Source organism: Rhipicephalus sanguineus, chromosome 7 (assembly GCF_013339695.2).
Source record: "Rhipicephalus sanguineus isolate Rsan-2018 chromosome 7, BIME_Rsan_1.4, whole genome shotgun sequence".
Taxonomy (NCBI): Eukaryota; Metazoa; Arthropoda; class Arachnida; order Ixodida; family Ixodidae; genus Rhipicephalus; species Rhipicephalus sanguineus.
In genome coordinates, this window is record NC_051182.1 from 73,900,792 (window position 1) to 73,972,880 (window position 72,089).

Here is a 72,089-nt window from a genome sequence, read left to right on the forward strand (position 1 = left end):
TCGTAATCAGAATTTCCCAACATGACGCCTGCATAACGTCTTCTTCCTCAGCAATTTGAAGCACTGACACAGATAAGTGGTAGAATATATGACTGCCATGCAGAATGCCTGGGTTCAATTCGCATCTAGTCAATATTTTTTTTTACTTCTATCAGGACATTTCACTAATCGATAATTCCATCAAATTTTCTGCAGCATGAATTATTTAACGCTCTTGCATAAAGATTCCTAAATTCTCTTCTCGGTATTACTTGGTTGATGTAGACTGGCGCATAACCCTACTCCTTCAGCCATGGTATATTATTATATTGTAAAATCCGAAGACTTCGCTCTAATATATACCGGGTTTAAGGACAATACGCCTGAAGATATAGAGCAGCGCGTCCCAACGCAGCCGTTTATTCCATTCCCAAAAAACCAAAGCTTCGCGTGCCCCGCGCCGTTTCTCGTCTCCCTCTTCTAGCGCGCGCTATGTTTTCTGTTATTAACACTCCCGGCCCACGAATTGCTACGGGTGCATTTCTAGGCAACACAAATGTTGTATAGGCCGCCTGATTACTTTGCCGTCGGCTAGCTTTAGGCGACATGCACGCACAATGCCGTCGTTTCCGGTAATGTTCTTCAGAACACGTGCGAGTTTCCAACACAACTTTGGCAAGGCATCATCACGCACTATGACTATATTGCCTTCAGCAATACTAGTGCTGTCCACCACTGGCCTATTATGGGCGCTTCTAAGGAGTAATAAATATTCCTTGTACCAGCGATTCCAGAAATTTTTTTGCATATTTTGTCTCTGTATCCAGGGTTTAAGTAGCTCAGTATGGGAGCTAGGTACCACGGCTACAGTTTGTAAGCCAGGAAGTGCCGTCAGTCGCTTGCCATGTAAGAAATGGGCAGGTGTCAAGACTTCTGGTTCCTCTGGGGCAGGATATGAATACGTCAGATGTCTACTGTTAATGATGGCTTCAATTTCTGCTAGGACCGTGCTGATTTGACCATAATCTAGAAGTGACCTCCCTAGAGCTCTCCTCAAGTTTTCTTTCACTGACCTCACCATACGCTCCCAAAATCCTCCCCACCAAGGAGCGTGTTCAGCAGAAAATTTCCACGTAATGCTATGAGCAGAAAGATAATTCCCAACCTCACTTCCCCGAATAGTGTCATATACAACACGAAGTTCGCGAGAAGCACGTTCAAAGCACAGAGCATTGTCAGAGTAGATCACTGACGGAAGTCCACGACGTGCAATGAAACGCCGAAAAGCTTCCAAGAAACTGTCGGCTGTTGAGCGCAAAACAAGCTCCAGATGAATAGCACGTACTACCGCGCAAGTGAACAGTACGATGTAGGATTTTTGTGCCGGCTCACTCTTCAGGTACACTGGTCCAATAAAATCTACACCAGCAATGTCAAATGGTTTGGACACATTCACTCGGTCAGCAGGTAGCGCCGCCATCGGAGCCGTCGCAGGGTTCACACTTAATCGCGCACCAAGTACACCGCCCGATCACTCTTTTCACGCACTGCTTCCCCTTCGTCACCCAGAAGCGCTCTCGAAGTTCTGCGATTGTTGTTGCGACTCCTGCGTGAAGAAGCCTCCGGTGCAAGCCCGTTGCAATGAGTTCAGTGGCGATGTGGTTACCGGGAAGCAGGATCGGGTGTTTGATGCCTTCGTGGTACACACGTTCCGAAGTCTCGTTTCAATTCGCTGCAAGCCATCCTCCTCAGCAAGAAAGGGGTGCAAATCCCGAATGGTCGACGCCTTGGGGAGATCTCGTCCTGCCTGGAGGGCAGCTAATTCAATGCCGAATATATTAGAGCGAAGTCTTCGGATTTTACATATATGCCACACGTGATGGGTTGAAAGGGTTTTATGACATATGCGACTGGTAAAACACGCTATTCTTGTCATGACCTGTGAATTGTGCTAGCCATCCAGTCTTGTCCTCCTATGCGAAATTTGGTATACAGACTATATCGAACTTGGATAAATCGAATTATCCTTTATATCAAAATAATTTCGAACATGACAACGCTTTAACGTCAATGCATAGGAAAACCTGCGGCTATATCGAACAAAAATAGCCGGAACACGTCATATATCGACCATCAGACAGTGTGAAACGCCCCTGGAAGTCAGCTTTCCCTCACAAGAAGTTGAGTTTCCCTCACGGAAGGGGACTTTCCTGCATGCATTCGGGAGAGCACGGGGAGTCATTAGTAGGGCGCCGCGCAGAGCGAGTAGAAACTACCGCTTGCTGTCACGAGCTTTCTCATATGATCCTTCGTTGGCGCACCCGTTGGCCCATCGTGCGTGGTCGTTGGGGTCGCCATTCGCTTCTCCGCTCCTTTTGTTAACGCAATGGCTGCGGTGAAAACGGAAGACCGCTTTTCTCCGCAAAGCTCGCGATGATCAACACTATCGAACGTGAACAGAAGTCTGACGTCGCCGCTGCGTACAGAATCCGTGGGTCGGCTGGCGCGTGCTCTCTCGCTGCCGTCTCCTTCGCTCGGCTCTGCAGTTTAGTCGCGCGCGCCCCCTCATAGCATCACCCCGTGCTTCGCACTTCCTCATACTCCCCTTCGGGGAAATGCGGGTTTTTTCAGACTACTTTTCGATCACTGCCAGGTCTGAAAAATAAGTCGGCAGCTGTACTTCTGCGCAGACACGGTTCACTTAGTGCTGCGAATGGTTCTATGAAAGAGGAATCAACAGTCGTATTTGGAAGGCGTTCCGTAAGTTTCTCTCTTTTCTTTTTCACCTAACTGCTAAAATTTCATTGAAAGTGTCAGTATGAAGAAAATTAGGGAACAAATAAAAATTTATGTCGATATTTTGTTCTTGCAACAGCGCGCACTAAATTCCAGCTTTCTTGTTTTCGTGTTCGCTTGTACCTTATCTCACTCCTGCTTTGCTTTATAATGCAAGATGGCAGCATCTTACAATGCATTGTGTGCTGCTTATCTTCATGAACTGATTTTTTAGTCTCCCCCAAATAGCCCGGCAGCAAAAGTGGATGCACTCGCGAGCAGTCTCCATGCCCACTCTGTCAGCTAGGGCAACGTCCTTGACATCTTGACCAGATGCGAGGTAGCTGTAATGAAATACCGAAGACCCAAATATATGTGTATTAAATATAATGCAAAATTTCAGTTCCGTTATATTTACTTGTAATATTCAAAAGCATCGTTTTATTTTTATATATTTTACAGAAATACTGCAGGCCACATGGCCAAAGCAGGAGTGGGAATACAAAAGCATCATAAACTTTCAACAACAAAAGTTGAAAACAAGCCGTAATAATAACAGAGTCCAAAATAAGAAATGAAGGTAATACAGGCGGCAAAAAGGCAATACTATACGAGTGTGAATACACTCACATAGGTGAGTTAAGGGTTGAAGTAATTGCTTCCATCTTTAAGGTTTTCTCATTAATAACATGATCAAAGTCCACGCACACTTCACTGCAGAAACTGCAATAGCATAAGTGTGGAGTTACGGTGTGCATATGCTAGTTAAGCAGCAATCAAGGAATGTGAATACAACTTTACTAACTGTGGCAATGACTGTCACACCTAAGCTTACCACACTGATAGAAAAGCAAGTCCTACCAATGAACAATAAACAGGCTGTAATACACCAATACACATTGCATTGTAAAATTAATGGAATGAAGAACTACGCCATTACTTTGGCTGTTATGTACAGTAAGCTTGAAACTAAAGCAGAATTCCACCTCCAGATCCAGCTTCCTTCTGAAACACTCATCTCGCGTTCAAAGTTAGACAGAAACTCGGCTTACCTCAAGGTTATCGCAAGCCTTTCACCAGGCTCAAATGGCTCCCTCACAACATGTTCCCTTCTCAGGTCTTGATGCACAAAAGAAAGCACGTGATCGAACAATGCTGGGGTCATTCTATAGAACTTAAAAAATAAATCGTGGTCCCGTTCTCTCATCCGACTCATCTGAAAAAAAAGACAGAAATAAATGGGTAATTTCAACTTATGTTTGCTCACTATTGCGAAGCGGTGCGACAAATGGGGAACGAAAATAAACGCAACAAACACAGAATGCATGTAAATAACACAGAAGGAAAAGCCACTACTCTTCAGTTCCAACCTCATGAGATCGAATGCTGTGCGAACAGTCATGCTGTGCGAGCAGAGTGACACTAACGAATACACTGAAATGGGACACGCACATTGGTAATACGTGTCAACGTGTTTAAACAACGTGGGTTTTTGAGCAGAAAATTTGCACGTCCGAATGTTAATCTATCATGCACTGATTCTCTGGTTCGCCTCAATCTCGAATACAACAATGTTGTGTGGGATCCCTACCAAGTGTACCTTATTAACAACCCCCCCCGAAGTTATTCAGTTTTGCGTATGTATATATACACGCACACATACGCACGAACATGCACAATGTATGGCTAAATTCCCCCCTCACAAAATTTCTCGCTACGTCACTGCCTACTATGCTCTAGATCACTTGCACACTTATTCTTCTGGTGTCAAAACTGGGCCACAAACGTGAGTAGCCCTCAACGTAGTCCTCGAACAACATCAGTTAGCGTGAGTTTGTACAACGACCACATGGTATTGAAATGCACGAGACAATGCACGAGACAATGCATTTGCACACCTTTTCCGAAACATTCGAAAACGAAATGCCACTTACCGCCGTGTAATAGAGCCCCTCTTGTTTGCGGTGCATGAACACAGGCCGCACACACCAGCGCCGGGGTTGTCGTTCCTCTTCGTGCAAAAGAGCAAGGAGCAAAAGTTCCTTTTTGATTAGCAAGAGTTTCCGACGTCTCTCCATCGTAAGACCGCAGGAAAAGCGCTCGGCTGGAGACAAACAGCAGAACTACTAAGCCGGCACTCAGCTCACTGCCCGTGATAATCACAGCTATGTTGCTGCCAACCTTCGGACGCGTGTGACCTTTTGGTAGCAGTACACTTCTATTTGAATGCCCCAATATTAGGGGCGAAGCTCCTTAAGGCGGCACCCGTTCGTCCCTCGTAGTCGTAGTCGTAGTGCGTAACTAGTCTTACGCTTTGACCTCCAAGGTGGTGCCGGTGGGAGATTTTTCCTGCGCGTTGTTGAACAATAAAAAATTCGCAGCGTTAGCTAAAAGCCGACTTCTTCTGTATCTCATTCCCATTAGCAGCCATTCTTTTACCTCCAAGGTAGTGCCTGGTGAGATTTCTCCTGTGCGTCATTAAACAATAAAAATTTTGTTCAAAACGCCGTTGATTGATGAAATAAACCAACGAAAGACGCCAGATGTTTTGTAAAAGCAAAACGAAGGAACGCCAGATGTTTCTAAAGCAAAACGAAAAGACGCCAGCTGCTTAACGAAAGACGCCAGATGTTTTATAAAGCAATGGTTTTCTAAACAATGAAAATTCACAGCGTACATGTAAAATTTTTTTATAACAATAAAAAAAACACTACAAATAATACGCCAGAACTACAAGTTAGAGCCTTTATTACTGTTTCATTGACGAAAACTTCACACCGCATAAGGAGATTTCAGAATGAATCCGTCTGGTCACACTGTGCGACGCCGACATGACGCCGAGCTGAACGCTCCTCATATGGTTTGCCGCCCTCTCTGGCGGCGTTGATGCGACGACGCCGAGGGACGCAACTTCAGAAAACACCGGCGAAAACGCTCTATATGGTTCGGCCTTTAGAGAATCTGATGACTGCCATTTTGCTTTATTGTTGTACTTTCTTGCTGTGCTTATTGTTTATTGTACTTTCTTGCTTTGTTATTGTTGTTTATTGTTGCATGCATTGGCCTGTTCTGTTTTAAGCATCGGGACGGTGCTTTTTCAGAGGGGGGCATTTTCACGGGCGTTGCTTATTATCACTTTTGCTGTATTCGTTTTTCGCCCACAAAGACTGTCAGCAACGCTCAGCGCAAATCGCGCCTCATTGCTCGAGATGCTTCGCGATTATTGTAAATCGTTGTGTTGAGATGTCGCGCAAGACGCGAACACTCGAGCTTATTCTGGAACTTGCGCGATAACCAGCGATAACGCTGGTATATTCGACGGCACATGTATAAATACCGACGCCCTTCACCGCTTGTCAGTTGATCGACGGTCGACGCTCTGTTCGCCGCGATCAGTTTATTGCTGTAGCTTGATTTCCTTTTTCCCGGCCACAAGATCGGCCTCATAAAGAGTTTATTCTCGGACGTGCTGACTGCTGCCTTCGTCGAGGTCACGTCCACGTGACAATATGATAAAAGAAATTGCGAAGCAAATGATTACGAACTTACGCAATATTATACCGCTCTTGAAAGTACATTTCTTTTGCATAACGTAGGGAAAATATGGCGCATTTTTAAAAAGAAAACTAAGCGATTTGGTTGACAAATGCAGTCTCCAAATTAACGTTCGTTCGAACTCAGCACAACGCTGCTTGAACAAAGCTCTGAAGTGATTAGAAAACAAAAAGAAACATCTCTTCCGCGCAGCTAAGTCCCGTAACACAACTGAAGCATGGTATAAGTACAAAGCAGCTGAAACTGCTTATCCGGAAGCTATGCGCCATGCCAAACGTTCATTCTTTCACTCTGACGTGCTGAACATGCTTAACAACAGCCCGAGAAAAATCTGGCAGGTTGTTAACCCACAGGACACGCGCGCCATTACCTTATCAAGTGAGTCAGGTGGTGCCCTAACCGACGCTGAATGTACCGATGTGCTTAACAGCGCCTTTGCGTCAGTTTTTATTCAAGAAATTAAATTGTCATTCTCTGTTCCCCACGCCACTTTTGAATGTACCATGCGACCAATCATTTTTTTTCATCCAGCATTACATTCCTAATAGACAATATAAAGCTGTCATCATCAGCTAGTGTGGATGAAATTAGATCTAAACTTCTAAAGAGCACTTAACATATTTGTGCAGCACTGTTTATGGTTTTCGCAGTCTCTTGCCACAGGCATACTCTCTCCTGACTGGAAACATGGAAATGTCGTTCCAGTCTTCAAATCAGGCAACAAACACTCCCCAACAAATTATCGCCCCATCTCATTGACCAGTGTATCCTGCAAAATACCTGAACATGTCATATAGACCCATATCGTGGATTTCCTTAATGCTAACCATTTTGTTCATCTATCGCAGCATGGCTTCGGGAAAGGTTTTCCCTGCGAAGCCCAACTGGCTATGTTTGTTCACCACCTGCATGTAAAACCTTCCCTCTAACATACAGACTGACGCCATCTTTTTAGACTTCCCAAAAGCTTTTGACAGAGTTCCCCATGAGCGTCTACTACTAAAACTTACCGCGTTGCATCTAAATGCCGATATCTTAGCATGGATCAAAACATTCTTAAGTAACCGTTCAGAATCACTCATCGCTAACAATCAAACATACAACGCTACCCCCGTAACGTCAGGTGTGCCTCAAGGATTCGTACTTGGCCCACTTCTGTTTTTTATTTACATTATCGACCTACGTTTGCATGTGTCCTCTAGCAACCGTATGTATGCAGACGATTGCGTAATTTATCGTAAAATAACAGCGTTTACGATAACACGTCGCTTCAAGATGACTAGCGAAGCGTGCAAGAATGGTGTAGCCTGTGGCAAATGGAACTAAACCCTAACAAATGCAAAACTGTCTCTTGCCACTGTCGTAAAAATCCACCTATTTTCTCTTACCGCATTGCTAACGCCAACCTTGAACTGGTTCTTTCTTACAAATATCTCGGAGTAACCCTCTGTAGTGACTTCACCTGGGCAACACACATTACGAACACCATTTAATCTGCCAATAAAACACTCGGGTTCCTAAAACGCCATCTGCGCCATGCGCCTCAAAATGTAAAACTACTCGCCTACCAGTCTCTCATCACGACGAAATTAGAATACGCATCCCCATTTGGAACCCGCGTCAAATACATCCCATCAATCAACTCGAGTCGCTTCAAAATCGAGCTGGAAGATTTCTTCATTGTAAGTACTCATATGACGTCGACATATCGGCACTGAAAACAGAATCCGCATTATCATTACTCGCATCTCGTCGCCGCACTACTAGCATTTGTATTTTTCATAAGTTCTTTTACAGCTCACTCGCCCAGTCACCATAGATCCCCCCTCCCCCCGACACGCGTCTCCAGTCAAACCGGTCACCCGCAACAAGTTGCGCGCCCACGTGCGCGCACCGTCACTTTATCGTCCTCATTCTTCTACCTTGCAGCAACAGACTGGAACGGCCTTTCCGACGACATTACAGCAATCACCTGTCCTTCAAATATTTGGCCACCTTAACAGATTACTTTGCACTGTGATAAATTATGCCTTTAATTTTTATCATGTATCTACCCACCCCTTATGTATTCGCAATGCACACGGGCGTTAGGTGGCGCGCGAGGTTATCCAAGATGGCGGACCGAGAGAGTATGAAACCGTCGATTGTGCTCCCGTGACTTAGCACGTTGGGCTTTTTTTGTAGCGTTAGCTACAGTTGCCTAGCCGAGCCAGTTTCGCGTGGCTCCTCAAGAGCCGTGCTGCGCATGCGCAAGGATCACTTATGTCACACAGGTGGCGCATCGGAGCCGGCACCTCCCGCGCAATCTGCCGCTGCTGGGCGCGACTCGCTGCCGCCAGTCTGGGCTTTCCAGAAGAGTGACGTCGTAGCCGAGGTAGACGTACTGGCGCCAACCCGCGTAGCTATTCGCCTTCACTGTGCAGTCGCCGTCTGACACTGCGCTGGAGCCGCTTGACAGTGCCTCTGACTGGCGTTTGCCAGTGTGGTTTAGCCTTGGTGAAGGAGAGCGCTAATGCTGCTCAACGGCGCAGAAGAGCGGAGAAGCTTAACTCATCCGATTCCGAAGTAGTTGCCTGGCAAAATATATATACATGTGCCACATAATATGTATACCATGTGTGTGTCATTGTAGCAGCAGGAAGCATGATAATCGAGCAAATCCTACACAATCAAGAAAGCTAAGAACAATCAGCTGAACCTTTGCATAGCCGAGCTACGCCACTGCAACATTTTTTTCATCCTTGTCGTGGTACGTAGATTAAATTCTTATTTTTCACAGTTTATTCAATTAGACTGCGAAATGCTGCTGCCTTTTATGAAGCTGCTATTGGTAGGAAACATTATGGGACACCTTGAAAGTTACGAAATAAAGGACCCGGTGTCTAGGTGAAGGTGAAGAAGTTTTGAACGTTGCAGCCATCTGGTTTACTGTGGCATCAAGAAATGCAGTGCTCACGCTGTTACGATTGAAGAACAGTTCACAGACATCCCACATTAGAGGGAAGCCTCAGGAACTGAAGTTATTTTTGACGGAAACAGTATTATAGATTACGCACTGTGAGATTTTTCTTGTATGCTGCAGCCGCAGTGGCCACACATGTGTCCACAGCGTGCTCACCTTCAAGCCCCGAGTAAATATAAATGCTTATCGCACACGACCATAAGTACACACGTGTTTATTATTTTACGGCGAATGACGCGCTTTACCGTAATTCTCTAAAGGATATTTGCTACGCAAAACGTATCTAGAACGAAGTCTATGGCTTGAGTGCAACGTCCTACGCTTAAGCTACAAAAATTACGCTGATGGTGTTTTTAAGTTAGACTGGCTTCGAAAAGGGTCAGTGAAAGCATATATTCTACAGAACTGATAAACGCATAACACATATGTTTATCGTCACCCAGCATCTGGAGTGGCATGTCAGGCGAATAGCCAGGCAAAAACCTCCTGCATATATGCATATAAGCGATCATCTGCCGATCTTTTGCACCATTCCTTCCTCCAATTGTGCTTGCAAACGCAATGAAAAAGTACGGTGTCGCCAGTCCGGCAGCAGTCCGACAGTCCGGCAGCAGTGCACTTTGGCATCGCTTACTAAATCTACGCCTGTTTCAGATACGCCTACGACCGACGCATCGTTGACGCAGCCTGATACTCTGGCCCAGGCGAAGCGGGGCATGTTTGCTTGTCCACGACGTAAGCAGCGCACGTCCACGACGTAAGCAGAGGGCGACGGTTCACCGCTGCTACAAAAGACGCTGCAAGAAAGTCGTTGCCTACAGTCCGGCAGCAGTGCACTTTGGCATCGCTTACTAAATCTACGCCTGTTTCAGGTGAGAATTTGCCTGCTGTATTCAACAGCATTTAATTTTTTTCGCGATTTGTGCACTGCTGCCGGACGTGCTGTTCCTGCGTCATCATTAGCAAGTGAACGCATTTGTGTTGGCTAACAATGTCGAAGGATGCTGCTAAAACAATCGAAGACTTACGACGAGAACTAACAAAGGAACTTCGAGATATAAAATATGCTTTGAACGAAGTGAAAGAACTCAGAGCAGATATTCAATCTGTAATAAATGAAAACCAAGAGCTTAAAGCTGAAAACGACAGACTACATCGCAGAATAAAGGAGGTTGAAGCTTATCAGCGCTCAAATAATCTGGAAATTAAGGGTGTCCCATCTGATGTTGAACCCCTTGATGCGGTTAAGAAAATCTCTGGTGTCATTCAAGAGCAAATAACTGCAGATGACGTCGATATCTGTCACAGAGTACCGACTGCTCGTCATGACCAAACTAACATAGTAGTCCGATTTGTGCGCAGGACAGAGAAGCTTGCCATTCTAAGCAAGTCAAAGAAAGTTAGAATTGACAGCAAGGACCTGGGCAGCCAGACGTCTTCTGCAGTATATGTCAATGAGCACTTGACGAAACACGGAAAACAGCTTCTTGGATCTGCTATTCAAAGAAAGAAGGAAATGCTTTGGAAACTTGTCTGGACATCGGGGGGCAAGATATTTGCTCGTAGAAACGAAACCTCGCCTGTACTAAAGATAAGAAACGCAGATGACCTCGCCAAGATGACCGTGGAAGGGGGCGGAACTGCTACAGAGTGAACACTTTTTTTTTGAACATGCATAAACTGATAGACGTTCGTTTAAGATGAGCACTGATATAGCAATGCCTAGTGATGGCTATCATGATAGCAGTTCTGTGAATATTCTGCTTGGGGCAGCGCGCAGGCGCATAAAGGTTTTTCATTTAAACACACGCAGCATACGCCACAAGACAGATAAGATCCTCAATATATTCAGCTCCCTTACATTTAGCTTTGACTTGCTGCTGTTCTCTGAAACCTGGCTAACAGTAGGCAAAGATCCACCATATTTTGAAAACTACACTTACAATGGCCTAGTGCGTCCCGTTGGCAGAAGTGGTGGAGTGGCTATTTACGCTAAACAATCCTTAAATCATGAAGTTGTCCCCCAATTTTCCGTGATCAATGAAGTTGTAGAGTGCCTCATGGTTCGCTTAGAAAAAGCATTCGCCGTGATCGTTTACCGACCACCCTCGGGGTGTAAAGCAAAATTCATTAAATTCATTGAAGACGTTTTTGAGTACTTGTGTCCTACTGGCTTTCCATTTGTGATAATGGGTGATGTGAACATCGATATGCTGTCTCAGGATGCAATTTCACGCCAGTTAATAGCGCTGGCAAATTCATTTGCCTGTAATAACGTAATTTCTAAGGCAACCCGACTAACTGCACAGTCTGCGATACTACTTGGTATATGTTTTACGAACACACCCCCACCGTCTTTCGTTGCTGGATCTCTGGCAGTAGATATAAGCGATCATCTGCCGATCTTTTGCACCATTCCTTCTTCCAATTGTGCTTGCAAAAGCAATGAAAAAGTACGGTGTCGCCAGATCAACGCTAAGACGCTTGGAATCTTCTGGCATCGTGGTATCGCCACAGACTGGAACCACGTGTTACAAGAAAGGGATGCTAACTCGGCATACAAGGTATTCATTGATAAACTTATAAATTGTTATGATGAAGCTTTCCCGGTGTCGGTGAAGAACGCAAAACGCCAGAAAATGAGAAAACCTTGGATAAATAATGCGCTATTTAAAAAGATTACAAAGAAGAACAACATGTACCACGCATTTATAAAGACACGAGATATCAAATTACTAAGCGAGTTCAAAAAATACAGAAACCATCTAAATGGTGAAATAAGGCGCGCTAAATTCAGGTATTATGAGAATTTATTTAGTAGAATAAGTGATAATCCGAGCAAAATTTGGAACGAGGTTAGAAATTTTTCTGGTCAAATAAAACAAAGCCACATTCCTAGGGTTCTGGGAAACTCTAGTGGTCTTGGTTACCGAGAGGTGGCAACGGCAATGAATGACTACTTCATAAAAAGTTGTGATTTCGATGAAGTGAGGTATGACGAGGATCCACAATTGATTGTAAATGACCGTCGCTTATCTAACTCCATAGTTCTGCACACTATCTCATGCCATGAAACCGAAGAATTAATAACAAAGATTAAAAACAATTGCGCAGCAGGTTATGATGATATTAAACCTATACCAATAAAATACGTCGCTGATATTATATCACCTGCGTTGTCACATATTATTAATTTAACTCTTGTTACCGGCGTCTTTACCGATGAATTAAAAATAGCTCGCGTGTGCCCGGTTTTGAAGGGTGGTAATGACCAAGAGATTGGAAACTACCGACCAATATCGGTACTACCGATTCTGTCAAAAGTTTTTGAAAGTGCTATTAATATTAGATTACAAAAATTTTTTGCGAAGTACAATGTAATAAGTGATGCCCAATTTGGCTTTCAAAAATGTAAATCCACCGAGCTTGCATTACTTAATATAAAAAACGAGATCCTAACCAATTTTGAGAGAAAGCTATATACGTTTGGACTTTTTGTTGATTTCCGCAAAGCGTTCGACACCGTGCACCATAGTGTTCTTTTAGAAAAACTTAATAACTACGATGTCCGTGGAGTTGCCAATAGGTTAATTCAAAATTATTTAACAGACCGCTATCAGTATGTCGCTATTAGTCAAGAGACATCTTCCCGTGCGAGGGTCAACAAAGGTGTCCCACAAGGATCGATACTTGGTCCTTTATTGTTTATAAATTATGTAAATGACTTGTGTGACATTCCGGATTCTCCTAAATTAATCATGTATGCTGACGACACTAATATTTTTTTGCTGGTTCCTCGATCTCTGAACTTGAAAGGACTGTAAACGCATATCTAAATAAGCTGTCTTGCTGGCTTCAAGTAAACAAGTTGCGGCTAAACACGAGTAAAAGTAAATATATGTTGTTTGCGCCCATCAATAAGCCACGGAATATAAAGCCAAAAGTCTCCTTTGAGGGTCAGACCTTAGTCAAGGTACAGAAATTCTTAGGTGTGTGGTTCCAGGAAGACCTTTCCTGGAATGAACATATAAATACATTGACAGCAGATCTAAGTAGAAGTGTTGGATGTTTGTACAAACTATGTCCATTATTACCACTTTGGCTAAAGAAAGCATTATATTATACACTGCTATATTACAGGCTAAGTTATTGTGTCTTGTGTTGGGGAACAACGACAGCACAAAACTATAAGACATTACTTACACTTCAAAAGAAGGTACTACGAATGTTCGAGGGATATTACGGTCAACCGCAAGGACTTAGCGCACGTCCGTTATTCTCTAAATATCTCATATTACAAGCAAACCAAATATATTATTATAAGTTATTATTGTATATCCAAAATAATAAACTATACGCCATGTACGATTCTTCTCGACGTACTGAGTACTGTCTCCGTACACATAGTATAAGAACTCCGCAAATTAGAACAACCTATGGTCAACAACATATTGATTATCAAATACCGAGTCTCCTCAACAAACTGAATGACGTAGTTGACCTAAATAAGAAAACTTCCAAAGATAAGTTTAAGGAAATTCTCCTTTATAATGGCATTGAATACGCATAATACAGACATTTGGATTGTTCATTACTTTATGTGTCCCAACTGCTTAGAGTACAGTTACACTCTTTGTCTCCTTTTGTTTTTTTCTTGTTTGTTTGTTCAAGCTGCTTAGGAATGTGTCTCTACAGACGCTTTCTTTACGTCACCTATTGCATATATTGCGATAACGATGTTTTTTTAGGTACTTCAGTACTATTTACTGTCCTGTTCCTTTTTTATGTTTGTGATGGTTATATGTTTGATCAGAATTTGCAAACTGTATTTGTATAAAATGATGTTCTCTAATTGTGTCTAAGTTGTGTATGACATGTTATTATAGTTTTTATTTTATGTTATTATTATTTTTTTGTCAGACTGTATTTCGGAGTAAAAGCCTCCGTCAGGCTATGTAGCCTTTTGCTTTTGCTTCGTTTTTTCTGTTGTACGTACAGAAAATTAATCAAATCTCTCTGAAATCTCTCAAATATACAGTAAAAGTGTGGCGGAGAGAGCAACCGAGGAAGAGCTAGTACTTGAGAATTTGAACTGGAAAAAGGCCGAAGGAAAAATTCCAAAGCGCACTGCCGCGGGCTTAGATGGGATTCCCGTTAGCCTCATTAACGAACTAGGACATAAGACTACAGACGCATTGTTGACAGCCGTAGAAAAATGCTTAAAGGACAGACAAATACCGGACAGTCGGCGAAAAAGTAGAATGAACTTAATTCATAAAGGCAAGAAAGAAAAGGATAAGATTCGCTCGTATGGACCACTAACCATTATATCGGTACTATACATGTTGGCGATGCAAGGAGTAAAAGTAAAAATAGAAATATGGGCAGAACATAACAATATTTTGGGGCAACTTGAGAACGAATTTCGAGTCGACAGGCGGTTATACGATAGCTTGTTGGTTCTCAGTCAGTGTATAGAAATATCTAAAATATAAAATAGGCCCTTGTATGTGGCTTTTTTTTAGAAATCACTGGGGCATACCACAACGTTTTTCAGGAAATTTTGTGGAATATATTGAAAGCAATGGGCATAGCTGACGACTGTATAGAGCTTTTCAGGGAAATATACCAAGAAAATACAGTTTGTATAGAAAGTTAAACTAAAACGTAAAAACCCAATAACATACATACATACATACATACATACATACATACATACATACATACATACATACATACATAATCTTAGCGAGGGTGATGACATCATCGCAATAACAGGGGATAGTTCGGCTAGAACGGCGGGCCAAATAATAAATTTATGCGACAGAAAAAGACCATGAATCATAGCGTTTAACTCTAAACTGATATTGATCGGAAGCAAATCTGCGCATACGAGGCTGCGACACGTTTGCGTAACGCAGGAAAAACTAACAAAGGAGCGAAGGTGACAGAACGAAATAAAACTTGATTCGATCAAGCGTCCATCATGCTCAATAATTTGAATTCGCTGTCGAGAAGGCTAATTGACGGATCGTGCGTCTTATGAGCACTGCCGTATAATCAAGAGTTCAATGCAAAGTTGCAAGGTACTTGGGCTGTTAGGGAGATCATAGGAAATAAAAGTAACCACGAACGAAATTACGGTTGTGATATACCAAATCACCTGATCCGCAGAGAAAAGCATCCCATATTTTACAAGTGACGTACGAAGCTGCTAGAAAAATCTGGGGTAGGGTAATTCGGGGCAAGCGAAACAAGGTGTAGGCGTGCTTGACGTGCTCCGATTTGTCCGACGTGGGATGCAATAATTCCTTTCAGCGAGAGGTCGAGTACAGAGAGAGAAACAAATTGAAAGAAAAATATAGAGAGAGAAAGACATGGAAGACAGAAAAAGATGGAAAGAGAGTAAAAGAAACAGCCAAAAGAAAGAGTTGAAAGAGAGGGAAGAAATAGATAGAAAAGTAAGGTAAGAACTGGGAAGCGAGATATAGAGAGATGTATAAAAAAGGGAACAAAGAGAAAGGAAGAGCGAGAAAGATAAATGGACAGAGACAGAAACATAGAAATAGAATGAAACAGAGACAGAAAGCAGGTAGAAGAAAGAGAGAGAAGGAGAAAAAGAGAAACAAAGAGAAGAAGAGAGAAAAAAATAAAGAGAAGCAGTGAAAGCCGCCCAGCTCCGCACTTCCTTCAGGCCTAGCACCACTAGTGAGAAGCTGACCTTCTTCGTTTGTTTGTTTCTTTCTTTCTTTCGCGTTGCGCAATCCTCCTTGCTAACGTAGGCGTTCCACTTTTTGTTGGTAGCGGCCACCGCCGTAATGCTATTTTCGGGCTGAATCGTCATCGCGTCTATCATGTTCGTTCCACTGTTGGTCAGCCTCTGAAACGGCCCGACGAAAGGACCATCACGTACTCGTAGAAACGCGGCTTAGGAATTCAATTTTCTGCCGCGCAGGCGTGGCGTTTTTCGTTTCTTTTTTTGCATCATAGGCATATTTAAAGGACATTTCAGAGGGCCACATGCTTGCTGAGTACTATGCTGTCTGTGGCTTAACGTAGACGACACTTCGAAAGAGTCACGAAGTGATAACAGTGATGAACAGTGATGGCAACTGCCAATGGAGCCAAACAGAGCCGTATATTCCCTTTGGGAGAGTTCGGCGCTCTTTTGATCTCGCCGCCAGTCTGGCAACTGCTGCACTACAGTCTGGCAACAGCGCGCTTCCGAGCCGCCAACGCCATTTCGTGCCAAGGTTTCTCGTGATGCTGTACCCGTGACGTCGCTGTCGGCATTTATGCTTCCTCTGTGACCGACCTGGTGTGTCTTTGCTGCTGTTCGTGCACGTGTCGGCTGCGTGGAACATCGTGGACCTGCACGGACGTCGCAATAGGGGCTTGCAGCGCAGTAGGCTGCTCTAAAGGATCTGTTATACTCCGACGTGCGTTCGCGTCAGCCCGCGGCGGGAGATGGCGACGCTAGGTTCGTCACGTTACGTTGACGCGAAAACAGAGCACTCTATACTCCCACTTGCGCGATGCACTACGTCGCCTTGACGCATGCGCAATTGAGCGCACGCGGCGTCCCTTCTTCACGTAGAGACACAGACGCAGTTCAGTTGGTTCAGTCTGGATAACGTCGCCGGCGTGGAATGCAGCATGTCGCATCTCGCGCCGGCTGCAGCCGGGGCGCGTTGACGGACGCTGCGCGCGTCAGTCGCATCGCGCGTTGGCTTATAGAGTGCTGCACGTTTGTTAGCGTAGCGTCACTGTGCCAAGCGTGCGCGCGCGTCGACGTTACGCTGGAGTATATCAGCCCCTTAACTCGCTGAAGAAAGGGTTCGCCAGAGACGGAGCGTTGCGGGCGCACGCCAACGCGAGCTTACAGTGCCGCGGCACAAAATGGCGGACAGCGCCGCCGCTAAATTTGGACGGTTTTTGGCTCCGCCCCTCCGCCGAACTCTTTGAAGGAATATAGGGAACCAGCGCTGGAGTTTCCGCGGTATGGGCAGCGCCGCCCTGGTGGCCAAAGCAGGCATACTCCAGCCGCTCCCGCGGACGAGAGTGGCGACTAGTTGAGGCGATGCGGGCACGTATCGCCGAAACAAAACTAAAGGATGCTGGCGGTACTGTTGCGCATTCAAGTGCCACAATACGTAGAAATGACGGAGGGCGTATCCTTCTATGATTTTCCTTCTAAAACATAAGAATAGGAACCGATGTGGCGTTGCATCCCAGCAGTCAGGCGGGCACAGTATGTTCTACTCTTGCTCTCCTGTTTAGTGGCGTCGGGCTGGTTTCTAAACGGAATTGCGCGTGTCTGCTAGATTTATTCGACAGTGAGGGTCACCAGTGGAAACCGGGGCCAACGAGCAGAATTTAATCGGTGTTTTGTCGTAAATAAAACGTACATATATGCAGCATGCGGCATATGTAATAATTTTTTCATCCGACCACCACCAAGCTCCTTCTGACGCCACCGCGTGCAGTGAATGTGATACTATAGGCAGGTATTCTACATTATTTGCAAACAGTTAAGCAGAAGGAAAGCTGCCTGTCTACGAGATGCGTACGGGGGCACGTTCGCCGAAGCTGCTGAACTGTTATGAGCAATACGCACGCGATGGATGCCTTCGTTGAACTCCACTTGTGCTGCAGACAGAGTTGTCCCGAACAACGCAGTGGACTACTCGAAGCTTAGCTTCCAGGAGTCAGCCGAGGCGGTAAAGCTTCTTTGTGCATTGGCTGCCGCGGCGAAGTGACATTGCAAGGTATGCCTCACCAGAACATGTTCAAATGTTTTGGATTTTTACTCGCCGTTTAATTCGCCTAACGTACTGTGTTAGTTTTTTCGCTTGTCTGTGTCTGCTAATAAACGTGTTTGATCAACATCGACAATTGCTGGTGTTTTACGTGCCAAACAAGGTATGATTATAAGGCGCGCCGTAGTGTGGGAATCAGGATTAATTTTGACCGCTTGGGTTTCTTTAATGTGCACATAAATCTCACTACGCGGGTGTTCTTTGTATTTCAACCCCATCGAAATGCGGCCACCGTGGCCGGGAATCTATCCCGCGCCCTCGAGCATAACAGCGCGATACCATACATGCTATGCTAGCACGGTGGTTTGCTTGATCAACGTCCGCGTGCATACATACCGCGGGCTGGGCATACATACCACGTGCGGCAGAAAAACGTTGACGCAGCTACCCCTTGCCTCTTACTTTTTTTTTTACTGCATTAGTGGGCAGCTGGTATCGACGCAGCACGTACTTATCAATCAGGGGCGCAGCCAAGGGGGGGGGGGGGGGGGTTCAAACCCCTCCCGAAATTTTTCGGTTTTGCTTGCGTATATAGGCACGCACACATACAAACGCACGCACGAACATACATAAAGTATGGTTGAACACCCCCCCCCCCCCGACAAAAATTTCTGGCTACGCCCCTGTTATCAATAGAGGCTTGTGAGCCTGCACTAGCTTGACACAAATCCCAGGACGCAACCAGAAAATGGTGACGACGGAATCGCCACCGCGGCACAGCACTGTCTCTTTGACGCCGTGTGCACAGACGTACTCGTAGTCTGCTTTGCGGGGCTTCTCTCCGTTTTCCAGTGCTTTCCTGAGAAAGTAGCCTTCAGACAAAGTTATTTTTTTCTAAACTATAGAGCAGTATTACTGGAGCAATGGCTGCTCGAGCTGTTCGCGCCAAAATGAAGCACGGGAACAGCGCACGCGCGTGCGCTCACCGCGGTACAGTGCGGCCGGTCGTATAAGCGCGAGCGGCATGGCCTCCGAGATTAGCCGGCTGCGCGGAGGCTATGCGAGCGGCTGAGTTATGTCGCGACTCCCCGCCAGGCGCCCTTTTTCGGCGCGCCACCTATCCAGCGCTGGTCTCCCATACGGCTCTGGAGCCAAATATCTAAGGGGCCACCTAGCTTAAGTCAATGTTAAAAGCCGCCGTGCTTGATCTCGTTATTGCGCAAAATTCTGTCGCCTTTCCAAATAACTTTACTCATAACCTACACTTCAAGAATGACTGCAAGCAACAACTTTACATTTCCGTTTGATCACTTATCCAAACGACTTCAAGGTAGTGAAAATCTTTGGAATGTTGCCGTTTAGGGCTGCCGCGAGTGCCTCACTAATGAAGGAGCAGGTTCACTCAAATTATTCACTGAAAAGAATAATATAGCCAAAACAATGCATGTATGAATGAGTGAATGAATGAATGAACGAATTAATGGAAATCCGGCAGATCCTACTGAATGTGGGAATCAGTTTCATGAGATGCAGTCAGGTGGTAGCTGCCATTACCGGATTTCACCTTGAGCCAAGCGTTGCAAGGTGTTTCGAAGTCTTCGTGAGCGAGTATCTTTACGGATATTATAGGAATTACCAGACACGCCGTGTACACTGGCTGCAAAGTGTAGGTCATGCTTCAAGATAACGTCGAAACTCACGTTAGAGCAGACACGTAAGTTCCACCGCCACGAAGTGCACTTTGTGGCGCGATGACGTGCAAATGATACGTAGCAGTTGTAGGCGCATTGACACTGCGCTTCACTGTAGCTTGTGAAGTCAGATAAGTAATATTTGTTACATTGGTATACCTGAAAGCAGATAGCCGACACTGCCAGCCCAGTTGGCGTCGTCCTACCTTGGTGCTTGTATACTGTCTTTTCCCGCAACTGTTTGAAGCACCGGTGTGGCTGCGTCCTAGAATACTTGACTGCCATGAAGAATGCCTAGATTCGATTCCAGCTGCAGCCATGACGTTGATTATTTGCTTCCATCGTGATATTTAACCCATCGAGAACACCGCCGATCCCGGCACCACATTTGTTGTGACACGGGCTCCTTCACACTGTCATGTTCAGGATTTCAAGCTTTGGCTTTATATAGACTGAGAATCCCCCGTGGAGCCTACCCGTGCACGATGGGCCTCGATGTGCGAGTGTGTGTCACGCGTGACAAGTGGAAAGTATTTCGCATTCAAAATCAAAGCCAGTTCTACCCCAGGTAAAGCAGTACAAGCTGTGGATCATAGGTTCGCCCGTGTTTATCTAGTGTTTATCAGCTGTTTCCTGCTGTTTCGTGTTCTTTTCGTGTGATTATGCGAGATTTTATGTCGTTTAGTGTTCCTTTCTGATTACCTAATTTGCGTTTTCAGTATCAATTTTGTATTTGATGCTCTCCTTTCTATTCTTCTATTGTTTACAGCGCGGCGCGTCTAACTCCCGGCGCTGATGTTTCACCTCCGCTACAGTATTCCGTACCAATGTGGCTGTTGCTTCCCTGCCACTTCGCTGCCACTTCGCTTGATCTGCAGGCGAATGAGCCTTTCGTCGACGCTGGCGTTCATGGGCAAGCGGGCCCTGGCATTCCAAACGTGCAGCCCGCTCGGGTTATATGTGTCAAGCGTCGCACCTGTGTGACGCAATCGAGACATGAGACTGCTTGACACCAACGTGAAACATGAGACGGCGAGAAGGCGGTCCCTTAAAACAGTTCTCATGCATATACATGCGGTGGACTTGCCGTATGTTGAGCGCCCCCAAATTACGTGGACAGACCATTGAAGCCTCAAAAATGTTCTATGGCTATGCTCTTTCCCTGCCTCAAGTGTTTGTTAAAAGACCTTCTTATAGCTATGCCAGAGGGTCCTGCTGCCGCGCGGAGCACTATGGGAAAACTGTGTACGTCGAGCGAGCCGGTAGTTCAGTCCGTTGCTCGTTGGCGCCGTGGGAGCATGAATAGAAAAGAACACGCCGCCGCTTCTTTACGGTTCATAACTACTACACATATCCAAATGCACCTCCATGTATGTATATCTACGCATGAAATGTCAAGATATAACGCAGAGAATGTAGGTGATACCGAACGGATGTATATAGCATGTAGCAGTTAAGCGGCATGCGCGTCATTGCGTGCCGATATCGTCAAGACAGATTATCGTAGGCAATATGAGCTCGAACGCCGAATTCATGTTCATTCAACGATTACTTGCAGTGTATGGATATGAATGTGACTGATGAAATGGCAAGTGATACCGTTCCGCTTGACCCTGTAGTGTCATGAATACTCTTGCGCTTGTCGATTGCGTTTAAAATGTAATTTCATTCTGCATTTCATAATACTCAGAACTATACATATCTGCGGCATATGTGGTCACCTCTGAGCCTACACGCGTAAAACAACCGGTATTTGTAAATGCAACGCCTACAGTTAGTGTCAACGAATGTTGATAGACGCTTATCGTTTGTCACAAATGGTGCGATAGACGCGTATGCTGCCACGCTAATCTAGATTATTTTATTAAACGCCGACTGCACTCCCTCGCGTACTTTTAAAATATCAGAACCTCACCTTGTGCTCGTAGACAGTGTTCGTGAATGATCATTTCAAAAGAATACGCGAATTTCTTAGACTCGAAGGAAATGGCATTGGCAAATTTGCATTCACCTTTAGTACGCATAGCCTTGTAAACACAATACAAGCGGTTTCTCCTCTTCGTGAGAAACAGCCCAACTTGCTTAGAGCTTGATTCAGCCGCAACCCTCGTCAAATAATTGGAGGGACACGCAGAAAAACTATTTGCACGTTCGTGCCTCATTCAGAGCTGTAGCTAGATAGCATTTTACTAGAGCGTAAGTTTGTCTGCGGCGCGATTTTATTATTTATCTCTTGCTCTTTAATGCGCGTATTATCTACGGTTGTCACACGGTGCATTTTCGATTGCGATCCAGCCACATCGGGATGAAAATTTTCGACGATGAACTCCGTTCTGCATTTTGCACAAAGAGGTCGATCGCGATCGAATAATACGGTCCCGATATGGCTCGATTGCGATAGTAAATGCACAGTGTGCCAGCCGGCCATATTACCTTGCGCATTTTAATGCACTAGCATGCTGCAAGGGGTGGCTTACTATGGGCAAGATGGAAATTTGATGCTCATGAAGCGCGAGAAGCATGGGGACGAGTCAGACGTACATGCATGACAAGCGCTTGTCCCTTATGTATGCCTGCTTCGTCCCCGTGTTTTTTGTTTTGTTTTTCGCACTTCATAAACCGCTTCCAACTAGGTCAGACACCTGTGTTAGCAATTTATGTTTCAGTGGCAATACCAGGTCCAGCATTTACAACTGCATTGGTAACCAGTGTGACACTTTGCGGCTGCTGTTAGAGGGTGAATCAATGCTTTAGGCCCGTGTACTTAGATGTAGGTGCGCGTTAAATAACCCATGGAGGGGTTGGAAATTTCCGGAGCCCTCCACTACGGCTACCCTCATAATCATATCGTAGTTTTGGGACGTGAATCCCCAATAATTATAGAAGCTGAATCAGTGTTTGAAGCTGGCCACATTGTCGTCTGTCCCGCAACATAGAGAAGGAGTCGCATGTGGATGAGCTCATTCCACAGAGATCCTCTATAAGCAAGGAACCCCATGAGATGAAAGTAACAATAAATGAATGTGAGGTGATAGAGATATCACGCTCTCGCAAAATACGGTGACGGTGAAAGTGAAAGCTCACGCTGGATTTGAACTGTGGCACGGAGCAGTATAAAGCACCATGCCGCCAATAACTATAACTGCACTTTTCCACATTGTGCCGTCTCTAGATGTCCGGACACATGAAGATAGATAAAATCAACACTGTTCAAAGGATAAAATGCTAGTAATCGCGGTTTAAAGGAACACGTTCAACCCACCACTTCCCTTCGCCGCAGCAACGTGAGATCGTGTGATCAACCTCTGCAAGTCACAAAGTTCGCGGCGCCGGCGTCTCGAGTGGTGGGCCTCGCGCCTGATAGCCTAGTGATATGTTAGCTTTGCTTGTTGAGCATGTATTGTGTGTATGTTCCAGGTAAGGTCAGATGAGATGTAGAGACCAAGATATTTATACGAAGAAACATAATCGAGAGGTATTTTGGCGACCTTCTAGGCTGGTGGATTCTTAATACGCATAGTAACGCGCATAGGTTTATATTTGCTTATGTTTTAGACAACGCAATAAAAAGGTCAGATGGGAGAATAACTCCATCTTGTTACAAGTTATTCTCTAAATATTGCGATGTCGACAGCGAAATCCTGCGTTGTATGAGAATGCCGCATTTGCAGATTGAAAACAGGACTGTACCGTTGCCGCTACTAGTAACCATAATGCAGAAGCTACAGTGCAGCATAAACGATGGCTAATGTCGGTATATACCGTAAGCCAAATGAGAAATATTGGCTTGCGTCGGCTGAATGAAGATAATGTCGGCTAATGTTTGATAATGTTTGATAATGTTGGCTACAACGTTGCCATGGGGGCTCTCTACGATTAAGAGTTCTGTGTCTTTAACCACTTTACCATAGCGACTGTGCAACAATATAGCTTTTTCAAGCACACGAGCGCCATAAACGGGGGCCGAATTCACAAAGCTCACTTACGAGCAAATTGTCGCGTAAGAGAAATTTTGTCGCGTAAGTCGATTCACGAAGCGAAAAAAACGTCGTAAGAGCCGTCGTTATCACATCGGCCGCCGCGGTAAAGCGCGCTGCGACTGTCAAGGAGCATGCCAGAGATGGTGATGCAGTTGCTATGTTTGGTGACGTCACTGAAAAAGGCTCGTAAGTGGATTCACGAAGCAAAAAAATTGCGCAGAAACAGCGTGGCTACGAGGAAATCCCAAGAGTGGTCCGGACCACTCTTACGAACAATATGGCTGTTTAGAACGTGCAAGTGGGGCGGGTAGCTGGGTACCGCGGCTGATTTTAAGCTAATTCACGGCCATGTAAGGCTACTTGATGATTGCTGGTACGTTTTAATTTATTTCGGCGCTTTGAGTTTCGTGTGTTCTTTCGCTTGTACGCTATGGACAGTATTGGCACTCGCAGTCGTCCAATAACCTAAGACTCGCAGTAATTAAAGAAGCCTATTGGGTGTCAATGGCGAAAAAGTATGCATGCAAAGGCTTGTGATTGGATTAAAACCAAAGTTCTACATGAAAGGTCGATGAAGTCGAAAGCGGCGCGGTATTTGGTCAACATTTTTTTGTTATGTTGTTGTGTTGCGTCCTACTTCCTCCAATGAGACGTCCAACTTATGATGATGTACGCAGCATTGGTCGAAATTACCACCAAAGAGGTTCAGAGGAGCACATCAGCTGCACGTTATTGGAAATAAAATTGAGCGGAGCATTTCAGTTAGCCGTTATTAAAGCCTATTATGTGATTCCATAACTTGTCTAGTTGGATTGGCTTTAACTGACCAATAGGCACGATCTCCGAAATGCAGCTGTCGCTATGCGCTTTGGGCCGATCCAGAGCGAGCTCGTACATTTCAAATCACAGCATATTATAGATGTGCGTGATTATACGTCAAATCACAAACAAATCGAGCTTTTCGACCTTCATTGTTCGGAAACCGAAACGGAACGCGTTTATATGGCAAGTAGTCAGAAAGAAATGGCTCCAGTAATTTGAAATGACATCGAAAATAAGTGCGAATGCTCACGATTCTCGAGTATAAACAAACCTTTGCTGAATTCATGTCCCTTTGATTATTAACTGCCACTTAACTTGGCGTGAGAATATCAATTAAAGGTGGATTCACCCACTCATATATGTATTTTGTTCTCAGAAGCGTCAGCGCGACCTGGAAATCATCGCGTAGACAAGGCGAAACCCCCGCTGCAGGCTCCTATCGTAGCAGACGACAAACGCTAGCAGACGATGGCTTGGGCGAGAGGCGCAGCTTGTGATTGGTTGGGAAGCAGTACTCTCCACATCAGGTCATCTTATGACGTTGACAAAACACTTCTTTCATCGCGCGCTCCTGTCGTGTTCGTCATATCTTCCCCCTCGCACATAAGAGAAATTTTTATCTCGCCGTGAAAAACGCGCAAGAGCTTTTTGTGAGCTCTCTTAGCGCTTGCCCCTGCTGCGCAGTTCGCGAAAACAACATGGCGCCGTAAACTGTGTGTGTCGGTGCCGATTTTCGCAAACGCTAGGGTTCCTTCAGCGTTCAACTGGATGTGCTGTGAATACCGCTGCTTTTTCGGTGCGCGCAAGCCGTGTGAAGACCGACGGCAGTGCCTCTTGGTGTGCGGTGAAGCGTATCGAAGCCTGTGCCTCGGTGTGTTTATATGAAGCGGTGATCGGCGCCTGTGTACCGACGGTAACTAGCACTCGAGGAGCCTGCAGTGCGTGTTTGAGTGTTGGTAACAGTTCGTTTGCTTCGCTTTCCAGTGTCTCAGTAAGGTGCAGTGCGGCATTTCGAATTGACAACATTTCGGCACGTTACTTGAGTGATTCCGTGCTCGCACGGTAACGCATGAACTACGACTACGCTCTGTATTTGGTTCTTGCATCGCCACGGGTTAGCCCGTGCGCTTCTATTTTCTTGTAAGCAGTCCAGGCAAATGCAGTGTTCGGGAGTGAAACGATGTGCGTTGTAAACAGTGGTGCTGTGTTGACATTTCCAAGACTTGTGAAGAGGCTGTGCCCGTGTGACAGAATATTAAAAGCGTTGATAGCCGTGTTTCGCCCTACGAAGTTGTGATGGTGCTTTATTAGGGCTTTAAGGATTTGGCGCTGGGCTTGGTGTTTTTTTAACTCGTTGCTTCTTGTGATAACCGTAATCCGAACGTCATAACGTGTCGAACCGAAGTCGCGCGCCGAGACATTCTGCTGTAAATGTGGCTGCTTTGGCAGTACGCCTTGACTGTTCTCCGGTGAAATCTTGAACTTGTACCTGGCAGCGAAAGCACGTGGACGTCACGCTTCGCTCCGGACAGAACACACTTCTCACTGGTGCCTTGCCTTGGATGAAGTCGTAGACCAGCACCTGCTAACTACAGGTTTTCGAGTGCATCTGTCCTATCGTTTTGCACGGCACTGGAGCCTTGACTACAGCGGCCCACGGCGATTGCTCACGCTTCACCAGCAGGTTCTGATCGCATTATATACCAGATGCTGAAACACCTATCACATGAAACACAAAATACCCTCCTTTCGCTTTACAACGCCATATGGTCCTCCGGTGAGATCCCATCTGCTTGGAAGGAAGCTATTATAATTCCTTTTCTAAACAGGGAAAGGATCCATCGTGTGTTTCAAGTTACAGGCCGACAGCATTAACAAGCTGCCTTTTTAAAGTATTTGAAAAAATGATTAACTGCCGCCTAATACGCTTCCTTGAATCAAACAAACTGCTTGACCCCTATCAGTGCGGGTTTCGAGAAAGTCGTTCCACAACTGACCATTTAATACGCATTGAGGCACAAATTCGCGAAGCATTTGTCCATAAGCAATTCTTTCTCTCAGTATTCCTTGACATGGAAAAAGCATACGATACAACATGGCGGTTTGGGATACTGAGAGACCTCTCACACCTGGGTATACGAGGCAGGATGTTGTCTATAATCGAAAGTTATTTGTCCTATCGCACATTTCGTGTCCGAGTGGGAAATGTCTTATCCAGACCATTTGTTCAGGAAACTGGAGTGCCACAGGGTGGTGTCCTCAGCTGCACACTTTTTATTATAAAAATGAATTCTTTGCGTCTGTGCATTCCACGCAGCATATTTTATTGTGTATATGTCGATGACATTCAAATAGGTTTTAAGCCGTGCAACCTTGCAATGTGTGAGCGGCAGGTGCAGCTTGGTTTAAACAAGGTGGCCAAATGGGCAGAAGAGAATGGGTTCAGCCTCAATCCACAAAAAAGCACCTGCGTTCTATTTACCAGAAACAGATGCCTGCACCCCGATCCCGACATTGACCTGCATGGTCAGCGGCTACCCGTCGAAGTGGAACACAAATTCCTAGGTTTAATCTTAGATGCGAAGCTAACTTTTGTGCCATACATCAAATATCTTAAAAAGAAGTGCATGAAAACAATGAACATCCTAAAAGTGCTGTCACACACATCATGGGGCAGTGACAAAAAGTGTCTTATTAACTTATACAAAAGCCTTATACGCACACGCCTAGACTATGGGGCCATAGTGTACCAGTCTGCCACGCCAAGCGCTCTGAAGATACTGGACCCCGTCCATCATCTACGTATCCGTCTTTCTACAGGTGCATTCAGAACAAGCCCTGTGGAAAGTCTTTACGTGGAATCAGACGAGTGGTCGCTTCACTTACAGAGATCATACTCCTCTTTCGTGTATTTTCTCAAAGTGTATGCAAACGAGGAACATCCCACATATTGTACCATAAATGACATATCCAGCTCTCAACTGTTTGAAAACCGTCCTACCTTGCGAGAGCCCTACTCACTGCGTGTGAGAGGTTTGGCAAGGGAATTTTCAGTCCCGGTCGTCGAAAACAGCCTGATGGCTCCAGCTATACAGCTCCCACCGTGGCAGTGGCAGCTTATAGACTGTGACCTGTCATTCGTAGAAGTCACGAAGCACGCCCCTGTTGCACATATTCGTATGCACTTTTTAGAATTACAGCACAAGTATTCTTGCTCCGAATTCTATACTGATGCGTCGAAGTCTCATTCTGGCGTCTCTTACGCAGCGGTTGGCCCATCCTTTTCGGATACCGGCTTGCTACATCCTCAAACAAGCATATTTACGGCAGAGGCTCACGCAATATTGTCAGCCGCTAAGCGTATTGAGGAATCAAAACTACCTAAAGCTGTTATATACACAGATTCTTTAAGCGTTGTGAAGGCTTTAAAAACCTCTAGAATTCACAAAAATCCTGTGCTTGTTAAGCTGTACTCTGTCTTATGTGGAATCTATGCATCCAAGCAGCACGTCGTGGTATGATGGGTGCCAGGCCACCGTGATATAGAGGGCAACGTACTGGCTGACCGGCTTGCCTCATCTGTTCACACAGACGCCGCCAACACTTCCGTGCCAGTTCCAGCATCGGACCTCAAGCCCTTTTTAAGGAGAACACTCAGAGCTTACTGGCAGCGCTCGTGGGATCGACAAACTCAAAATAAGTTACACCTTGTCAAGCCACAGCTTGGTGATTGGCCACCGGTATCAAGGTCACGTCGTACAGAAGTCACTCTCTCCAGACTTAGAATAGAATAGGTCACACATACAGCACACACGCACACCTTCTGTCGGGTGGTGATCCACCTATGTGCGCGAAATGTGGTGAACCACTTACCTTGCTTCACGTTATGATACAATGCAACGAATTAGATGCTATAAGAAAAAAACACTTCCCATTAGCCTACCGAGAGCATGTTCCATTACATCCTTTGATGTTCTTAGGCAGGGAACCGCTTTTTAAATACGAGTCGTTGTTCGCGTTTTTAAAGGAAGTACATACTTTTCATATCATATTCCCAGGCAATCCGTAGCACGACCTCTCAACAGAGGCTGCTGCTGCGGTAGCTACATCAGTGAAGGCACCTGCCTCGCGGCCCTTGGACACAAGGGCGTTGACGAGGCACCCGTGCTAATGCCAGGCCCCCATATATTTTTTCTACCGCGACCACTTGAAATTCATTCTAACGGACACACATTTCACGTCGCTGTCATGCTTTTAATACTTCTATGTTTTACCCGCCTTTAGCGCGCGGAATTTTAGGCCCATATACAGCCACTTACCATAACCATCGTTCATATTTATTATCATGTCCAGGCGCTCTTTGGCCATCAAATGGCCCTTGCGCCAATAAACAACATATATCATCACGCTTCACCAGTGGACGTACACGTCTTGCTAGCCTTGCATTTCAACGTCATCGGCAGCTTCCAGTCCGCAGACGTGTTTTGCCTGTGGCTGCAGAGCACATTCGATTCCCGATGACGCTGACGGCTGCTAATACCGTTGTGCCATCGGTGAGTTGAACTTGCGCAACTAATTTCGTTGTTATTCGTGTAGCGCTATAACGTACGTTTGTAAGTTTTTCATCCCAGCAGATGTAACGTCACCCCATGTTAAGTTCCAGTACGAAAAATGTACTACTACCGCTTTGTATATACGTATATATGGCCAATACACATATATTCGAATATGAGCAAGTACACCAGCAGTGTTTATGATTTGGGTTAAGCAGGTTATTATCTGGTTATTAAAAGGAGCCTGTCTATTTACCACGCTTGATAGTTGAGAGAAAAATATTTGATGCGAATTTATTTTCCAGGAGCCATGTAGCACTTCTTCAGGAATTCCATTTATATTGCAAAATTACTTGTATAGAAGATTACTGCTGTGGCAGCACTATACTTTACCAGGACATATATATCTTACGGTATGTAAAGCTTACATGGGGCTTCAGTTTGTTGCAAATTCAATATGGCATATTTGATAGCTTTGACTAAGTGATAGTTTTTGTGTTACTGCCAAATATGTATTAAGAGCGCTTTCAATGATGGTTTTCTGAATATATCCTGTTTGACCTCTTCACAGATCGCAGACTTTCGTAAGGTCCTGGAATCTATCGATTGCAAGCACTGGCAAATCAAGCCACCTTATGGCTTGGAGTACCTGTACAGAAATAGGAAGGACTTGTGCTCCCTAAATGTACAAGTCTTTTGCAACAGTAGGGGTGTCATCATCCAGCCGACCTCAAAGGGGCCTGGAAGCACGCATGGCAGCCTCATCTGGATGGACTGTGCTCGGCCTGGGAGCTTCAAGGGCAGAAAACTGCCTAATGGCTGGTTGCTAGGTTAGTTTTTTTAAAGTACGGATGGTACAGTAAACACCGGTTAATGTACACACCTTCACAACTCAAACATTGTTAGTAACAGTGGATGCTATTGTGTTATTTTCACACACCAATGCTAATTGGACACTTAAGGAGAAGCAAACTATGATGGAATTGACAATGTCGCAAGTGTAAAGTCTGCAGCTTATGAAGTTTACTTCATACATGTGAGACTGGAAAGTTGTGCTTTTAAAATAGCACAGATACTTTTATTGCTTATTGAGCTCTTGTGCTTGTGACTCACTCACTGTATCAAGTGTTCTGTATAGAAATAGCAAGCGGGTGAAAATCGCCTGGCTAAAGGATAAAGGATAACCTTGAATTGAAGTTTATTGCCTCGTAGTTCGCAACATGCAGGGAGAAACAGCTCAGGCAACACAGGAGCAGTAAATGAGCATTTTACCGGTCGTAGCTCATCTTTTTTCAGTGTTGTTGCATATGTTGCATTTCCGTCGTACATGTTCTCAGCACAATTGCATAGTCTCATGGTTATTTCTACAAATCGTATTTGACCTGAATACACGCTTGTTGATCTCTGAAGGTGACTCTCCCTATGCCTGAGAGCCATGGGTGCTCACCCTTCTGTCCGTGGCTGGCCCAGCTAAGCAGCAGTGCAGTGCAGCCCCCACCCATGCAAGACAAGTCATACAGTGCACCTTTGGTGTTCTGAGCAGGACACAGCATATCTGCCCGGCATGGCATTGACAGCAATAGTGATGATGGTGAGTATTTGTGGAAACCATAGGAGCCTATTAACATGCATTTGTGGATTATGAGTGTGTTTGTTGCTCACAATCATTTCTCCTAATTAAGTGCATTTTTTTCAAAGCGTACTTTTGGTAGGAAAAGCGTGTTTGAGAAACAAAAACACACATAATCCGCAAGTGCTTTGTGTTTTCTAGTCTTCAAAATTGTTCCTCCACACTGTATGATGAGGTGGCTATGTTAGATAACGTTAATGTGATGAACATTAGCTGTTGTCTTGTAACATAGCAATACATGAGTACATTCTAAGAAAAAATAGAGTATTTTTTATTATTTCTGCCACACAACAATAACGTAATCTTGCTTGCTCGGGTTTTCTTTTTTGAAAACCTGGCTCTTGGCACTTTCCTATCAAGAATGCTGTCACTCTAATGACGCGCGGTGGTAACGCGAGGAAAGTACGTGGTGGTAACAAACCGGGCTGGTAACGCGAGGAAAGTACGTGAGATGGATGACGATTGTAGTTGTGGGGTGGCAATACTCCCCAAATACTTAATTTTTCTTAGAGTGTAGCACAGTGAACTCATTTGTGGTCGGCTTCTTGCACCTAGTGTAAAGACGAAATAGAGGATACTTTATTGGCTTATGTCTCACTATTAGGCAGAAGTTTGTTGCCTTCAAAATGAACATCGTAGTTATACATTTATATCATAAAATATTTTTTCAAAGACTTCATTGTTGGTGGCTCTATGTTCAGACCTTTTTTTGTTTTTAATATTTCTTAATACTTGTAATCGGCTTCTGAAAATACGAGAGCTGGAGTTTCTAGCACATATCACTTGTCCAGTTTTACACATAGCGCGGTTGTAACAATCATCTGCATTTTTCTATGTTCCAGCAGTATCACAGGATCAGGTGCCTCACTGTCATCTAATTGTACAGTGTATTTCGGACAAAGCGCACAAGGCCAACAAGTAGACAGCGACTACCAGTGACTGTGTCCTGCTGTTCAATGTGCACATCAACAGACAGAATGCATTGTGATATCTGGAACAGTTAGAATTGTATGGTGAGAATCTGCACAGCTGCAGTTTAATTGTTGAGCACTGCATCATTCAGCAATTCCTTGCACTTGAGGATTCAAAATTAATTAAATTCTGCGTTTAATGTACAAAACCTTGACATTAATGTAAAGCACACTGTAGTGGTAGTGTGCAAATTAATTTCGGCTACCTTGAAGCCTAGTACGTCCAACAGGCTTTAGCACGTGTGTAATGTTATCCCGTCGCCTGTCTGTCCTCATCAACAGTCAACCTCTCTGAATGTACTGTGTAAGTTTTAATTTTTTTTCATATAGTGTTTGTTGCCATGGGTTTCTCCATTATGTAATTGTATACTCTGCAAATAGTTTATCATCTATGCAGCTTTGCTCATTTTACTGCTGAAAGTATTTATTGCTTTTTGTAGGGTGATTATAGCATGCATATACTTATGCCTTTTGATGCGTCTGTACAATGGTTTAGCCTGAAGAAGGCTGTTGGTATACTCTAATCTTGAAACTGGCGACTTCAAAAAAATTTCTAGGGTGATAACCATTACTACTATCTTCAGATAAGCTGTGATTGCTCCATGAAAATGTATTTAAGATTCTGTAAACTGTGCCAGGTAAATGTTTTTAAATTATTTTTTGTTGTCCATGTTTTATGTGCCTGAAACATAATTACTTCATCGTGGTACATTATAAAATGTTATTCTGCAAATTTCTGCTGATAAAAATTGCAGCTGAGGCCAGCAGCAAGATATACATGCAAGGCACTGAAGCTTCACATCACATGCCTTGTCCAGAAGTGCAGTGAAATTTTTTTTCGAGTGAAATGAGAGACTGCTATACAGCAGTCTCTCAACGTGCACACTTTTGAACCTTTTTGAGGAGTGTTTTCAGGAGAAGCAATAGGGTCTTGACCCGTCAACAGCATTCTTGTACCGAGGAGCTTAGTAACAGCGAATTGTTTTATTTATGTATTGTCCAGAATTTGTCCGACCTGTGCCAATTTTTCAGCCCACGTCACCCAACATTGCTTGTTATAGTGTTGTCAATGTGCCCGACTATGTAAATGAATTATGTGTCATATTGCAGACGTGTACCAAAATGCGATGCATTGCGCTTTTCCTTGGCATCACATTGTCACGGGCTCTTTTCTTATATATCGTCGTTGGCTGCCGCCCACCAAATGTATAAAAAACCCGCATTTCCCCGAAGGGGAGTATGAGGAAGTGCGAAGCACGGGCTGATGCTATGAGGCGGCGCGCACGACTAAACTGCAGAGCCGAGCGAAGGAGACGGCAGCGAGAGAGCACGCGCCAGCCGACCCACGGAGGTCTGGCCGTTTTTAAGTGCAAAGCACTTTCACTGATGATGATGATCTGTCTTCCGAACTCGTTCCAAAGAACCCGCAACGCGTTCAACTTGTTGGCGGCGTTGCGCACGCCCGAGATGGGGCTCAGGTTGTTGTCGAACCACAGTCGATCGCACACCGCGCAGCTATATCCGAAGCTGCGGTCCAGGATGTCTCGCTTGAAGCGCGCGTCCGGCCAATCGAATTCGAGGGCCCGTGCTCGCTCGCGCATCGCGCGTCCCCGCGCCAGATGGGCTTCGGGGTGCTCGGCTCGCTTCGCACGCTTTCGTTCGGCGTCTCGCCGCCGGCCTGCATCACCACAGGCAATGCGCGGGGCGCGCGCAGCCACGGAGCGGAGGGCGGAGCGCGCGCAGTCACGTGGGGCGTGACGTCGCTGCGCCGTTGCTACAGACGCTCCTCTCCTCTGCTCGCGCCGTTGCTATGGGACGGCGGACACAGGGTCGCTTATAAAGTGCATTCGCACTTAAAAATTGCTTGTGAGTGGGCAGCAGCAGGAACTATGCATCAAATTGTTCCAAGAGGGTTCGAGAAATGCCGAGTTGGCACATAAGTGTGGTGACGGATTTCTCTCGTAAGTTACTGCCTTGGAAACCTCATGTGCTCAAGACTGAGTGTATCAGCATTGTTGTTTTATAGCAGTTCATCCTATTAACTACACCTCAACGTATGTATGTATGTACGTATGTATGTGCGTATGTATGTATGTATGTATGTGTGTGTATGTATGTATGTATGTATGTATGTATGTATGTATGTATGTATGTATGTATGTATGTATGTATGTATGTATGTATGTATGTATCTTAAACAAAAACTTGCGTTATTTTGTTTACTGTAACTTTTATAAGAATTTCGCTATTTGCTTTCTAGTTCTCCTTTTTCTATCTCATTTTCATTTCTCAAGTATGTTTCCTACTGTGCAAAAATGAATGTAACCTTACATAAAATGTGTGCATTCAACCAAGATGTTTCATTTTACAACGTACAGTTCTGAGCAAGAAGTTGAAAACTATGCAACCAACCAGCATAAATGAGTTTATAGGGCAGCTCCTCCGTGTAACATTGCTTCTACAGATTGCGTTTGTCGAGTATGTAGAATAGACTAGTCGACTTCAACCAGCATAACCAAGATTTCGCCCGTGGCTGTACATACGTATACATATGTGCGTGGTATTTCTACGTATTGTCATACGTGTTGCCATTTACTATTTAGGGCACAAAACTAGTCAAGCTGAATACGCGGATTTTTGTCTGTCCACCTGTCATTTATACTTTAACTGCTGTTGATAAAGAATAAACTCTGGTTTAAAATTTTCAAGTACTTACAAAGCGAAGAGCATCCCTTAATGACGCAAATGAATTTGCCGTAATATTTTCGCAGGCCTACTGTTTTGCCCTCTCTTCAGAACTCGATAGCCTGCTGGAGTTCTTTAGAACCATTGACAGAGGCATTACACGGAGCTGCGCAACACGACAGAGACAGAGAGAGAAAACAGATCACTGTGTTTGTGTCTTTTCTCTCTGTCCCTGTCGTTTTGCGCTGCTGCGTGGAATGAATCCCGACCAACTAGCACGGAAACATGTCCCGACAAAGGCAGTAATCTTGGCCGCAAGCAGTTTGGCCGCCGCGTGTCTCTTGATGTTCTTGAAAACACCGTGATGTCTGACCGGCGCCCGAATAGCCAGAGTCGTGAAAAGTAATGCCCAGGTATGGTAATTGGGTTTCGGGACTGGGCGCTCCTGCGATAGTAGTGGTTAGAGAAAAAAAAAGTACTCTTATTTCTGTGATCCGTGAGGGAGCACGGCGCAGCGTTTTTGGGTCTAAAGGGGAGTGAAAGAAGAGAGCGGAAAGGCCACATTATCAAAAAAAGAGTGCCCGCAACACATAACCTCAGGCCTTGCTATCTGTTTTTCCCTAAAAAAAATACGTGAGTGCTTGGCGACACTGCGAATCGACCCCAGTACCTCCCGCATTGCAGCCGGACGCTGTAACGACTCGACCACCGCTGCAGCGTTTCGCAAGAGAGCTGGCCACTGTAACACTTACTTCCTTGTATATATATTATCTTTCCCTCGAAAGACACCTAATGCAAAACGTCCGGTGAAAGTCGATCAAAAAGAGAAAAAAAAAACTCGGGATCTTAGTGCATTTGCCTAAGGTGACTCGAAGGTTAAAGCCATTAAGTGTGGTTATATTACCGTGCACTTTGTATCGAGTGCGACATCACTAATCAACTATCGCTAATTGACTGTCACTAATGTCACTTTCACTAACTGAATATTATATTTGTTTCGATTATCGTCATTTAAATAAAATTTCACTAAACAAATCACTGCTCAATTATTTGCTTGGATTCTTATATATAAGCACAATCACAATTTCGCTCGCTTTTGTATGGCTTTCGCTCCCATAGACGTTAGTAAGTAACGCGACCGCCGTCTCTTTTTTTTCTTTTTGTTAATTGTGCAAACGCGCAGCACGCACGCCCTGTGGATCAAGGCGCACGTGTAGTGATGTCACTTCAGGCCGAGATAACTGAACGCCATTTCTTTTATGTTTGCTCACGCAAACTCCGCAAGGACGAAAGGACTGCGCCGTGTCTACTGAAAAGCATTAGCTCGTAGAAACCTCCCGACGAATCTTCATCGTTTTATGCGTTTACATATATAAGCGTATACGATTGCTCTGGCATTCCAGCCCTGTCAAAATGCTGCGGTTAATTGAACTTGCGGCATTACGCGCATCATGCCTTTCTTACTGCTGCTTTATATTTCTGTACAGTTCTCCGTAGGCTCAAAAGCCGCTCCTATCTCTTGTACTGAGATCTTTGTAAGAAATGCAACATTTTACGTCTAGCTACAAAACACCCTAATGGCGTCTCTCATAATCATATCTTGGTTTTGGGACGTTAAACCCCAGATATTATTATTATTAAAACACCCTAATGGCAATCACCATACCGTGCTCGAACACGCCTAATTTGAGTGGCAGCGCAACTTCATGAAAATGTAACTGGTTGTGGTAAACAGAAGACGCTTCGGTCACATCTTCAAACCTTCAATGTTTCAATTTACGCGCGGTTAAATAGATGCGGTCCATCTGGAGCGTTGTTCGCCTGCACTTGACGAGATAGCGCACGGATTATTAACGCCATCGAGCAACTAGATTTTTGTTAGCTATGGTCCTCGATGAAACACGAGCCCATGGCTTCGCGCAAGACCCCAGTACGTCTGCTGCAACGCGTAAGCGCTGTAGCAGACCCCGGAACTGGCAGCTGAGATACTTCGAAAATACATTCGCTATCATCGTATACCCTCGATGCTAGACGCTTCGCGTGCTGCCTTGCTATCACCTGCGCCCACTTCTTTCTTTCCTTGTCGTTTAATCGCCTTTGGCGTTGCCTCCTTGCCCTCAAAAGTGGCGAGTAAGTTAAATTCGTACCATTGCTATCGTATTCCCTCGAGATACGAGAATTTTTGGCTAAGAAATTGCGCAGGCAAGAGAAAGCTTTGTGAATTCGGCCCCTGCTTCCCAAGCGATCACCGTTCGAAAACAATCACGCACAGAGTACGGAGAAAGCGAGCGCAGAGAAACGCGCAACGCGTCGCAAGCGACTACTCCTCGCGCGTCTGAGATCGCTGCGGCAGGTGTGTCGCCTCCGGGATTGGCTCCACCAACGCGCCATTGAGAGCAACGGTGCGTTACCGTATGCGATCCCGGGGGCCACGTCAAGTGGAGCAAAATAGAGCAGCAGCACCGTAAGTTCACGCGTCGGCCGCCTGTGCCGGCACGCGAGCGAAGCTGCGAAACTGTATTGGTTCTAAAAACGCTGGACTGTATAGTACTCAGCAAGCATGTGACCCTCTGAAATGTCCTTTAAGTTTAATGCGTGAAACGAATCCTAGTGCTCGTCGTGTGGTGTCGGCAATAAGGCTTGTCTGAAAAGTGGAACATAGATTACGTCATCTTCGAGGGCGTCCACGTGGTTGTGCGGAATGCGAGCGTTCGAATACCGAACGTTGGCCAACGACTGATCAGACGACACCGAAGCCCCGACAACGCCAAAGCAGAGCAAGCCCCGCGATCTGCAGCGAGGCAACGTTGTGGCCTAGGAATGACCGATTAATACCCGTGCCACACGGGCGCGCAAAATGTATTTTACGTAAGTGGTCTTTTACTATGTTGAAAGACTTTTCATGAAGAGGTGTTCCCTCGCAGTCACACGGCACCGACGGTCTCTTTTTAGAGGTTCCTTCCGAATGCGCTACCGAAAAAGTGGCGCTCGCTTTGAAAACAAAACCACCGAAAAGAAAATTATGTATCTCCATAGAAGATGCGTATGGCACGTTTGTTGACATGAATTTACAACTCCAGTTGAAAAAAAAAGTTGACGCAGTAGTATCTTAAGAAGCGTTTGCACAACTGGCGTTTGCACAACTGCACCCAGGGCTTCTTTTTTTCTTGGGCTGATTGCACACCGGCGTTCGCCTCTCCGCGCTCACTCGCGTCCATGCTCGCGTATATGCGGGCGGCCATAACCCAAACCCGTTCGCCCGGTTTACGAGAGTACACAAAAAATAAAGTTTAAACGCTTTTCTTACGCTGCTTACGACAAATTAAAATTATTTTTATGGTGAGCCCAAGTGACACCGAAATAAAAAGTTGCCGATTTTTTTCACCACATTTTTTTCATAAATGCTGGCGCCCACTGGTTTCGAGGTTACTCTTTTACCGCCGTGAAAGAGTTCGTCGAACGCTGTTTCGAGAAAAGACCGCTTCTGATAAAGAGATCGCTCTTAGCCGTGTGAGAGCACGTGGAACTCTTTTTCGGAAAAAGATTTCTTGCTTAAAAGACTTTTTAATGTCCGTGTGACACGGGTATAACGTTTATGGCATTGTAGCACATATTCTCTGTCCCACACATCAGCGAACGCTTTGGATGCGAGCGAGGCTTCTTTCAGGAGATGCGTCCGCATTAAGGAATAGTTCCATGTATTTATTACCCAGAATACTTACTTATTCTTCGCTTTTACGGTGAGTATAGTAAAGTAATTGATGTTTTTTGCCTTAAAAATAAATAAAAGGCGCTTTACGTTTCTTATTATGCTGCTGAATGGCATAGAGTCTAGTTGCTTTCGATTTTTGGAATTTCATTTGCTGCCTGTTACGGCACATCTCGCGCAGGCTCGGCCTCGGCTCTTGCGAGCGTTTCCAACGACAAAACCGACCAGGGGACGCGCGGAGTTATCCATGTCGTTGACCGAACCTCTTGCATATCTTCCACACCGTTGCACCTGATGTGTGAAACGGGGTCAGGCGATATTATATGCCCTGCACGTTCACTACCGAATAGGGTCGTCTTTCGATTTACTACAAAAGTACCACAGAAAAGGACCAACTAACTCTCGAGATATTTAGTTAAAATAAATTATGCTGACGCAAAATCATGTGCAGCAGGCATTCGTGTCCGAAGCTGGCACTCAATTCTGGTGTTAATCATCAAGGAGTGTTCTTTTTTGTTGTTGTGACGGACCTGTGTAGTTCGCGGTGTTTCCAAAATCCCTGCTCAGCCAAAAAACAATGCCTATCCACAGCTAGCACCCCCAAAGTATTAACTAAAAAAAACTAAATAAATATTCGTCCCGGTTTGAGTTCTAACCCGGGTTTCCCAGGTCTGAAAGCGAGTGCTTTGAACACTAGGCCACGCGCCCGTGCTTACCCAATGTGAACTGAAGTGAAACATCGGAATGTGTTCTGCCTACGATCAGAAAAAGAAACAAAAAACGCCAAACCTGCGCGGATAAAAATTGAATTCCACTGCCGCGTTTCTACGAGTACGTGATGGTCCTTTCGTCGGGCCGTCTCAGAGGCTGACCAACAGAATGTGAGAAGAGCCTGCACCACTAATGTATCGCAGGTAGGCTGACCAACAATGGAAAGAACATGATAGACGCCATGACAATTCAGCCCGAAAAAAGCATTACGGCGACGTCCGCTACCAACAATAAAATGGAACGCCTACGTTAGCAAGGAGCATTGCGCAACGCGAAAGAAACAAACAAACGAAGAAAGTCAGCTTCTCACTAGTGGTGCTAGGCCTGAAGGAAGTGCGGTGTTGGGCGACTTGCACTGTTTCTCTTTATTTTAACACGAAAGTGTTTTATACCGGGGTCCACCAAGACTTCAGTGACGTATTTCCGTCACGGAAATGACGTCGAAAAAATTTACATGATCAGATGGCAAAGAAAAAAAGTTCCGTCAACGGGCATCGAACCCACGACCGCTCGGTCCGCAACAACAGATGCCGGGCCCGCTATCACTGCGCCACGATCACAGACTCTAGAGGCTTTACAAACGCGCCTTTTATATCTACCACTCTCCCGGTCGGCGGGGTGGTGTTGCCCTCTGGGAGCGGTAAAGTAATTCGTCATTACTGTGGCCTCCGCGATTAGTATCTGCAACGCGTTACACGTCCGTCCCATTCGGCGCGTTTTCAAAAGAAGTTCAATTTTGTCAATGCCTTAACACACGACGAGGTGGCGATCTTAGACCAAGCGTCGTAAAAGCGTCGGCCTCGCTCATAGCATCACGAGAATCCAAAGCAAAAATAGCTCTGCGGCGCGCGACTCCCAGGCAGCACGCCGCCATTGGAACGATCTTGGCCCAACGTCGGCAAATGACGGCAGCAATATTGGCCCCACGTCGGCAAATCACGCTAGCGCTACTGTCACCCGCATCGGCCCAACGTCGGCTAGCCGCCGTTGGGCCGATGCGGGCTTGCCGGCTTCGGCCCGACATGGGCTAGCCAGCGTCGGTCCGAGACGGGCCTGCCGTTATTCAGCCGATGATGGCAAGCCGTCATTGGGCCTATGTATGCTAGCCGATGCTGGCGTGGTGTCGGCCCCGCCGACGTCGGGTAGCCGCCGGCGTGACCGTTTACACCCGTTATTTTGTTTTAGCAGTGGTGGCTTACCGTGCGTTAAGTACGGTAGTACTGTACCGTCGTGGTCTGCACGTAGCTGGTTTATATGGGGACACCGGCGGCAGTTGCTCGATGCGTAAAGTTACTTGATCAGGCAGGCTGATACATGTGTTATAAAATAAAATGGCTGCGTGCCGACCACGGCGGTTCGGTATTACTGTGGTTACTGTACTGTAAGTCAGCAGCGCTAAAATAGACTATTCGCGGTCCAGCGGCATTCATCGACTACCATTGGTGCCATATTCGAAAAATGCTTCCTAATTAGAACGACTGCTCCACTGATGCCTTAGTGTGCGATTAAGACCCACAATTCTGCGGAACCGTGCAAGGCCGAGAACGAAAGTCAATATTGTCTCTAACACAACTAAATTGATGAAAGGCCTGCTGCACCAACTACGCATGCATCTGAGAAATTAAGGAGCAACACATTTGCAAGGTGATAAACACAAATTTATTCACAGATATGACACACGCCAGCAGTTCCGGAATAATTATGCCATAAAGGAATATCTTAACATCTACAGATACCATAGCCAACATCTAAAACAACCCCACAGCCACCGTATTCCTCAAAAAAAGCAGGACACTCCTAATCGAGAATGGGGTGAGGCGCAAAATCATAGGCGTGAGCAGCGTTCCTCTTCAGAGTGGGGGGGGGGGGAGGGCGAATGTTCATCGCGCCCCCCCTCCCTATTAAGTCAATGTGTTTGGCAGACCTTGCGCCCACCTCTTCTTAGGTGACTACGGGGGCCGCCCGCCCACCTGCCCCACTGTGCGCACGCCTATGCGAAGAGTTACAATCTCTTCAGCGTTATGCGCGGCACATTCACTATAAATATTGAGAGAACTAGAACGGGCAAAAATAGGAATAAGGATTAACGAAGAATATCTTAGCTACTTGCGTTTTGCGGACGATATCGCGCTTTTCAGTAACGACGGTGCCGAATCACGAAAAAAATTCTGGAGATGTAAACGAAGGCAGCATTAAAGTAGAATTAAAGACGGACCCGAAGAAAAGAAAGATAATGTTAGGCGGCTTGCCGAAAAGGCGAGATTAAGAGTAGCAACTAGACTAGAAGATTGTGTATACGCGTGAGCTAATTACGAGCAGAGGAGCACCTCCCCCCCCCCCCCCCCCACCACCACGTTTATTAAATTCACCAAGGAACGGTAGGCATTCGCAACACATTACTGGCAATTAAATTAGCGTTATGCTTTAAGCGGAAATTGCCATTTTTTCAGTGATAACTTAAGGGACAAAAAGATGGATAAACTGCTGCACGCGACGCGAAATACATTGCGAGCGGTACCACAAGATCTCATGAACTTTACATCTAAACAAGATAGACACGCACGTATTCCTAATCTAAAGGTAAGATTGTAACAGAAAGGAATTGTGCATAAAAACCACTCACGTGTGCCCGTTGGATCGCTAAAAACACGAGCGAATAAAAAATGCAAGCGCACTATATCAGAATACACAAAACACGATGGTCAATAGAAAATACGCGACAAGAAGAGAACAAAAATCTGATGACACGTAACAGCAGTGAACACGCGGTCTTATATGAGGTGAGCGAGTTCAACATGGAAGCAGGGGGCCACTGGTTTCTCGCTGCGGTAATCTCTGCCGAAAACAATGCCGGAATCCTGCCGCGTATCCGTCTCGTGCACGATTTTGACTTTCCACCACACATGTCCACACACCGCACTTCTTGAAGAATTCTGCTGGTCGGAGTGAAAAAAACCTGCTCCCGCAGCTACGATTGTCCCTCCGTAGGGACGGCCACCCTACCCTGCCTGGTCAAGCGAGTTTCGCGACAATGACGCTGAACGAGGGGAAGCGAGGGAGGGGGGAGGGGTAGAGGTTGAAGAAGACGAAAAAAAAATCGAATTCTCCTTTCTCGAAAGCACGGCTCAGCCTACCGCAATGGTGTGCGATCCCCCCAGCATGTCTATGGGCATGTCGTTTGAGAAAGGCGTTCGTCGAAGTTTCAATCCATCACTTGTAGCCACATGCCGCTACATGAAAACTTTGGGTACACCACGTTGGAGCCTCATTTTTCATCGTATTTCACGTGCCATAATAATACTTTTATGCGACTCTTTCTGAAAGCACGTGGGAAGCAATCGTTGAGCGAGATTTTTACTTGAAGAAGACATGTATGTCACAAAATGGACGGCAACGAAGTGCAAATGCGAACTGACAAACACGTGGCAAACACGTGTTTGGCAGTTCGTTAAAGCTGGTCGGCGGGCTAGTTGATTTGGAAACATTCAAACGACAAAACGTGTCTTCACTTCGCCCGGTCTTTTTTGCACCATACCTATTTTTCTCAAGTAATGAACCCACTAGCTCAGCAACACGCCTTGCTGACCTTTTTACTATTTGCATAAAGTAAAATTATGTGACATCACTGAAGCAAATGCGCTTGTTATGCTTCACCCAAACACGCGCGTGAGTAAATATGTGTAAACACAGAGACTGCAAACTGTCCGTGTAGTATATGAGCGCTCGCGCGACACATTCAGCGGCTGAAAGGATATAGCGCTATAAATATGACAGGCTCGATTTATGCACAGAATTAGTATTCACATAAAACTTCTTCCGCTAAAAGCATTCGTGCGGGAATATTTGGGTGAATTTTGATGCTGGATACATTAGTGAAGTCGGCCGACCAGTGGCGAAAACATTTACAAAACAGAAGTACTTCGAATTTGGCCCATGAAGTTAATGGTATGTGTTATTACGTTTCAACATTTTTGATAGCGTTGAAGAACTGGTCAACGAAGTGGCCATCTAATTTGAGTCAGTTATTCTTCTAAAGACCACCTTTTTTGGTAGAAAAGTGACTGTGCTAGTGGTAGTTGTTAGTCATTGTCATAGCAGAAACTAATAAGAGAATGCAAGCTATTCAGTCGGCGATACTTCGCGCCCCGTGTCGTACGTGCGGCATTAGCACGGTACAATATTTGAACTTTGTTATTTGTGCTAGTACAGCAATCCATGTAGCGGCATTCTACAGCTTAAGCTACAAATATTCAAGCGCCTAATGCTCTATTGCATTACGATTGTATCCTAGGCGGGCGAGATGCTGGGCTTCTTCGGCGGGCTGAAGGTAGAGCGAAACGTCGAGGTTATTCTCGTCACTGACGGCCGGCAACACGGCGTCCAGCGTCGTTGAGGGGCTTCCGTGAACTAGTTTGAACGGCGTCATATGTGCGCAGTTTCTTACACTGCCGTCCTAACTTCAGGTTAATTGCGGAAGATATTATGGCGTCCCATGTCATGTGTTCGACGTACAGTACATTGTCAGCATGTCGGCGAGGGTTTCATTTACCCGCTCGGTGAGGCCATTCGCCTGCGGGTGATGTCCGTCGGTGACTTGTGTGTCTCTATTTCAAGATGGTTTGCGCTGGCTCTGCCGTAAAAGCCGTACCTCTGTCGGTGACGAGGACTTTTCGAGCGCCGCGACGCAGGAGGACGTTCTCAACAGGGCATGTATAACTGTCTGAAGGGAGACAAGAAGGTTCCAACATCGTCGATAAGCCATCGGCTCCGCCGATGTCAGCAGAAGCGCGGCAGAATGACGGCATGCTCGGCCCAATGTTGCCGGTGAAAACCACCGGCTCGGCCGATGTCGGCGAAAGAACGGCAAAACGGCGGCTAACTCGGCTCAATGTTGCCGGTGAAAGCTCTCGGCTAAGCCGATATCGGCGGAAGAACAGCAAAACGCCGGCGAACTCGGCCCAATTTTGCCGGTGAAAGAAATCGGCTAAGCCGATATCGGCGGAAAGACGGCAGAACGCCGTCTTTCCGCCGTTTCACCGGCAGTGTTGCCGGTGAAAGCCCAACATTGGCTGAAAGGCGGCAAGATCAGCCCAATTTTGCCGGCGAAAGTCAACGGCTCCGCCGATATCGGCGCCAGGCTGGCAATGCTGGCCCGAGGTGGGGCCGCGCACAGCCGCCGTAAAACCAATATCGGCCCGACGTTGTGTGCTGCCTGGGACTGCCTCAGCTGGCTGTAACACCGCGTTTCTAGCTGACGCGCTCGCCCCGAGAAAAATCGCGGCCGGGCTACCGGGGCGGCACGACGCGCTTTGCGTTTCCCTCTAGTCCGGTCGTGGTGTTCAATCACATTTCCACATGCCGCGGGATGGCGACCAAGTTATGCGTCCAATATGCGACGCTCTTCTGGCTATGACACCTGGTTCTCTGATTACGCTTTAACCGTTAACTACTACAGCTACTACAAAGGTTTGTCCAATCATTGATCATGGACGTTAGTCGTGGGGATTGAGATGTACCACCAATCATCAAAGTGGGTGCATCCACGTTAAACAGTGCTGTAATAATAGAATTATTATCTTGGGTTAAAGTCCCAAAACCACGATGTAATTATGAGGGACGCCGTAGTGCAGGGCTTCGGAAATGTCGACCTCCTGGGGTGCTTTAACGTGGACCTAAAGCTAAGTACACGGTAGACGATGCTGTAGCTGCCAGACATCAATATACACTGTACAAACTCTAATACATCAATTCGGTTACTTCTGTAAGGGCATGCTTTACTTTCGTGTTATTCCGATTCCTATGACGGAGGCATCAACCATCTTTTAAAGATGATAGTCTTTCTTGGGGGAACTTAAAAGCAGACATTTTGTTCTATCTTTCTGTTTGTCTGTCTGTCACTCGATTCAGCGTCCCGGCCAAAGTTGAACCTCTTGCTTACCGCCCACCCATCTTGAACTGGTACGGCTGTTCATACTTGTGAACGTTGTCATTCAAAAAGTAAATATTACGCATATCTGAGGCGCAACATCACTAGGTAAGTATTAGGTGGTGTGTTCCTTTAATAGTAAATACATAGATACGTAATTCTAAAGAACCTAGTTTCTTAAGCTGCGCTGAAAACGCGGCTGCACTAAAAATTTCTATGCGCGCCGACGAACGCCCTCTACCGCGGAGGAAGGAAACCCTCTGCACAAGCTCATGTTTCCCGACGTATGGCCGGATGGCGTCCGTATCTCACGCAGCGCCCCCTCTATCGTCTTTACACGGAGTTTGCACCGGAGCACGCAGATACGCGGCCAATTTTTAGGGGCGAAGCTCCTGATGCCGTGGGTCAGTCCATCCTCCGTTTGTAGGTTTGTTTGTTTGTAGTAGCCACCTCTAGTTCGTGAGAAGCGCGCGTTCTGATATGCAGTAGAAGAAGAAGACGACGGTGACGAGTGACACTCTCGTGCGTGTTCGCCTGTGTGGCGTTCTTTCTTCTTTACTATGTCTCGTGTTTTCAACGACACCCGAAGACAACATTTCAGAAGTAAAGCGCCATGAGGCTCCCTCTTGGCATGCTTTTTCTTTAGCTGGGAGTCGCCAGATGTAAGACAAGGCTGCGGTACGGAGGGCACGGAAGGCGGCAGCAGCGCGCGCTCGCAGACAGAATCCTGAGGTGGTAGCCCGCGAGGCCGAAGCTGCACGCCGACGCCGCGAAGCAGATTCCGCCTCGAGCCCGCGAAACCGAAGCTGCTCGACAAGCTGCACGGCGCCGGCGAGAAGACCCCGCCGTTCGAGCCCGCGAGCCCGAAGCTGCTCGACAAGCTGCACGGCTGCGGCGAGATGACCCCGCCGTTCGAGCCCGCGAGGCCTAAGCTGCTCGACAAGCTGCACGGCGGCGGCGCGAAGACTCCGCCGTTCGAGCCCGCGAAGCCGAAGCTGCACGGCTGCATCTCGAATCGGATCTTCAAAATGTGAAGGACCGTGGAGCGGCGAGAAAGCGCGCGTACCGGCAGGCAGAGCCCGAGGCTGTGCGAGCTGCAAAACGCATCAGGCGGGCTCTGCCCGAAGGCGCCGAAGCGCGCTTCCAGCGGGAATTTTTGTTAACTCATTTTTGTTAACACAAATCCTGTTTGTTACTTCCGCTGCGGAAAATATGCCCAGAACGCCGATTTTTCTTGCGCAACATGTCCCTTCACTGCGCAACACTACTCAGAAATCACTGCTGGGTAGCCTTCTTGGGCTGGACATTACTGTGTGCTGGTTGACGTTTATGCCACCCAATTTTCACCATATGCTTTTGAGACACTACGAGTGATATAATATTACCAACATTGGCACGACATTTTAATTCGAGTAAAGAATCGATGTGCCAGAAAACGGAACGTACTGATCAATACCTGGCTACGATCCGGGCTTGTCTTACGATATTTATCATCCGAACTACAATTCCGTCATCTCACATCATCCTCTGAATTACTTCAGCTAGAAACAGCAGGAATATAGCCAGCGGACGCAAGATAATCGTCCAAGGAACGACATTACTGCGATGGTCTCGCTACCGTTTCGGCTGCAATTTTCGCGAACAAGCCAAGCGAGCCACTATCTTTGAGTCGCTGCTGGAAATCGCTGCCTCTCCGGAAAAAAAAACTAACTTCTCAAGAAATGTAAATTGGTGCTTACAGAATGGGCTATACGGTGCGACTAGTTGGTAGGCGTGCCCTTAGTTTTAAATTCTCTCTCGGCGCATTCGAATAACCCGGGACCCACGTTCTATAGGCGCGATAACGAAAGCGGTAAGTCCTCCTACTCGAAATGTTTGAATGAAACGCCCGTAACAAGTGCCCCGTTTCTGAAACGTTTGGTTTGTAGTGTAGCCAGAACGCATTCGGATTCTTCAGTTCAGTTCACAGTGGGTAAGCATGGGCGCGTGGCCTAGTGCTCAAGGCCAGGCTCGTAGCCAGGGGGCCGGCTGCGGGCCCGGACCCCTCCCCGCCCCGAATTTTACAGCGAAAGCTGTTATGAGATCATTTCAACGGCCGTTTTTCGCGCCGTACTTGTCCGCCGCCGCCGGTGTCCTGTACCGCTATCACACGAAATAAGAAAACAAGGAAACATGAAAAAAAATCCTCAATGGAACGAGGTTCGAACCTTGGCCCTCTGCGTGGACGCCCAGTGTTCTACCTCAGGGTCATGCCGGTGCTGGAAGCTGCGTTGCAAAAAGACCCTATACAGGCTTCATGTTGGGAAGCAACCACATTAACATGTAATGTAGTGTGGTAGACGAGTAAAATAACAACCAGCCGTCACACAAACGCGAATTCTGTAACCGGGTGCCACACAATGCCAATTGCACAACGAGTGGGTTGTTGAATCCTTCCAACCCATTACAAAGACCTCTGCGATAATTCTTCATTGTCATCAGCGACAGCATCAACAAAGTGCACATAATGCCTTACTGGTGTTTAGCGAGTGCCACGGTTCTCCTAGAATGACAAAAAATTACATAGTGGCTGTTTCCCTACTTCAGAAAAATTATGATGATTCATAGCGTAGTGGGTTCCTCTCAAATGCACTTCTATTGGTTGCCAAGGAAGCCCATAAGACTCTCATGATCCTCAGGCTCTCAGTAATGTTTATGCCCCCCCCTCTCTCTCTCGCTCTCCGTTTCTCCGGTTAACATATGTTATGAAGCGTGGTGGGACAGTTAAATAACGACCGGGTGTCACACAGTATGAATTAGGTAACTAGTGGGTCGTTTAAAGCTTCCAAACCATTACAAAGGGCTCCGCCATAATTCTTCATCGTCATCAACCGTCGCATCAACAAAATGCGCATAATGCCTTAGAGATAATACCTCGCTTCTCGGCAGAATAACGAATAATGTCGTGGTGGGTGCTCCCCAACTTTCCAAAAATTATGATTGGCGGCGTAGTGGGTACGTTGCAAACGTACTTGTATAAGTAGCCACAAGAGAGTTTATAACGGGCTCTAGAAATGCCGCTCTTCCAGCTTTCGCTGTGACTGTGCATCGCTTGCTGCGCATGTCTGACGTTTTTGATGAAGGTGGGTGTTTGTCGAAAATAAATATTAAAAATAAGTGTTTTTCTTCAATTGTCAAGGTCTTCAGCAAGTGCCGCCCCAAAATATTTCCTGCCTACGGGCATTTTCAAGGCACCTGGTTTCGGGAAATTTTATTTTGTTTTATTTATTATTTCTTTGGCGCGCCAGCTGTGAGTGCGGAGGGGTTTCAGGAACGCCACCATCAGCACTTTCACTAGGCAGTCGATGCCAGCTTCGCTTGAACAAAAACCATTTCTTGCTCATTAACCCCTGAGTTCACTGCAAGCTAAATGTGCATTGCGCCTGCCTCTGCGTCAGGGTAATCAACTTTAATAATTATTCACGCATTTATTTGACCCCATCCTGAGAAACGTTACGCTCTATCGTGCACAGCACTTAATACCTCCTATTTTATGTGGTTTTATTTTCCCTTCTTTTTGGAATTTAGGTGCCATACTCAGCGGTGGATGTGCAAGAAAGTTGACCTTAATTTGGCTAGGTGCTATAGCGCCATAAAACTTAATCGGCCTTCCCTTGGCCAGAACGGTGCTCGCTGCATATCGCCAGGCCCGCTCTCCTTTTGGCATTGTAGAGTACATGGCGCAATCTTGTCTAACGCCGGCGAACGTTCGTTATTCGATGGCTCGCTTCCCGAGCAACAATTTCAGGCCCTCTAAAATGATGTAATGTATGTTTTGCTTTTGTGCCACGGCTCACTGGCAACAACAAGATCGCACAATAAGCGCGGTAATGCTCTCGCTTGACAATGCAGAGCCTATTTCAAGTACAGTAAAACCTCGGTGATACGATCACGGCTCTTACGAATTTCGGGGTGATACGAATTTTTCTGCGGTCCCGGCCAGGACTCATTAGCCTGCAATATGTTGAAGTACGGTTATTGCGAACAGATTTTCACCCCGCGACGTTTGATCCGAATGTACGCTATCGCACAGGTACGAACAGGTGCTGCCCGCGCTGTTCCGAAGACGCGGCAGTCGTCGCGGGTGCGGGCATGTGCGCTGCGTGCGCGACCATCAACGTTGCGTCGTTGCCTCCGAGATTGTGCGCGTGAACCTTGTAGGTCTTTATGCGGCTTCGCGTTTAGATTACAGATGGCGTTGACGTCGCGTTTCTTTCCTTTTTCCCCAACGCGTTCACGCGTGCTGCCGTGCTCGAGGCAGCAGACTATTTGTACTGTGTTACCTCGTCCCCGCGTCGTTGATGCAAGCCATGTCCTCGCAATCAGACCTTCTATGAAACAAGACTCAAACTTGGGCTGCGGGTTCATCATGAAGTCCAACGAAACGTGGACGAAGACCCCAAGAGACGAAGCGGACGGTCTTGGCGAAGGAGCAACGTACGCGCACATATGCCAACTCTCCGATTTGCACGGGAGACTCCCGGATTTTGAGCAAACCTCCCGATTGTGCGGGCACCGCCGTAAATCTCCCAAAAACACCCCCAACACCATCGCGATAAGAAGGTAACAGCAACAAAGGGCAGTGATTATAAAATTTCCTGGCCTTTATCTATCGCATGCAAAGTACTCTGATTTGATGCAGAAAAGCGTAGTAATATTAGGAAGGGGCTACTAGCAGTCACGAGTCAGAACACATCTGGTTCATTGATTACACACGCGCGCACGCACCGTACATTTACGAGTGCAAGTATGATCGTTGACGTCTAAAAACTGTACTGGCAATCATTTAGAGCTGTTCATGACGTCGGTGCGGCCCTGGGAAGCACTAAATCAAAACGTATGCCAACTTTTAGGGGCGAAGCTCCTTAAGGCGGCACCCGTTCGTCCCTCGTAATCGTCGTCATCGTAGTCGTCCGTAACAAGTCTTACGCTTTGACCTCCAAGGTGGTGCCGGTGGGAGATTTCTCCTGTGCGTTGTTGAACAATAAAAAATTCGCAGCGTGCGCGTTAACTAAAAGCCGAACTCTTCTGTCTCTCATTCCCCATTAGCAGCCATTGGCATGTTCCAGTAGGAAACGTTAGTAGAAGTAGAAGTGTAAGTGTTAGCTAAAAGCCGACTTCTTCTGTCTCTCATTCCCATTAGCAGCCATTGTTTACCTCCAAGGTAGTGCCTGGTGAGATTTCTCCTGTGCGTGATTAAACAATAAAAATTTTGTTCAAAACGCCGTTGATTGATGAAACAAACCAACGAAAGACGCCAGATGTTTTGTAAAAGCAGAACGAAAGAACGCCAGATGTTTTTCTTAAAGTGTAGTAGTAGTAGTTGTATGTAGCCACCTCGCCCGATCGTCAACGGGCGAGGTGGACCGGCAACGGCGCGAGGGCCCTGCCGTACGAGAGTTAAATCACACTAAAAGACATACTTTGCGGGCGATACACTCTAGTGAGCTTTCAACTTTTCGTCTTAATGTACATGATAAAGAAATTATTTCTACGAAAAACGCAAGGCACACCTTGAGCAATATATTTGGTTTTAGGACGCTAAATGGAACCATGAGGCGATGCGAAGCCGGAGCACTTGCACGATCGCGTTCCGTTGGCTTTCGTTGGGCATGCTACCGGCCTCGCGTCGTGGAACGCGCGCCCTGTCTTCCCTCTAGCCTTGCCTTTAATTCGCACAGGGCGAGCGGGGAATGCGGTCGCTCTTGGCGCTCTTTCGCTCGGGAGCGGACCTCTTCCTTGCATTTCACCGATCAAAAGTGATAATGAAGGGACCACGTAAACCAACAGTACAATAAAAGTTTGATGTTTAATATATACACGATGTTTCACACTCTTTATATTATGTACTGGGCGCATTTCACGGAAGAGTTTTACGGTTTACAGATTCCCTCCGTAGCTTCGCCCCACTCATCATCATTCACCCCGTGGATATGCTGTGATTTTTCTTTTGTCGCATACTAATTTTCCATGTTTGCTGGTGATACGAATTTCGGATGATACGAATATTTTTAGTAACCCCGCGAGATTCGTATCACCGATGCTTTACGTAGTATTTTCTGGCTTATTGTGTGAACTGCGTAAACGACATTGGAGAGTTACAGAGTGAGCTACGTCTCTGGTGGTGGTGGTGAAAAGCATTTATTTACAAGGAGAGGATTGGGACCTCTTTAGAGGTTCCTACAGACTAGGTGGAGTCTCTATTCCGGGACCGCATTGGTTGAAGCAGCCGCCCTGGCTCTCTGTACCAAGGCCTGTTGGGCCTGAAGGTCTGAGCAGCTGCATGAGTCGAATGAAATGTCCTTGGAGCCAAAGACGCTACGACACTGCTAGCTTAAAGCATCCTGAAGAGCCACCATCCTCGATCTGATTTACTGCAGAATTGTTATGACTATCAAAATAAGTTTACTCATAACCTGCGCAATAAATGTCACTGCAAAGAAGAACATGCAGTGTGCATGCCATCATTTAACCAAACGACTGCAATATAATGAAAATATCTGCAATGGTGCCGTTTAAATGTGTGTTACCTATTCCTCACCAAGCAATGGACACGTTGAACAAAAAAGAAAAATTCCACCATCTCCCGCTAAAGGGGACCATGAGGCGATGCGAAGCAGAAGCACTTGCACGATCGCGTTCCGTTCGCGTTCGTTGGGCATGCTACCGACCTCGCGTCGTGGAACGCGAAGAGGGACGCTACGCGCGTTGTATCTTCCATCTAGCCTGGCCGTTAATTCTCACAGGACGAGCGGGGAACGCGGTCGACAGGCGGGCGAGAGGGGGGCAGCGTAGGAGTGAAGAGAGAAGGGGATGGGACGCGCATGCGCTCGAGCTCATCGCGGCGTTGCGCAGGAGAGAGTTTCGGCATGTCTAGCCCGCGTTTCAGAGGAAGAGTGGAAAGGGGGAGGGGTATGGGAAGGGAAAGTGGAGAGGGGATAGGATGAGTGGAGAGGAGGTGTGTGGAGAGGGTATGCGCATGCACAGTAAGGGTGGTCACGCGCCACACCAACACCACCGGATTGAGCTCCGCCTTAAGATACTTCGCATCTAAAAATCGCAGCATATCCACGGAGTAAATGATGATGAGCGGGTGAAGCTGCGGAGGTTCATCGGTAAACCGTGAATCTTCCGTGAATTCTGCCCAGTACATCATCACCGACGTAGGATCTGGCGCGTTTATACTAAAGGTTCGATGAGAGTTATGAAGACTTGCAGCTCACTAATTTTACATGTACGCTGTGAATTTACATTGTTTAGAAAACCATTGCTTTACAAAACATCTGGCGTCTTTCGTTTTGCTTTAGAAACATCTGGCGTCTTTTCGTTTTGCTTTTAGAAAACATCTGGCGTGTTTCCTTGGTTTATTTCATCAATCAACGGCGTTTTGAACATAATTCATATTGTTTAATCACGCACAGGTGAAATCTCACCAGGCACTACCTTGGAGGTAAACAATGGGTGCGAATGGGAATGAGAGACAGAAGAAGTCGGCTTTTAGCTAACACTTACACTTCTACTTCTACTAACGTTTCCTACTGGAGCATGCCAATGGCTGCTAATTGGGAATGAGAGACAGAAGAATTCGGCTTTTAGTTAACGCGCACGCTGCGAATTTTTTATTGTTCAACAACGCACAGAAGAAATCTCCAACCGCCACCACCTTGGAGGTCAAGATCTGGTACTTGCGTTAAGACTGGTTACGCACTACGACGGGGACGAACGGGTGCCGCTTTAAGGAGCTTCGCCCCTAAAAATCACGCCGTATCCACGTGGTGAATGATGATGAGTGGGGCGAAGCGAACTCGCGCTGCAGCACGGCGATGGCATTGGCGCGAGCGTGGTCCTTCTTGATGGAAGATATTGTGAATAGATTGTTTGAGAACCACAATCTGTTGCACACACCGCAACTATGGCCGAAACTGTTATCAAGGAAGTCCCGCTGGAAGCGCGCGTCGGCGCCTTCGGGCAGAGCGCGCCTGCTGCGTTTTGCAGCCACTTCACGTGCTCGCACAGCCTCGGGCTCGGCCTGCCGGTACGCGCGCTTTCTCGCCGCTTCACGGTCCTTCACATTTTGAAGTTCAGATTCGCGCCGCAGGCCTGCAGCTTCGGCCTCGCGCAGCTTGCCATGCAACTTGTCGAGCAGCTTCGGCCTCGCTGGCTCGAACGGCGGGGTCTTCGCGCCGCAGCCGTACAGCTTGTCGAGGAGTTTCGACTTCGCGAGCTCGAACGGCGGAATCTGCTTCGCGGCGTCGACGTGCAGCTTCGGCCTCGCGGTCTCTCACCTCAGGATTCTGTCTGCGAGCGCGCGCTGCCACTGCCTTCCGTGCCCTCCGTTCCGCAGCCTTGTCTTCCATCTGGGGACTCCGAGCTAAAGAGAAAGCGTGCCAAGAGGGAGCCTCATGGCGCGTTACTTCTGAAATGTTGTCTTCGGGTGTCGTTGAAAACACGAGTCAACGTCGTCTTCTTCTTCTACTGCATACCAGAACGCGCGCAGTAAAGAATAAAGAATGCCACACAGGCGAACACGCACGAATGGCTCACTCGTCAACATCGTCTTCTTCTTCTACTGCGTACCAGAAAGCGCGCTTCTCACGAGCTAGAGGTGGCTACTACAACGCTACAAACGGAGAGACAGAGAGAGAATAAACGTTTATTAACTCTTCCTATTAGCACCTAAAGTGGGTGGGGCCCTTCGTCCAGTGCTCCACTGGCTATTGCAGCTCCCCGGGCCTGGTCCAGGGTTGCCAGTTGGCTTCCCAGGGCCTGATCCGCGAGTCGCGCCTCCCACGACCAGTTTAGTAATGTGTGTGTTTTTATGAGCGTGGAGTTTGCCGCAACAGGACTCGAGGTACAGCTGTATGTAATGTGGGTCAGTGTTGGTATCCCTCCGCACCAGGGGCATTCATCTCGATATTCGGAAGGGTATATCTTACAAACGGAGGATGGACAGACCCACGGCATAAGGAGCGATCGCCCCTAAAAGAAGCAATGATAGCAATGACACTGAATGAATGAATGAATGAATGAATGAATGAACGAACGAATGAATGAATGAATGAATGAATGAATAAAATGAAGTAATCTTATTACGAATAGACGTGCGGTAGACAAACCGTATGTTATGCGCGCCGAAGTCACACGGGCAGGCCATTCGAGACTCAAAAATCCTGCATCGCCAGCGGCACCGCTGCCGCACATGTGTGACTGTTGCACCGTCGCCACATACAGTTGTTTAAGGGCCACTCGCCAGTCCTCATAGAAAATTTTAGTTAGACGCTGGAAGTTGCGTGCCGAATGAAGAGCAATATGCCACAAGTATTTTTGAAATCGGTTCATTACGAGCTGAGAAAAACAATATATATAGCGGCACCAAACCATGATGCGTGGAGGAGAGCTTCAAACCCTTGCCCCTCGCCCCGTGTAGCCTTCGCAAGCCAAATCCATTCCCTGCCCTCTTCGGCAACAGAGCCAGAGGATCAGATGACACATACGCATGAACACGTCATGCGCATGCTTGGTCACCCGAGCCAGCCCGAGAACGCGAGCGGCGTTTCACGGCCACTACCTTTAGATGTGCAGCATCTTATAGCGGAGTTCAATCCGGTGGTGGTGTGTGGCGTGACCAACCTTACTGCGCATGCGCATACCCTCCTCACTTCCCCTTTCCCCTCCCATCTCTCCTCTTACCCCTCCGCATCATCACTCCCCCTGTGAAATGCGGACTTTACATGCCGAAACACTGCTTCGCATCGCCTCACGGCCCCCTTTAGCGGGAGAATGTGTGATTTTTTTTGTGTACCGACCGTGGGCGTTTTGTTGGCGTTCTCTGCGGTGTACTGCTTGTTTCTGCGGGACGGGGACAAGCGGTATCAAGAGCCAGTGCCGCATGAACATTTAGGTAGACGCAGGAGGACAAGTGAGCCTAACGAGCGCTAAAACGGGGTAGAAAATTACACAGTTGTGTTGTCAGTACTGGCGTCTGCTCGACGCGCGAACCACGAGAACATGAACGCATGCGAAATGGAGGTAGATTAGTCCCGCATCTCGCTGGGATTCGCAGTAAAAAAAGAAGACAGACATTCAGTGTGTGTGCCTCATTACTTCTCTCAAATTTCATTATTTGATTGAAGCAACAAATTACACAAGCTCCACACGTCGCGTAATATAAATATCGCAGTGTCACGTGCTACTGTGGGTGACGTCAGAGCACATATGTCTACGTATGGGAGCGACGTCACAGCACTGACATCTACGTAGGGCCATTCCTAGTAGTATGTCATCCCCTCCTTCTTTGGGCGCACGCTCGCGAGACGAAGGGAAAGCGGCGTTCAGCTTGAATGTTGACCTATTTTTGGCGGCGCGTTGCGTTGCGAATATTGGTTGACGTGATCATGAACGCCCAGTGCGCTCGTAAGCTCGAAATGGTCAGACCTTGTTGTGTCGGTAGATATTTGGGTTGAGTCAGATAGGCTTTAGTGACATCGAAACGTGACGTCTTCACTTCGTCCGGCTATGTCATCATGTGACGTGAATTGTACACATGGATTTTGGTAGCACTATATAGTAACTCCGGACATTCGAGGCCTTCATGGAGCACACGATGCTTTCGCATTTGAAAAAAAATAAGGCAGCTTCGCAGCGGTGGTGCCAAGCCTGAAAGAAGTGTGGAGCTGGGCAGCCTGTCTTGTTTCTCTTTATTTTCATCTTTCCTTCTTCGTCTCTTTCTTTCTCTATTTTTATCTGTTTTCCTATCTCTTTTTTGCCTTTCTTTGTAATTATGTCTTTGTGTCTATGTATTTAATTATCTCCTCACTCTTTCTATCTTTAATGCTTTTTTTCCCTTTCTTGATCTCGCTTTCCTTGATTCTCTCTCTTCCTCTCTTTCTTACTCGTTCTGTCTTGCGCTGTCGTAGCTATATCTTTTTCTATATGTGTATTTGTTGCTCTGTCTTTCTATCTTTTCTCTCTTCTCTTTGTTTCTCTCTATTCATCTCTCCCCTTCTTTCTATATCTTTTCTGTTCTCTTTCTGTACTGGTTCTTTCCTGTAGAGTTATTGCACCTAACGCCGGAAGAATCTTCTCACGCGTTCAAGGAGTGAAGCAGAAGATGAACAGGATGAAGAGAGCGCACGCCGGTTCATGTTGATCATAGATTTCTGTTCGCTGTGCACGGAGTAACGCACGGGTTAAGAAGTTTGGCTGTTTAAAAAATTCAGGAGCCCTTCCCCTACGAGGTAAATCTGGGCAAGCGAAGCCTGGCGAAGCCTACTTCTTTTGTTTCCTTCTTTACTCTTTTTTCGCATCGCGCAGTGCTCCTTCCTTTCGTAACTGTTCAGTTTAATTATAGGTAGCGGCCGTCCACGGAACGCTGTTTTCGGGCCGAATTGTCATGGTGTCATTGATGTTTTTTCAGCGCTCGTCAGCCTCTAGAACGGCCCCCCGGGAGGACCATCACGCGATAATTGATACGCGTGTTGGGAATGAAATTTTCTTGATGTCGGAATAACAGCTTTCGCTGTAAAATTTAAACACAATTGGCCTCGCCCGTACGCTAAGCTGCGGAAAGCCAAAAAAAGCCAGGCCTGCGCTGAAACCGCAGCACAGTCACAGCGAAAGCTGGAAGAGCGGCGTTTCTAGAGCCCATTGTAGGCTCTCTTGGGGCTACAATACAAGTGCACTAGAAAGGTACCCACTACGCCGTAAATTAAAATTTTTAATAATAATAATAATATCTGGGGTTTTACGTCCCAAAACCACGATATGATTATGAGAGACGCCGTAGTGGAGGGCTCCGGAAATTTCGACCATCTGGTGTTCTTTAACGTGCACCTAAATCTAAGTATACGGGCCTCTACCATTTCGCCTCCATCGAAATGCGACCGCCGCGGCCGGGATCGAACCTGTGAAGTTGGGAAGCACCTACTAAGCCATTATTTTTCATTCTGCGGAGAAGCGAGGCACCAGCTACACGTCTGTAAGGCATTATGTACACTTTGTTGACGCGACTACTGATGACGATGAAGAATTATGGCTCAGCCCTTTGTAATTGCGAATATGGCCGCCAGCACTGAAGGCATTATAGAAAGATTCGGAAAAAATAGAAAAAAGAAACATGCCAGAGACGTCAGAAGGTAGTTTTTTGTTCGTGAACTCCATTTGACGAATGGCGTCAGATAGTGAATTTACCTCCTTTATACCACATAATTTTGTGACGAAGTAAAATTGAGGACGCAGAACCTTATTACACCACCTCATTACACCCTAAGGGAGTACTGTCTAGATGCAGGTAGTACTAATTAGGTTTGTGGCCCTTAAAACGCCCAATTTGGCTAGTTTCCGTTTGCAGTGTAGTAAAATTACGATGGAAAGTGCCCATGTCAGAGCACACAATTTGTAACGCGTTCGATAACGATTCAAAATGAGCATTTTGTTGAAGAAAATGTCTAGCATCACAATCAGACGTAGCCATAACTAGCGTTTTAACAAAAAAATTCCGACTATTAAACAGTCCGGGTTTTCAAATATTGTGGCACATCGGGCTGATGCACCGTGGACCGCTCGTAGCGGAGATGACCTTAGTTTGAATCGCGCTTTCCTTGCAAATTCAATAGGGTTTTGCTTTAACAGCGGAGCGGTTTAGGCTGATCGTTTGTCCATGACGCGAAAACAGAAGCGATCATCATCATGAACCGGCACGCGCTCTCTTGAACCGGATCATGAACCGGATTCACTCCCTGAACACGTGCGGCGATTTCTCTGGCGCGGGATGCAGTCACCTCTTGGGCGAGAGAAGGAGTACAGAGAGAAAGAGAGAAAGATAGAGAGAAGGAAAGATAGAAAGTAAAAGAAACAGAAAAATGTTTGGCGAAAAAAAATTACTGTCGTGGCTGGATTCGAACCCGCGTTCACGCGATCGGAAGGCAAGCGTCGTAACCACTAGGCAATCCATGCCCGCTGGAAGGGCAGCGCACAGCTTTGTACATATTAGTCCAGCAAGGGGGTGGGAAAGGGGAGTGAGGATGAGGAGGAGAAATTTGAGGATGAAGAGGAGCGGGGAGTATAGTAAAGCACAGCACAGAAAGAATGAGAAAGAGAGAAACAGAGAGAAAGGGAGGGAATCAAAGAGAGAAAGATAAAACGAAAGAGGAAGCAAGCGAGAAATAGAGAGAGAGAGAGAGAAGAAAGAGAAACAAATAAAAAACAGAAAAAAAGACAGAAAGAGAAATAAACAAAACGTAGAGAGAAGTGAAACAAAGAAGACCGCCCAGCTCCGCACTTCCTTCAGGCTTGGCACCAGTAGCGCGAAACTGCCTTAACATTTCTTTTCTTGAAATTTTAATTTAACATTAACATCACTGCTCCGGTGGAGCACTAATTTTCGTTCAAGAAAGAAGCACGCAGGCCACCATTTCTTAAAGTGGCACGAGCAAAGCACTGAGAGCGCCGAAGTACCAATGCAAAGCGGCAGCACGTGTTGCTGGCCCTCTGTAGTGACACTGGCAAAATAGAGGCAAGTGCGCATCGCGAATAACACGCTGGACTCATCTTCAGCAACTGTTTATCATTACGTCTGGACGTAAGGAACAGCGTTCTGGTAGGTGAGGTGGGGGCCTCGCAGAAACTCTCTCCCCACCCCACTCAGGAGAGCTGATCAGTTCTTCCTGCCGTGAAGACAAGTCTCGGTGGCGGCTTGATCCTCCTTTTGTGCGAAAATACAGAAAGGACCGCGTCGCAGTTCAGTTGCGCAGACTTCACAGTCAAGCGCAGCGACTGCATTTGAGACGGCATTCGCACGAAATCTGTGTTTCGGAAATAATTCGGGTGTCGCAGACTTGCTTTTCTAGCCTACTTTGCAGCCGTCTTCTGATCTCGACAGAATTTGTGAAATGCCACTTCATCGCGACCGTGGGTGCTATTGCAGCCTAATTCCGCGCATAACTCGGCATGATGAACACGCTTAAACACTGGCCATAGGCTACTGCAAAGGCCGTAGAAACGCTACAGGTAAACTTCAGTATCGCAAGAATCACGAATCACCGAACAGGACGATGCGCCGATAAGCAAATTCCTGAGAACGGCCACTGCTGCAGGTAAAGGCGCAAACCAGCGCAGCGATCTTTCGCGTTCTTCCCGATGACGTTACATTTGCGTGCGTTTCTCTCTGCCATCTTCCTCTCCTTCGCTGCGTGTGTGCTGAAGGCATGCGCACGGGAAAATTTTGTCCCCTGATAGCTCCATTTAATAAAATATCGCGACACAACTCTACGCAGGTATGTTATAAGATGCAAAGATTTCGAATTACCAATAAATTGGACAATTAAAACCGCTCCAGTGTCCCCTAAAACGCGCTACAAATACCTGTAACTCCGCTCGGTCTTGACGTACGCGAAAAAAAAAATTGCGAAAATCAATTCGGGAGGCAAAATGTCGCACGGCCCCATTTGCCTAAGGCGTCTTGAACGCCATCTTCTTTTTGTTTTGAGTCGACTGTATTGATGCCACCCGAAAGTTTACCGCACGCATTGTAGCCTTGTAGTGCCTCCGGGAGCGGAGGCATTGGATGCTTCTCTGCACCTCAAGTGGTTTCGCAGTGCCTCCGTGAGCGGCGCATCAAACGAAAATTTGATGTGATGACGTCATCCCGTGGTTTAAAAACGTGTGTCGACGTCATAGTGACGTCACAAATCTTGGCGACCAGTGACTGAGGCATCAATTCATTCGTTGATTGCTTGGTTTTTTGGCGTACCAGCGACACGCCCACATGGTGAGACACGGAAAAGCGCGGCTGCTAGCTTCAGTGTGAGCTTTCTGTGTAGCTTTCACAGACGTTAGCTTAAAATCCACATGCCGGAACTAAAATGCATCGTCACTGTTCTTGCAGGGCATGCAAACAAGCATGCGGGTTACAACAAACACATTCAGACCACAATCGTGGCCGGGCTCACTTCGCGGGTCAAGCAAGCAAGAGTATGCGAAAGCGCTGTTGCGTATTTTGGCTCCATTGAGGCAATAGAGGGTCTGTTCTTCCGGTGTGGGTCTCCCATAGTAAGAGTGCCTCGTACTGTGAATCGCTGAACATTTGTACTAAACACACAACAATGGGCTCCTTGTCCGCGCTAACGGTAATGTAAGTAGGCAGCGACAGCTCACCGCAATCGCATAGGCCTGACTGGCTGCCCAGGCGGAGCTGCGAAAACGGTGCTAAAAAGCGCCCCCTACGACAAGTTCTTTGGTTTCGAGTAGTCAGACAGGCGGCCGCATGCAGCACTAAGCTCAGATGCGCAATGGAGCCGCCGCTGTCGGTTGTGCTGCGCTTTGGATCTCGGCCAGTTTCTGGCGTGGCTGAGTTCTTCAGGCCAAGCAGTCTGCGTAAACGCAAGAAGCTCGTCAACGTCAAGTATGTTTACGCCGTGCAGGAGATTGAAGGAACCATTTCGGCGCGCTGCAACTCGCAAGTGCAGCGAATCTCATACGACGTTGAACTCGAGTTAAGTTTTACGAGGCATGCTCGCGCGATTAACGACAGTGCATAAACGAAAAGATTGCTGTTAAGAAAGCCGACATGATTTGCATTACACAACGACATTACACGACGAAACGGAATCAAGAAAGGTCCAGTGACGAAGGCTAGCCGTCGGCGGCCCGAATGAGCGCATTCGCGTCGTGTGCCGTTTTCTGCCGCATTCAGTCGCAAACACACTTTTTCCCCATGCACGGTCGTAATTTTCAACATTTGCTTCTAGGGAATTCGTCAAATTCTGTCAGCGTGCGGTCGCGGTCGAGAAGCGACGGCGCGCAATGTTTACAGCCGGCCGCTGGAAGCAGCCGGCTGTAAGCTGCGGAAAAATCGTAGGCACATACGCAGGGTGACTCATGTCATCGTTTTTCTCGTTTCGCACGAAATGCCGGCTGCATATCCTCGTGATCGCCGTCGGCAGCCACGGCGTGCCGTCTGGACTGCACACAGGGAATTATATACATATATAAACGCGTGCACGCGCGTACGAAAAGTAATCAGCACGTTACGTTGCAAACCACGTTTTGCTCGCGTACTCACTTCACGCGTCGGACGGCACGTATCCAGCGGTTCCGTCGCTCCACTTCGTACGGCTTTCAGGGGAACCAGTAAAACCGCACATTAGGATCCTTACCCCCATGTTCGAGGCAATTAACCACGCAACAATAACGGCGGCGACCGCGCTTGGGGCCGCGCGCTGCTCAGAGCCGTCGCCCAGACCACCTGCTTTCGGCACGGTTTGTTGAAGCAGGGATCGCTCGTCAAACATGTCAGACTCTGCAGGCATAGCGGACAAGTTCCTGCGTACGTTTTAAGCACTTTTTGAGCCTGAAAACGAGGCGCAAAATTAAGTAAAACGCTTAAAGCAACTGAGAACTGCGTAACTCGCCGGTCGGCGTCCATTTTTGACTACCCAAGCAACTCCGGCGCACGCCACCAGGCTCCGCCACAGTACTCAAAACTCCAGCGCGTCAGCCCTATAGTAGAGTATATAAAGTACTCCGAATTGTTCACATTTTGTTTTAAACACCGACGTTTTCACAGAATTTGCAAGCTCCTCCCGTAGTAGAACATAGATTGAATGATCCCTCTATTTTTTGTTTCGGAGAAGCTTTTATCAGTTGCAGATTTCGGTGCCGGTGGCATATAGTTCGCGATAAACTCGGCGCCGACCAGTGGGCATATATGTACACAATGCGGCCCACAAGGGTGCCCCGGTTTCGTGTGTATTTCTATTTCCAGTAATTGATGATTGCGGACATGTCGGCAATCAGCCGGTTCTGATATGGAAATATGATCTTTTGTCGACGTCACTTGTTCGTTTCACGTTGCCACAAGTCGCTGTTGCTTTGATATGAAAGCGTGACCTTCGTTATTGCCTGCAGCGACTGAAGTGTTGCGCTGCAAAGAACGTGTATGAAGGTCCCATTCCCGGGGTGAAGGAAGAATAGAGTTAGGAGGGAGCAATTCGAGAGGAAGAAAGAAAGGAAGTAGTGGGCCTGGCACACACACGCCAATCTTCGCTTTCCCCCATTTTCCCCGTAGGGGGAGGGCTCTCGAAATTTGTTTGTTCAGTACATTTTCTCCTTTGTGTGTACATGGCAGGAAGAGGTTACAGACGTCTTTATATGCACTTGTCTAAGACGACTTGAAGGCGAAAGCATTGCCATGTATTATGGCCCGTATTGTATGTATTAAAACACGTACCATGCTTGGACGACACTGCACCGTTAACTAGCAACGCTTCGCATACCTGCGCCTGGCTTCTCAACGCTTCTCCACAGCTGCGAACTGCCACCACAAGGATTCCCCTCGTGTGTAGTCACCTAAAGGAGGGCGGCAATTCTGCGCCATACTTTATTTCAGTCAGACCATACACCGCATTTTTCAATGTGCAGTTTTTTATGGTCGTGTTTCACGCATGTTTGTGATGATCATGGCGACCAAAGACATCTGAGATTGAAACTGTTTATTCGCCATCTTTACAAAGCACAGATGGGGAGTGTGTGTATATATACACAAACACGAGGACATATATATATACCAACAAAGAGTCATATAGGAGCATACTTATGCCTTAACACGTTTCGTTTCAACTAACACTTTCAGCTTAAAAGGCGATGAAATCAAAGAGGGACATTTTACAACACGAATATATATGGAAACCACATGCATCCGTTTCAGTTCATTGTGAGAGGCCGTAAAAAGATTAAACTGTACCGAACTGATGTTGCACTAGAAATAGACCAGTTTACTTCCCATATTTAGCAAATATGGTAAATGGGACAAAGTATGGCACAAAGGGCAGGTCGGTGGGAGAAGCAAGTCATCGCTTCATTTTCATTTTTGCATCCATTGCGGAGCTTGTTTTCCATCGGACTCGACCTAGGGAAGGGGGAGGGGCGCTGGGGTCATACGTGACCCCCCTCCCCTAATGGGAAACACTGCACGCGTCTGTGGTTTTGTGCTTCATGAAGAGGATGCGATGTCTTCTGAGCGTGCATGCTGAGCCACCAGTTATGGGCGGAGCCTGCACAGTGATTCCCTGTACGTCGTACGCCGCGTACTGCGTCACACGTCGAATCTTATGCCGAATCGAACCATGTGTCTCGTGCTTTACGGTGGGCACGGCTTCACTCCTGAGGCATGATTTTTACCCCTGCAATTCTTTTTGAACCTCCTTGGTCTATTCCAAATTTCCTTCCCCCCTCCAGTGCAGCTTTCTGCGCCTCATATAGTGATACACTTCCTCGGGAATTGGCCCACCCTTGACCGATCAACGATGTCAAACGATGACTTCATCATGTGACGTAGTGCTGACGGCACACATTTTGGCGATCTGTGACGTCATGGTGACATCATCACTCTCTCGCACAAGGCTACGTGGGTTTCTGGGCGGGGCCTCGCGAGAGCTTGTGAGATTATGCGAGCCTCGCAAAGACTCACGCAAGCCTCATGGACGGGAGCGGCATTTAAGGCTCTTGCGTCATCATTAGAGTTTGACGGGTAATCTAACCCAGGTATTCTGCATGGCAGTCAAGTATTGTACCACACAGCGACGCCAGTGCTTGAAACTACTTCGGAAAAATACCCTATACAGTCAAGTCGGCCAAGGAAACGTGTTAACAGATGCAGGGGCGTAGCCAGAAATTTTTTCGGGGGGATTCAACCATACTTTATGTATGTTCGTGCGTGCGTGTGTATGTGTGCGTGTATATATATATATATATATACGCAAGCAAAAATCAAAATGTTCGGGGGGGGGGGCAGAGGTTGAACCCCCCTCTCCATTGGCAACGCCACCGAAGAGATGTAATACTGCGTAGAAAAGTACAATTGCTGGAGGTGTTACACCGTGTGAATTGTGTAACGAATGTGTTGGTGATTGAAAGCTTGCAACCCATTTCAAGGGGCTCAGCCATAATTCATCAGCCACAGCGTCCATCAAGTGTACAGCTACGTAGGTGGGCGTATCGCTTTAGATATGTATAGTGTAGGCATAGAGGGTGCTTCGGAACTGTAACTGCAGTAAGACCTTCTTGCAGCGCAGTTGGTTCATAGCGAACTGGTGGCGTACTGCGCAAGCACGAAGGAGGGAAGCATAAAGAGAAGTAGGAAAGAGCGCAATACGCCACCCGTGTGCAATTGTAATTGCTGCAGGAGCCCTAGGACAATTTATAAACGGTCCACTACTTCGCGGAGTAACAGGCACAAGTTCTGAGAAAAGTGAGTGCGTGAGCACGCGCCAATGATGTCCCACCCAAAGCAGCTGCTGCGGCGGCTGTTGTCGGCAGCGCTAGTCGACGGCTGAGAGACCAGCGATGGAGCGTCCACGCCCTGCGTATCGCGACCGGCCGCGCAAGTATACCGTTGCAGGAGAGGTTCAGGCTGATGCGTGCACACGTAAACGATGCTTAATGCAAGGAGATTCCGCACTGCGGACGCTGAGCTTGAGAAACACTTAGAGGAGCAGAAAAGCCTGCACATGCACCTTTGGAAACGCATAGAAAGAATGAGGCGTTTAAAACGTCGATTTAATGCCAAGCATGTTGCGGTTCACCTGCCTTGCGTGAGTGCGGCCACGCATTCGCCTTCTCATATTTTGAAGTGTAACACCTGCCGAACTTTTTTCTAGGCGTGATGGCATCTTTTTGGGACGGCGTACCACGCTGCCATTGTAAGGAACACAGTTTTTATTTCTAAACACTAAGTCATTCTTCCTGCGGTGTCCCTGGATATGAGGGACAATATGTCGTTCTGTCGTAGCAGAGTACTCAGTTATTTAAATCGTGCCCAATATTTACGGCGAAAGACATGCCTCATCAAACACGGAAAGTGACCCTCGGTGGCGTCGCAGTCAACACGAAATGAGGTAAAACACGAAGTCATGTTTGGGCTACACTAAACGTGGACGGCAGTAACAATGCAAATAATACAACTTGTAACAATTTGTCCAACGACAACGTATGAAACAGTCTTGTAGTGCGTTTTCCGCCGACACCCCCATCCGAGAATGGAACCGCCCGAGCGCGACGCGCTCACGGCGCGCATCGAGCATCTTAGACAACGGCCGTAACTACCAGTCTAGGTCGCGCGTCTCGCTGCGGGAGCTGCATTGTGCGTCGCCTGACGCGCCTTCCCGTCGCCCCTCGGCTCACTGCAAGTGCGCTGGATTCCAATCAAGTCCACACACCTGCTTGGTTCTCGTGGAAGCCTTTGTCCCAAGCCAGGTATGGCGACATCTTCATTTCCGTTTGCGTGCTATCGTGTACTGGCCCCGATATATATTATGCATGGCTCGGAAAGGCGAAGTGCGCTGCTGTTTTCCGTTGTCATAAAACTGTTCTACACCTGTGGCGCTGACGCTGCCGGTTCGCTTTCTTTTGTGGAAATCTATCTATATCGCTATCTTTTTCAAAACAGTGCTTCCTTTCTGCGAAGTGAGGCGACTCTTGTCAAATATAAAGGTTTGTTGGTACGCGGCAAGTGAGAAAACACTCCCTAGGCCGCATAAGCGTCGAACTCGAAAACCGCGATGGAATTTTCTTGAATATAGCACGCCCCAACTCCGGCAGTGGGGCCAGCGGCAAGCCGTAGCGCTGGTCGCCGGAGTTTCGGCTGTTCGCCATGGCTGGCATGTACAATTTGTGCGAGTTCATGCCATTGTCATTGTTGCCATCGTTGTATTGAATAGCCGTTCTTGCAACCTTGTCTGGGACTGTCTTCGTAGCACGTAGAAGGAATGGCTTTGCGTTTGAAAACTCGCCCCTCGCTCAGCTGACGATGGACGCAAAGTGGTTTTCCCGTCCGTTTTACCCTCTCCTGTCCCGTTGTCCGTGCTATTAGAATTGTTATGGTGAAATCCTTAGATGCCTCGTGAAACGCGAAAATTGATCATCGGCGTCGGCGGGGTCAAGACGAGCGATGCAACAAATCACGTGATGACGTCATCACGTGATATCGTTGCTTGTCAAAGGTGCCAATTACCCCGCAGGGGCGTCTGCGCAAGCTGGCGTTTGGTGTGTAGCGACACCACGGACCCGAGCTAACGGGGGGGTTTCGACCTCCTCCCACGCCTAGCCGTGCGTGGCTTCGCTGTGTCCGGGGAAAAGGGGATCCTGGGGGTTGAGCCGACGCCGGGTGATTGGACCTTTAAGGCCCCCCGGCAGAGGCAACACACCCCTTTGGCCCCGGCTTCACGTAGACGGCACCCCTGGGCTGACCCACCCAGGGGAAATCGGCGGTCACCTTTTCCTATCCCCCTCTCTGATCTTTCACTTTCCTATCTTCTTTCGTCGCTGTCCTGTCTCCTATTCCCTTCAGTTACTTCGCAATTTTCATAGGTGGCTTGGGTTAACCTTGTGCAAGTAGCCAACCTTGGTCTATGCGCATTTGGTTATAGTAGCGGTGTACGGCTGGCGTCTGCATGTTTTCAATTCCGTGAATCTTGTAGCGTCCCCATGTTGGGCTCCGTGGTGGGTGGCCGCCATTGCTGCCGAATCATTTTCCATTATTATGCATACAGCATTCCCATTAATAAGCGATCGTGCCGCTTCAAAGCGTGTACGCACCGAAGACCTGAACTTTCTAAGCCGACCAAAAGAAATATTCCCTACCTATCACGTAGTGCACTGTGAAAAGACTGACAAAACAGCTAGAACCGTGTCCCCATTTGTAGTATCCAGAACACTGACAGCTACCTTAGGTGCTGGTTATAAAGTTACAAAAATGGCCAGTGGCGACCTCCTTCTCCAACTTCATGACAAAATACAGTTTGATAAATTAAAGAACCTCGTAACTTTCGGCGAAATCCCCATCACTGTCACTCCCCATCGATCAATGAATTCCGCACGTGGCGTCGTGTCAGATACAGACCTCCTTGATCTTACTGAGACGGAACTCCTAGAAGGCTGGAAAGATCAGCACGTGACCAATGTGAAACGAATTATAATCAGGAGAAATAACCAAGAAATTCCCACTAAACACTTAATACTGACCTTTTCTACAAGTGAACTGCCACAGAGCATTGAAACCGGGTACACAAAAACAGCTATTAGACCATACATCCCGAACCCCCGCAGATGCTTTCAATGTCAAAGATTTGGCCACGGCTCTCAGAGCTGCCGTGGCCGACCTACCTGTGCGAAATGTGGTGTCCAAGGCCATGCCTCGGACACCTGTAACGAAACACCACACTGTGTGAACTGCGACGGCGACCACGCTGCGTATTCACGTGCCTGCCCAAACTGGAAAAAGGAAAAAGACATCATTTCATTGAAGGTTCGAGAAAACATCTCATTCAAGGAAGCACGCAGAAGGTGCTCGGCCTTTCACGGCCAAACCTATGCTGATGCGGCGCGTCAGGGGGCAGCGTCGCATCGGCCACCGCCACTGTCCCGGCCCACGCAAAGTGAGCCACCGACCGTGGCGGCTGCCCCCATGGTGGCAGCAGTCAAGACTGCTCCACCTACCAAGCCACTGATCCAGGCGACTCCAGGGTCGTCGGGTCTTACGACCACGCCTCGCCAGGCGAGGTCGGAAAAACAAACCAGCGGCTCGCGTACGCGGGCGTCCAGTGCCTCACACGAGGCAATGGACACAACTCCGGTACCCCTGGTACCGAAAGAGAGGCGTAGCTCCTTGGAGCGCGCCAAGAAAACAAAAAGCCGATAACAGCGCCCGCCGACGGCTCTGTTACTTAAGTTCCAACTTTCCGTTTGAAAAACAGCTACTTCCTTTTCGTACACACAGCACTACTTCACTTCCAACATGGAAACACAAATCATACAATGGAACGTCAGAGGACTCCTTAGAAATCTCGACGATGTCCAAGAACTATTACACAAACACTCACCAAAAGTGCTGTGTGTACAAGAAACACACCTAAAATCGAAACACACCAACTTCCTACGTAGTTACATTATTTTCCGAAAGGACCGGAAAGATGCCACGGCGTCATCCGGTGGTGTAGCCGTTGTAGTTAATCAAGGAATAGCATGTACACACTTACCACTCCAAACGTCCCTTGAAGCAGTGGCTGTTCGAGCGGTTCTTTTGAACAAACTCGTCACCATTTGCTCGCTCTACATACCACCACACTACCAACTGCAAAAACATGAATTTCAGTCTTTAATAAATGAACTCCCAGAACCTTACCTGGTCCTTGGGGACTTTAATGCACATAGCAGTCTATGGGGCGACTCTCGCTGCGATGCACGAGGTCGTCTGATTGAACAGTTCCTCTTCTCTTCCGGTGCGTGTCTGTTGAATCTGAAAGTGCCAACATATTATAACCTCGCTAACAATACCTACTCGTCCATAGATCTCACCATTACATCTCCATCACTTCTACCTTTATTCAAATGGAAAGTCGGTAATAATCCTTATGGAAGCGACCACTTTCCAATAGTTCTGAGCGCACCGATAACGTATGAATGCCCCCCCACAGTTTCCGAAATGGAACATTGAAAAAGCCGATTGGGAAAAGTTTCGCAAAGTTTCTAGCTTAAGTTGGACTGATATGTGTGGTTTAAACATAGATGGAGCCGTTGAGTACTTCACAGCTTTTCTCACGGATGCTGCAACTAAGTGCATCCCACAAACAACTGGATTGCCCGGGAAACGACGTGTCCCGTGGTGGAACACTGAGTGTCAAAATGCACGCAAAAAACAAAACAAAGCATGGAGGTTGCTTAGAGACTCCCCGACAGCCGAGAATCTCGACAGTTTTAAAAACATAAAGTCTCAAGGCAGGAGAACGCGCCGACAGGCAAGAAGGGAAAGTTGGCAGAAGTTTCTATCGGGCATTAATTCATATACACAGGAGGCCAAAGTGTGGAACATGGTTAGCAGGGTAGCAGGTCGACAAGCACATTCACTTCCTCTAGTAAACACACAAGGCGACAGCTTGGAAGACCAGGCGAACTTCCTAGGCGCACACTTCGAAGAGGTGTCGAGCTCGTCGCACTACTCTGAAACTTTCCAACGATACAAAACACGAATCGAAAAACAGAAACTAGAGCGCAAATCCACAAAACACGAAGCATACAATGAACCTTTCAGCATAGCTGAGCTACAAGCATCGCTTAATTGCTGCAATAATTCCGCCCCAGGCTCCGACCGTGTTGTATATGAAATGCTGAAACACTTGCCATCTGAAACTCAAAAAGCCCTCCTTTCACTTTATAATGCTGTTTGGTTTTCCGGCGAGATTCCATCGGCCTGGAAAGAAGCCATTATCATTCCGATTCTAAAACAGGGCAAGGACCCATCCTCCGTTGCGAGCTACAGGCCCATTGCACTGACAAGCTGCCTCTGTAAACTCTTTGAAAAGATGATAAACCGCCGACTTATACATTTCCTCGAAGCAAACAAATCACTTGACCCATACCAGTGCGGTTTTCGAGAGGGTAGATCTACCTCTGACCACCTTATCCGTATCGAGGCACAAATTCGCGACGCTTTTGTCCACAAGCAATTTTTTCTTTCGGTGTTCCTCGATATGGAGAAGGCTTACGACACCACATGGCGCTTTGGAATAATAAGAGACCTGTCCCACTTAGGTGTACGTGGAAGAATGTTAGATATAATAGAAAGTTACTTGTCCAATCGAACATTCCGTGTTCGAGTGGGCAATGTACTCTCCCGAACATTTGTCCAAGAAACGGGAGTGCCGCAAGGTGGGGTACTGAGTTGTACACTTTTTATTGTCAAAATGAATTCCTTGCGCCTGTCAATCCCGCGTAACATAACATATTCCACATATGTCGACGACGTGCAGATCGGTTACAAATCTTGCAACCTTTCACAGATCGGTTACAAATCTTGCAACCTTTCAATGTGCGAGCGGCAGGTGCAACTTGGTTTGAACAAGGTAACCAAATGGGCAGAGGAGAACGGGTTCAACCTTAACCCGCAAAAAAGCACTTGTGTATTATTCTCAAGAAAGAGAGGCATCCATCCGGATCCGGACATTGAGCTGCACGGTCAGCGGCTACTTGTGAAAACGGAGCACAAATTCCTAGGCGTAATCCTAGACAAGAAACTTACCTTCATACCACACATAAAGTATATTAAGAACAAATGCATAAAAACTATGAATATTCTGAAAGTATTGTTACGCACTACGTGGGGTAGTGACAAGAAGTGCCTGTTGAATCTCTATAAAAGCCTCATACGCACACGTCTAGATTATGGGGCGGTAATTTATCAGTCTGCGACACCGAGCGCGTTGAAGATGCTTGACCCTCTCCACCACTCGGGCATTCGTCTTTCTACGGGTGCTTTTCGCACCAGCCCCGTGGAAAGCCTCTATGTTGAAGCAAACGAGTGGTCGCTCCACCTGCAGCGATCTTACATGTCTTTTTTATATTACCTCAAAGTGAACGCAGACAAGGAACACCCATCACACCCCACAATTAATGATTTATCTAGTTCTGCCCGTTTTGACCACCGTCCTTCGGTAAGACAGCCCTACTCACTTCGCATGAGGAGCTTAGCCGAGGAAATGGGTGTGCCACTTTTCGAACACTCTCTAATGGCTCCCGCTGCACAACTACCGCCGTGGCGGTGGCAGCTCATAGATTGCGATGTATCTTTCGTGGAAGTAACGAAACACGCGCCTATTGCACATATCCGTACATACTTTCTCGAACTACAACACAAATACACTTGTCCAGAATTCTTTACAGACGCCTCAAAGTCCAATACTTCTGTGTCTTACGCAGCCGTTGGTCCATCCTTTTCCGATTCCGGTATTCTGCACCCTAATTCAAGTATCTTCACAGCAGAAGCTTACGCGATACTTGTGGCCGTTAAACACATTAAACAATTAAAACTACAAAAGGCAGTTATATACACAGACTCCCTAAGCGTGGTCAAAGCATTAAAAACTTTGCAAAAACACAAAAACCCTGTACTTGTCTCGCTATACACTCTTTTATGCACGATATACACACTCGAGCAACATGTCGTAGTGTGCTGGGTGCCAGGGCACCGCGAGATTCAAGGCAACGTGTTGGCAGACCAGCTAGCAGCATCCGCCCACGAAAACAGTCCCAATACATTCATAGCTATTCCCACACTAGACATAAAACCCTTCCTCAAAAGAAAGCTCAGGGCCTTTTGGCAGGGCACATGGGACATTCAGACACAAAATAAACTACACGTTGTCAAACCGCATCTGGGAAATTGGCCGCCAGTATCGAAGTCACGCCACACGGAAGTTACACTCTGCAGACTTAGAATCGGTCACACACATAGTACACACACACACCTTCTGTCTGGTGGAGATCCACCTTTGTGTGCACGATGTGGTGAAGCACTAACCGTGCTTCACATTTTAATACAGTGTAAAGAATTAGACACACTTAGGAAAAAACACTTTCCACTGCCCTACCAACAACAAATTCCATTACACCCATCAATGTTCATCGGTAGGGAACCGGTTTTTAAACACCAATCACTATTCACGTTTTTAAAAGAAGTTCGTAACTTTCACGTTATCTACCCAGGCATTCCGTAGCGTGGCCTCCTAACAGAGGCTGCTGCTGCGGTAGTCACACTTAAAGAAGCACCGGCCTCGCAGCCCTTGGTCTCAAGGGCGTTGACGAGGCATTCGTGCTCATGCCATATACCCGTAGTTTCATTACGCTATTAATTCTCTCGCTATTCATTCCCACTACCCATACATTTCACGTCACGCTCATGATTTTAATACATATATGTTTTACCCGCCTTTTGCGCGAGGAATTTTAAGGCCCTTTTACAGCCGCTTACCATAATCATTGTTCATATTCGTTACTATGACCTGGCGCTCTTTGGCCATCAAGTGGCCCTTGCGCCAATAAACATCACATATCATCATCATCAAAGGTGCCAATTAGGGAGGCAGCGCAAAAGGAAGGTGCAGAAAGCTTGCATTGCCTCGGATCTCGGAGGAAGTGAAAAACCACGTTACGTGCAGAAGACCTTCGGAGGGGGGCGTGGGAGCATCAGTACATTGAGTGCGAAGAAAAAGAAGACGGCTTTCGCCTTTGAATCGTCTTAGGCGATTGCGTAAGGAGCCCTGTGAGTTTCATTTTGCGATAGATCCTAAAAACATGTAAACAAAGAGGAAGCAAGCATCGTGTCGTTTAGCGACCAGATAATGCACACCCTGGCCATGCCGCGCATGCGCAGTAGCTTAGCCACGGCTGCGTACTTCCGAGGAGGAAGCCGCGCATATCGGAGGTAGACGTGTCGGTCGACGTGGAGTACGAGCA